The sequence below is a fragment of the Anser cygnoides genome, chromosome 4 (genome assembly GCF_040182565.1).
Source record: "Anser cygnoides isolate HZ-2024a breed goose chromosome 4, Taihu_goose_T2T_genome, whole genome shotgun sequence".
NCBI lineage: Eukaryota > Metazoa > Chordata > Aves > Anseriformes > Anatidae > Anser > Anser cygnoides.
The window spans coordinates 33957353-34029441 of NC_089876.1; the positions used below are offsets into that span (position 1 = coordinate 33957353).

The following is a 72089-nucleotide window of genomic DNA, read 5'->3' on the forward strand; positions in this document are numbered from 1 at the left end:
CAGCTCTCTACAGGAGAGGTAAGATCGCCCCAACCCACACCCACCGCACTCTAACAGCAAGCAGCGAGGTGACGCACTTGGACCAGGATGGCAGTGACCGCTCCATCACGATGACGGGACACGGATGGATGTGGTGAGACACTCAAGACCCTTGGGTAGAGAGGTTGGGGCAGCCTGTGGTCACAGGGGGATGCTGCTAGGTTTGCTCCTTCTCTTATTAAAGCCAGACGCACAATGCAATGGGACCAGACCACGGCACAATCCTGGCCTCTCTCCCATTGAGAAGTCAGCCGGAAAAGCTGTCAGTGTTCTCCAGGACAGGTAAGATCGCCCCAACCCATTCCCCACCGCTGTATCACAACAAGCAGGATGGTGACATGATCGGGCCAGGACGGGAGTGACCGCTCCATCAGGACGACAGGACACCGACAGCCTCGGTGAGACGCTAGAGACTCGGGCAAACAGGCAGGGGCTGCCCGTGGTCACAGGGGGATGCTGCTCCGTTTGGTGCTTCTTCTCTTTCAGCCAGAAACACACAGCGATGGGACCAGACCACGGCACAATCCTGGCCTCGCTGCGCTTGACCACTCAGCTGGAAGGAAGAGCTGCCAACACTCTCCAGGACAGGTAAGATCGCCCCAACCCACACCCACCACGGTCCACAACAAGCAGGAAGGTAACACGCTCGGGCCTGGACGGGAGTGACCGCTCCATCCGGATGACGGGACATGGACGGACGTGGTGAGATGCTGGAGACCCTTGGGCAGAGAGGCAGGGACAGCCCATGGTCACAGGGGGATGCTGCTCGGTTTGTTCCTTCTCTTATTAAAGACAGACACACACAGCGATGGGACCAGACCACGGCACACTCCTGGCTTCTCTCCCCTTGAGAACTCACCTGGAAGGAAGAGCTGCCAACGCTCTACAGGACAGATAAGCGATCCCCAACCCACACCCCACTACGGTCCCACAGCATGCCAGAAGATGACGCGGTTGGGCTATGGTGGGCATCTCCTGGCTGTCACGGAGATGTGGGTTGAGCGGCCTCGGAGTGAGGCTGGGAGAGCCGCACCCAGGGATGCAGGGGCTGACCCTGGCAACCGTCTGGGGCTGCTCTTTTTGGTCATTTTCCTTTCTCACCCCAGCACAAACCCCCGAGCACACCAAGGTCTGCCACTGTCCTTTCCCTCCTCTGCCCAATCCCTCTGCGGCCACTGAAGGCTGGTGCAGCTTTCTACAACCACAGCCACCGGAGGAGCAGGAAGCACACAAGGACCCCGTCTGACCCCGGCCATGGTCCTACAAGCACACCAATGGGCCCCGCGGCTATGGACAAAGAGCTCGGCACGCCTCCGCGCCACCCCACCCCACCCCACGTCTCTCTCAAACATTGCTCAAATAAAGGTTCTGATTCACAACCTCAGCGGCTGCTTTTTCCTGCCCTTCTTGGGGAAACCTCGGGGGGCTTTGCCTTTTGCAGAAGGAGCAAGTGCACCAGCCTCCGCTTCTTCAGATGCTGGCATCAAGAGAATTTCAAAGCAGATTAAGTGTCCTAATCTAAGACCAGATTCTGCAGGCGTTTCAGAAAAGTGTTTGATGATAAACACTTATGCAACTCTGGAGGAGAGTAGTCCACTGTGTTCTTAATTTATTCCTGCAGATGGAATACAGCATCACAGTTCAGCTGCTGACTCTAAAACACATTTTGCCATTAGTTCTTCTGATGCACCAGCTTCATCTACAGTTCCATGAGGTCAAATACCTTTAACACTAATTTACTCCAGCATGATTTTTGTTGTTGTTATTTATTAAATGCAGGCAGAAATAATCACCTTTTTTTTTTTTCCTTAAAGCAGAGATTAAAACCTCTTTAAAATTAAGTCTGAAAGAGGCAGCTCTGATCACTGCAGCTGCTACTGACAAGTCAGAAAGGAAAACTCCCACTTCTGGAAAGACAGAGGAAAAAGACCAGAAATCCTAGAACAGGAAATTACTCATGCAAGCAAGAGTAATCAGAAGCTGGTAAAGATAGTATCACATCTTAACAGCAGGACCAGAGATAGCCATTGAAACCAGAATCTATTTGAGCATCAGAGAAAGTCTGCATAAACGACTAGAGTCACTTGCAAAGAACTAGTAACGACATAGTAAGAGCATATATTCCTTCCTGTCTCAAGTCACCAGGGAGACTTCTAAAACAGCATCACGAATGTCAACTCCACTGAGGCTTCAACGGAGTAAACTAACGATTCCTCAGACTTCCAGCATGACTTACACAATCCCATTTTGAGGCGTTAAAGCAGGACTTTTGGTACAGACAGAAATAAAAGTTTATGTAAATGTTTCTCAGCTCAACACCAGACCCACTCCTCAGATGCCTGAATTAAGATCACCTGATAAGTGACTGGTGTGTTAGCTTCATCTAAGGACAAACTCCCCACCCAGCCACTCCCTCACTCCCCTTGCTCAGCAGGGGGCAATACCAACACACATCCAAACACCACACACATCCAAACACCACCCCAGCAGTGCCACACGACAAACAGGAAGGAGAAGGCTCATGGGTCAAGATAAAAATGGAGGCTGTTTACCAATTACACCAATGTTGTGGGTAAATTCCTTGATTGCCAATTAAAATATATTAGGATAACGAGGTAGGGCATACGGTCGGCACACAGCAGTTCATCTCTCACTTCCCTCTCACGCTCTCCCTGCTTTGGCCATGGCTCTCCAGGGCCTGTGGTGAGCTTCTGCTCCAGCACCTGGAGCACCTCCTCCTGACCTCGGTGCTCCCTCTGCTGCTCCCTGCTTTGTTCCCTCCTCTCCCTGTGGTGTTTCCCACCCTGTCTGACCTTTGAGGCACTTACCTTCGTGCCTGTGAGGCAGCACAGACTCCTGCTGGCGCGTTCGGCTGTGCTGCCGGTGGGGCTGCTGGAGCTGGCTGTGGCCAGCACAGGGCAGCCCCCTCCCTCTCCTCACACAGGAGCCCAGCAGCCCCCTGCCAGCACCTTGACACATGAACCCAATACAGGTGGCAAAAACAACACTTAACTATCTCCTGAACAGCAAACAGTGGAGACCAGCCTCCTGGCACCCTGAATAAAGAGAACTCGAGCTATGTCTTTGCTGTATCGCCAATTAACCACCTCATAAAACAGATCCTGTGTTCTCCTTCGTGTGTTCTGTGCACAGCTCCATGTGTTCATTGTCCCACACAAACAGAGTACACGCATCCAAACACCACGCCAGCAGTGCCACATGCTCAGGTCCTCTTCCATGCAGCCTTCCGTTACGCCTCACATGGACATATCCCGGGCTGCACCTAGAGGGCCCCTGCGCTCAGTACCACAGATGTCCTACAACAACCCTCTGAGTGTTGCAGGGAACTGCAAGCACTCTGTTCATTATATTCAGATTTTTAATGTCTACGTCGCATTGTGCTAGCCCATAACAGAACCAAGCACCCTCAATAGAAGCATAGCTCTCTGTCTACTCAAACTATCCCGGTACGTATTTCTACAGTTTAAAAACATACCCATAAACAAATCCACCTGATGCCCTAAGAAACTAATCCTCCACATGAACATGAAAATACTGCAGGGAAGTAATTTCACATGATTTTTATCCCTTTTTTCTCCCCATCCCAGAGGAAGAACTCTCTAACAGCTGCACAGTCACTGGAGTGGTTCATTCCCTTCTACTCACTGCTCTTCATGTTTATGCCCTCTGAACTCAGCTGAGACAACTGCATCAAGACCACCTCTCTGACGCTTTTTTCTGGTCCATTCATGTTTTCAGACTCACGGCTTCACTTCTATGCCAGTTGCTGGCATCATTTCGTCGTAAACTTAGAGGCATAGATCCTTACAGCTGACAACAGTAAAAAAAAAAAAAAAATTTGAGCAAAGAAATTTTATTTATTTGTTTCAAAACGTACCTGAAATTAAAACAGATTAGACAGGAGCTTTGCAGAAGAAGCACTTTTCCTCAGCAAACAACAGCTGATAAATGCTCTCAGTTCAGGGAAATCAGCTTGGTTATCTTTTCTATTCACCAGAAAGATCTAGAAATTATATACTACTATATAATAATATTGCAAATAACAAGTAGTATATATTATACGTGATTGGGTTGGTTTGGACAAATATATATAATTTGTTTGGCTTTGGTCAAGCTCCTCACAGGCCTGTCTTCTGTTCTGCTGTCAGGAAGTTTATTTAGAACTGCATAAAAAGAGAATAAAGGGAGGACATGGTCTAAAGAAGAAAATGCATGTCATTAAATCTGGAAGATGTAGGGAAAAAATCATCTGCAGTCTGAAAACTTAGAACCTTCAGTTTTCAAAGTATGTGAATACACATTTATATTCACACATTCTGAAATCTGTACAAGGAGACACGTAACCAAAGGCTCTTCGATTCTTGCAAACAGAACAACAAAAAGATATAGCTGTAAGGAAAAAATAATATTTATTCCATGAGGCACTGTTAAAGCCTCAGCTGAAATATTGCCCACAGTTTAGTCACGCATGGTTGGAAAAGATTAGAGATAGCGAAGAACCCTGAGCAAGGGCATAGTAGACTTACCTGACATGAAGAAACCTTGCCTTGATTATTTTACAAGAATGAGTGCAGCCATTAGAAAGAGCAAGCAAAAACTAGAAGGCCACAAACAGAGTTAAAAAATAAATAAATAAAAAATAAGCTAACTGTGAAAGGAGTGCTGATCAGAAAAGTCCTTTAATATAATCAAAATATGATGTCATCTTAAAATAAAATACAGTCTACGCAAGCATTATGAAATAATAGTACATACAGCAATTGAACCCAGCGACCTGCACTGCTCACATATACTCCTAGGCAAACATGTTAGAGGCACCGTATAAGATTGCGTCACCACTTTCTCATACAATATTTTAAATATGATTGCTCTTCTCCTTTCCTCCATGCTAACTTTGTATGATGGTAATAGCGAATATTAAAAGTTAAACACAAAGAGAAATTTCACAACAGTAAAAATTCCAAGAGATGCCATTTCAAAGTCACATCATAACTTCCTGATAACTTGGGGAAAAACATCACACTCGTAAGATATTAACACTTTAGTATCTTTGTTAGAACAGAGATAGTACAGATGGCTAGATTTTTAATGTAAAAGTAAAAAATGAACAGAACTATAAGTATCAAAGTAAAATTACAGAGGGTTTAACTGTATTATACCAAACAAGGATCAATGAAAAACGAATGAAAACTTGAAAAGATCCCCGTGGAATGGGACCAGAAAAATTATAGGCAACTGTGATACATAACTGCAGGGATTTATTTTGGATGAAGACGGCCAAAATATTGTGGCCAGTGTATGTAGAAGAAATGGGCTAAGGCTTTCTGAATTTGAGCAAGCTTTTTGAAATCAAGAAGCTTAGTCTTTAGCAATTGATCTTAATTACGTGTTTCTATCCAGGTGTTTAATAAAAGGACACCTGTTAAAAAATCTGACTACGCTCAGCAAGTCAAGAAGTCCTCAGTTAACAGCAGAAGAAGCAGGCGGACTGCCCCTGTGCTGCACTTGCAGTGAAACTTAAACGTGCAAGTGATAACTCTATAGGTTACCCATTACACAGGATTAAGTACATGAGGACTGAGCAAATGCAGAGGCAGTTGAATGGTTTCCTACTTTTGAAGGTGGAAGAGAACAGAGCGGCACCTGGAGTTTTTACAGCCTTGTCTAAACCTTGCTTTCTGGAAGCCTTTGCAAAATGGGACCACACGACAGAAAAACAAAGAATTAGAGTTCTGCAGAGTATCTCCAAGCCTTCTCCCCCTGCACACACCCCCACATACCCTGCGTGTGTTCTGCAGAGTATCTGCAAGCCTTCTTCCTCTAAACGCACACACACCTACAAGCCTTCTCCCACTACACACCACATACGCCTGCCGTCCAGCTACACAGCGCTGCTTCAGAAACAAATACCTGTAGACATTACTGAAGCTCTGAAGTTGTTTCTTTTGATACAGCCTGAAACACTCTTCAGCTGGTTGCTTTTCTTTGAGTGGGAACATTTCAGGTTGGGGTTTTTCCCTTTTCCACCAGCAAATGACAAATTGACAAACGGATGATGTTTCAGGCAAAGGTTTTAACACCTTATTTCTAGAAAGAATGGGAAAAACAGGGCTGTCTGTGTTGAAGAAAAATTGAAAAAATACAGGGAAATAAGAGCTTTTCATAGAAAACTTTGTATTCCAGGAGAGGCTGGTATATCAGTAAGATTCAAGTAACATTTTTCAGGCAGCAAATGTCTTTCAAGCCTTCATTTGAGCTTCAAGCACCCCACAGTGCACAGACTAGGACTTTACTTGTATCCCTCCGAAATTTCTAGAAGCTTTTTATGTATGCATGCATGTGTTACCTGCAAATATTCTTAGACCTTCTCAAAAACAATTCTGGCTTGTAGAATAGCACTGCAAAATGGAGGATACCTCAGCTTGACTTGAAGGACTGTCTGTCTCTATTTCTAGGAATATAAGAAACCAGGTTTTACTGCTTTGGATTAACCATGTTTTAGTTGTACTCCCTGTTGTAGCTGGAAAGTTGGGGCAAGGGGGAGTGTTTCACAGAATCATCTACGTTGGAAGAGACCTCCAAGATCATCTAGTCCGACCTCTGACCTGACACTAACAAGTCCTCCACTAAACCATATCACTAAGCTCTAAATCTAAATGTCTTTTAAAGACCTCCAGGGATGGAGACTCAGCCACTTCCCTGGGCAGCCCATTCCAATGCCTAACAACCCTTTCGGTAAAGAAGTTCTTCCTAACGTCATTCCTAACATCTAAACCTCCCCTGGCGCAACTTTAGCCCATTCCCCCTCGTCCTGTCACCAGGCACGTGGGAGAACAGACCAACCCCCACCTCGCTACAGCCTCCTTTAAGGTACCTGGAGAGAGCGATAAGGTCACCCCTGAGCCTCCTCTTCTCCAGGCTGAACAACCCCAGCTCCCTCAGCCGCTCCTCGTGAGACTTGTTCTCCAGGCCCCTCACCAGCTTCGTTGCCCTTCTCTGGACTCGCTCGAGCACCTCGACGTCCTTCTTGTAGCGAGGGGCCCAAAACCGAATGAACACAGTACTCGAGGTGCGGCCTCACCAGAGCCGAGTACAGGGGGACAACCACTTCCCTAGCCCTGCTGGCCACACGGTTTCTGATACAGGCCAGGATGCTGTTGGCCTTCTTGGCCACCTGAGCACACTGCTGGCTCATATTCAGCCAACTAGCAACCAAGACTCCCAGGTCCTGCTCTGCCAGGCAGCTTTCCAGCCACTCATCTCCCAGCCTGCAGCGCTGCTTGGGGTTGTTGCGCCCCAGGTGCAGGACCCGGCACTTGGCCTTGTTGAACCTCATACAGTTGGCCTCAGCCCATCGCTCCAGCCTATCCAGATCCTCCTGCAGAGCCTTCCTGCCCTCGAGCAGACCGACACACGCACCTAACTTGGTGTCGCCTGCAAACTTACTGAGGGTGCACTCGATCCCCTCATCCAGATCATCGATAAAGACATTAAAGAGAACTGGCCGCAGTACTGAGCCCTGGGGGACTCCACTAGTGACCGGCCTCCAACTGGATTGAACTCCAGTTAAATTTAACTGGATTGCAACAGCAGGCGTGCTTCTAGCCACGCGTGCCTTTTTCCAGAGAGAAAGCCGAAGAAATCGGCAAACCGCAGCCGGCTGCACCCTGAGGGGCAAGGGCAGAGCAAACCCCGGGCTGGCACAGCCGGGAGCATCCCTGCAGAGAGCTGCAACGTCCCTGACAGCAGTTTTGTTCAGGGGGACCCGGGGCCAGGTGGGACAGCCTCGGCTGTGCCTCCCGCTGCGCGCTGCAGCCTCTCTCGCCTCCAGATCGGTCACTGTTCTCTGCAACGTGCCGTGCCCTGCAGCACGCTTTCCCCCTCTTTTTCTGGGGGAAGAAACGCCTGACTTCCTCTTACACGTTTGGTAGTTGTGGGTAGGGAAAGGAGGAGAAAATACAGGGCGCTCTGTGTACGAGTGCCTTCTCTTCCTTACGGGGAGGCAGCAGGCCATCCAGGCACTGTTCCATCATCCCCAGTACAACTGCCTGCTTTATTCTAACCTGGCTCTCCGCAAGAACACGGGCTGAAGTTCCCAACAGCCTGATGTGCTCATGCAGCAACATGGAAGCTGCTCTGCAAGCTCTGTGCATTTACTTTGGGTCAAACGAAGCCAAATACCACTTTGTCCTTGTAAGCGACCAACAGAGGTCACTGACGTCTGTTGCTGGGGCTGGGGCCCCACCGCACGGGCAAACCCGCTGGCTTCAGCAGAGACCCCTGCATGACGTCAGGCAGAATTCTGACCCAAAATTGGACTGATTTCGGTCACACCGAGACTAAAGGTCAGACTGATCTTAACCATGTCCTTCCGAGTTTGCTTTAGGAGTATCTTTTCTGTTAATCTCTTGCGATTGCTGCTACAGCTACTTCATTCCCCTCCCCAGAATCAGAACCCGGGGCCTTGGGCTTTTCAGTGTTTATTGTTCACTTAGTTCTTCCTTCGTGCTTCCACGGTGGGCACGAACAGACGTGTCCCCCTGCGCAGAGATGGGGGGCAGCCGGGGGGCTCCTCTCTGCTTGCCTCTCCTCTTCCAGCCGCACGCACAGGCAGCGACGGGACCGAACCAGGGCACGCTCCTGGCCTCTCCCCCTCGGCGGGGAGCTCTCAGAGCTCTGCAGGGCAGGCAGCACAGCCCCAGCCGGACCCCAGCACGCTCCCACAGCCTGCTGGCACGGCCCCGCAGCCCCGCGCACACACCTGGGCACCTTTTCCACCGCCTGGCCCAGGCCTGGGCTCCGCATCCCCTGCTGCCCCCCCCCCAGTGATGCACCGCCCATGTCACAGCAGGCAGGGGGTGCCCCATGGCACAAAGGGGCGGGGACGGCCTTGGCCCCGGAACGCTGGCCCCAACGGCAGGTGGGCAGTTGGGCAGCCCTGCGATGGCTGCCCGTGCTGACGGGGAGGCTGCTCGGCTGCCTGCTCCTGCGGCTCCAGCCTCCGCTCCGGACACAAACTCAACCAGAGGAATTCAGCTCCTCTCTCCTCTCTCCTCAGGCCCTCACCTCAAATGGCTCTCAGCGCCCTACAGGACACTGGCCGAACTAAACCACCGCACGCTCCTGGCCGCTCCTTTCCAGCACTGTGCCGGACAATTGTCCACGCCCTACAGGACAGGTAAGATCGCCCCAACCCACACCCACCGCTGTCTCACAACAAGCAGGACGGTGACACGATCGGGCCAGGATGGCAGTATTCACTCCATCAGGATGACGGGACACCGACGGATGTGGTGAGACGCTCGAGACCCTCGGGCAGAAAGGCAGGGGCTGTCCGTGGTCATAGGGGGATGCTGCTCGGTTTGTTCCTTCTCTTATTAAAGCCAGACACACACAGCGATGGGACCAGACCACGGCACACTCCTGGCCTCACTGCCCTCGACCACTCAGCTGGAAGGAAGAGCTGCCACCGCTCTCCAGGACAGGTAAGATCGCCCCAACCCACACCCACCGCTGTCCACAGCAAGCAGGAAGGTGACACGATCGGGCCAGGACAAGAGTGACCGCTCCATCAGGACGACAGGACACCGACAGCCTCGGTGAGACGCTAGAGACTCGGGCAAACAGGCAGGGGCTGCCCGTGGTCACAGGGGGATGCTGCTCCGTTTGGTGCTTCTTCTCTTTCAGCCAGAAACACACAGCGATGGGACCAGACCACGGCACAATCCTGGCCTCGCTGCGCTTGACCACTCAGCTGGAAGGAAGAGCTGCCAACACTCTCCAGGACAGGTAAGATCGCCCCAACCCACACCCACCACGGTCCACAACAAGCAGGAAGGTAACACGCTCGGGCCTGGACGGGAGTGACCGCTCCATCAGGATGACGGGACATGGACGGACGTGGTGAGATGCTGGAGACCCTTGGGCAGAGAGGCAGGGACAGCCCATGGTCACAGGGGGATGCTGCTCGGTTTGTTCCTTCTCTTATTAAAGCCAGACACACACAGCGATGGGACCAGACCACGGCACACTCCTGGCTTCTCTCCCCTTGAGAACTCACCTGGAAGGAAGAGCTGCCAACGCTCTACAGGACAGATAAGCGATCCCCAACCCACACCCCACTACGGTCCCACAGCATGCCAGAAGATGACGCGGTTGGGCTATGGTGGGCATCTCCTGGCTGTCACGGAGATGTGGGTTGAGCGGCCTCGGAGTGAGGCTGGGAGAGCCGCACCCAGGGATGCAGGGGCTGACCCTGGCAACCGTCTGGGGCTGCTCTTTTTGGTCATTTTCCTTTCTCACCCCAGCACAAACCCCCGAGCACACCAAGGTCTGCCACTGTCCTTTCCCTCCTCTGCCCAATCCCTCCGCGGCCACTGAAGGCTGGTGCAGCTTTCTACAACCACAGCCACCGGAGGAGCAGGAAGCACACAAGGACCCCGTCTGACCCCAGCCATGGTCCTACAAGCACACCAATGGGCCCCGCGGCTATGGACAAAGAGCTCGGCACGCCTCCGCGCCACCCCACCCCACCCCACGTCTCTCTCACACATTGCTCAAATAAAGGTTCTGATTCACAACCTCAGCGGCTGCTTTTTCCTGCCCTTCTTGGGGAAACCTCGGGGGGCTTTGCCTTTTGCAGAAGGAGCAAGTGCACCAGCCTCTGCTTCTTCAGATGCTGGCATCAAGAGAATTTCAAAGCAGATTAAGTGTCCTAATCTAAGACCAGATTCTGCAGGCGTTTCAGAAAAGTGTTTGATGATAAACACTTATGCAACTCTGGAGGAGAGTAGTCCACTGTGTTCTTAACTTATTCCTGCAGATGGAATACAGCATTACATAACACATCTTAACAGCAGGACCAGAGATAGCCATTGAAACCAGAATCTATTTGAGCATCAGAGAAAGTCTGCATAAACGACTAGAGTCACTTGCAAAGAACTAGTAACGACATAGTAAGAGCATATATTCCTTCCTGTCTCAAGTCACCAGGGAGACTTCTAAAACAGCATCACGAATGTCAACTCCACTGAGGCTTCAACGGAGTAAACTAACGATTCCTCAGACTTCCAGCATGACTTACACAATCCCATTTTGAGGCGTTAAAGCAGGACTTTTGGTACAGACAGAAATAAAAGTTTATGTAAATGTTTCTCAGCTCAACACCAGACCCACTCCTCAGATGCCTGAATTAAGATCACCTGATAAGTGACTGGTGTGTTAGCTTCATCTAAGGACAAACTCCCCACCCAGCCACTCCCTCACTCCCCTTGCTCAGCAGGGGGCAATACCAACACACATCCAAACACCACACACATCCAAACACCACCCCAGCAGTGCCACACGACAAACAGGAAGGAGAAGGCTCATGGGTCAAGATAAAAATGGAGGCTGTTTACCAATTACACCAATGTTGTGGGTAAATTCCTTGATTGCCAATTAAAATATATTAGGATAACGAGGTAGGGCATACGGTCGGCACACAGCAGTTCATCTCTCACTTCCCTCTCACGCTCTCCCTGCTTTGGCCATGGCTCTCCAGGGCCTGTGGTGAGCTTCTGCTCCAGCACCTGGAGCACCTCCTCCTGACCTCGGTGCTCCCTCTGCTGCTCCCTGCTTTGTTCCCTCCTCTCCCTGTGGTGTTTCCCACCCTGTCTGACCTTTGAGGCACTTACCTTCGTGCCTGTGAGGCAGCACAGACTCCTGCTGGCGCGTTCGGCTGTGCTGCCGGTGGGGCTGCTGGAGCTGGCTGTGGCCAGCACAGGGCAGCCCCCTCCCTCTCCTCACACAGGAGCCCAGCAGCCCCCTGCCAGCACCTTGACACATGAACCCAATACAGGTGGCAAAAACAACACTTAACTATCTCCTGAACAGCAAACAGTGGAGACCAGCCTCCTGGCACCCTGAATAAAGAGAACTCGAGCTATGTCTTTGCTGTATCGCCAATTAACCACCTCATAAAACAGATCCTGTGTTCTCCTTCGTGTGTTCTGTGCACAGCTCCATGTGTTCATTGTCCCACACAAACAGAGTACACGCATCCAAACACCACGCCAGCAGTGCCACATGCTCAGGTCCTCTTCCATGAAGCCTTCCGTTACGCCTCACATGGACATATCCCGGGCTGCACCTAGAGGGCCCCTGCGCTCAGTACCACAGATGTCCTACAACAACCCTCTTAGCGTTGCAGGGAACTGCAAGCACTCTGTTCATTATATTCAGATTTTTAATGTCTACGTCGCATTGTGCTAGCCCATAACAGAACCAAGCACCCTCAATAAAAGCATAGCTCTCTGTCTACTCAAACTATCCCGGTACGTATTTCTACAGTTTAAAAACATACCCATAAACAAATCCACCTGATGCCCTAAGAAACTAATCCTCCACATAAACAGTAAAATTCTGCAGGGAAGTAATTTCACATGATTTTTATCCCTTTCTTCTCCCCATCCCAGAGGAAGAACTCTCTAACAGCTGCACAGTCACTGGAGTGGTTCATTCCCTTCTACTCACTGCTCTTCATGTTTATGCCCTCTGAACTCAGCTGAGACAACTGCACCAAGACCACCTCTCTGACGCTTTTTTCTGGTCCATTCATGTTTTCAGACTCACGGCTTCACTTCTATGCCAGTTGCTGGCATCATTTCGTCGTAAACTTAGAGGCATAGATCCTTACAGCTGACAACAGTAAAAAAAAAAAAAAAAAAAGTAATTTGAGCAAAGAAGTTTTATTTATTTGTTTCAAAATGTACCTGAAGTTAAAACAGATTAGACAGGAGCTTTGCAGAAGAAGCACTTTTCCTCAGCAAACAACAGCTGATAAATCCTCTCAGTTCGGGGAAATCAGCTTGATTATCTTTTCTATTCACCAGAAAGATCTAGAAATTATATACTACTATATAATAATATTGCAAATAACAAGTAGTATATATTATACGTGATTGGGTTGGTTTGGACAAATATATATAATTTGTTTGGCTTTGGTCAAGCTCCTCACAGGCCTGTCTTCTGTTCTGCTGTCAGGAAGTTTATTTAGAACTGCATAAAAAGAGAATAAAGGGAGGAGATGGTCTAAAGAAGAAAATGCATGTCATTAAATCTGGAAGATGTAGGGAAAAAACCATCTGCAGTCTGAAAACTTAGAACCTTCAGTTTTCAAAGTATGAGAATACACATTTATATTCACATATTCTGAAATCTGTACAAGGAGACAGGTAACCAAAGGCTCTTCGATTCTTGCAAACAGAACAACAAAAAGATATAGCTGTAAGGAAAAAATAATATTTATTCCATGAGGCACTGTTAAAGCCTCAGCTGAAATATTGCCCACAGTTTAGTCACGCATGGTTGGAAAAGATTAGAGATAGCGAAGAACCCTGAGCAAGGGCATAGTAGACTTACCTGACATGAAGAAACCTTGCCTTGATTATTTTACAAGAATGAGTGCAGCCATTAGAAAGAGCAAGCAAAAACTAGAAGGCCACAAACAGAGTTAAAAAATAAATAAATAAAAAATAAGCTAACTGTGAAAGGAGTGCTGATCAAAAAAGTCCTTTAATATAATCAAAATATGATGTCATCTTAAAATAAAATACAGTCTACGCAAGCATTATGAGATAATAGTACATACAGCAATTGAACCCAGCGACCTGCACTGCTCACATATACTCCCAGGCAAACATGTTAGAGGCACCGTATAAGATTGCGTCACCACTTTCTCATACAATATTTTAAATATGATCGCTCTTCTCCTTTCCTCCACGCTAACTTTGTATGATGGTAATAGCGAATATTAAAAGTTAAACACAAAGAGAAATTTCACAACAGTAAAAATTCCAAGAGATGCCATTTCAAAGTCACATCATGACTTCCTGATAACTTGGGGAAAAACATCACACTCGTAAGATATTAACACTTTAGTATCTTTGTTAGAACAGAGATAGTACAGATGGCTAGATTTTTAACGTAAAAGAAAAAATGAACAGAACTATAAGTATCAAAGTAAAATTACAGAGGGTTTAACTGTATTGTACCAAACAAGGATCAATGAAAAACGAATGAAAACTTGAAAAGATCCCTGTGGAATGGGACCAGAAAAATTATAGGCAACTGTGATACATAACTGCAGGGATTTATTTTGGATGAAGACGGCCAAAAGACTGTGGCCAGTGTATGTAGAAGAAATGGGCTAAGGCTTTCTGAATTTGAGCAAGCTTTTTGAAATCAAGAAACTTAGTCTTTAGCAATTGATCTTAATTACGTGTTTCTATCCAGGTGTTTAATAAAAGGACACCTGTAAAAAAATCTGACTACGCTCAGCAAGTCAAGAAGTCCTCAGTTAACAGCAGAAGAAGCAGGCGGACTGCCCCTGTGCTGCACTTGCAGTGAAACTTAAGCGTGCAAGTGATAACTCTATAGGTTACCCATTACACAGGATTAAGTACATGAGGACTGAGCAAACGCAGAGGCAGTTGAATGGTTTCCTACTTTTGAAGGTGGAAGAGAACAGAGCGGCACCTGGAGTTTTTACAGCCTTGTCTAAACCTTGCTTTCTGGAAGCCTTTGCAAAATGGGACCACACGAGAGAAAAACAAAGAATTAAAGTTCTGCAGAGTATCTCCAAGCCTTCTCCCCCTGCACACACCCCCACATACCCCGTGTGTGTTCTGCAGAGTATCTGCAAGCCTTCTTCCTCTAAACGCACACACACCTACAAGCCTTCTCCCACTACACACCACATACGCCTGCCGTCCAGCTACACAGGGCTGCTTCAGAAACAAATACCTGTAGACATTACTGAAGCTCTGAAGTTGTTTCTTTTGATACAGCCTGAAACACTCTTCAGCTGGTTGCTTTTCTTTGAGTGGGAACATTTCAGGTTGGGGTCTTTCCCTTTTCCACCAGCAAATGACAAATTGACAAACGGATGATGTTTCAGGCAAAGGTTTTAACACCTTATTTCTAGAAAGAATGAGAAAAACAGGGCTGTCTGTTTTGAAGAAAACTTGAAAAATACAGGGAAATAAGAGCTTTTCATAGAAAACTTTGTATTCCAGGAGAGGCTGGTATATCAGTAAGATTCAAGTAACATTTTTCAGGCAGCAAATGTCTTTCAAGCCTTCATTTGAGCTTCAAGCACCCCACAGTGCACAGACTAGGACTTTACTTGTATGCCTACTAAATTTCTAGAAGCTTTTTATGTATGCATGCATGTGTTACCTGCAAATATTCTTAGACCTTCTCAAAAACAATTCTGGCTTGTAGAATAGCACTGCAAAATGGAGGATACCTCAGCTTGACTTGAAGGACTGCCTGTCTCTGTTTCTAGGAATATAAGAAACCAGGTTTTACTGCTTTCGATTAACCATGTTTTAGTTGTACTCCCTGTTGTAGCTGGAAAGTTGGGGCAAGGGGGAGTGTTTCACAGAATCATCTACGTTGGAAGAGACCTCCAAGATCACCTAGTCCAACCTCTGACCTAACACTACCAAGTCCTCCACTAAACCATATCACTAAGCTCTACATCTAAACGTCTTTTAAAGACCTCCAGGGATGGAGACTCAGCCACTTCCCTGGGCAGCCCATTCCAATGCCTAACAACCCTTTCGGTAAAGAAGTTCTTCCTAACGTCATTCCTAACATCTAAACCTCCCCTGGCGCAACTTTAGCCCATTCCCCCTCGTCCTGTCACCAGGCACGTGGGAGAACAGACCAACCCCCACCTCGCTACAGCCTCCTTTAAGGTACCTGGAGAGAGCGATGAGGTCTCCCCTGAGCCTCCTCTTCTCCAGGCTGAACAACCCCAGCTCCCTCAGCCGCTCCTCGTGAGACTTGTTCTCCAGGCCCCTCACCAGCTTCGTTGCCCTTCTCTGGACTCGCTCGAGCACCTCGACGTCCTTCTTGTAGCGAGGGGCCCAAAACCGAATGAACACAGTACTCGAGGTGCGGCCTCACCAGAGCCGAGTACAGGGGGACAACCACTTCCCTAGCCCTGCTGGCCACACGGTTTCTGATACAAGCCAGGATGCTGTTGGCCTTCTTGGCCACCTGAGCACACTGCTGGCTCATATTCAGCCAACTATTGACCAAGACTCCCAGGTCCTGCTCTGCCAGGCAGCTTTCCAGCCACTCATCTCCCAGCCTGCAGCGCTGCTTGGGGTTGTTGCGCCCCAGGTGCAGGACCCGGCACTTGGCCTTGTTGAACCTCATACAGCTGGCCTCAGCCCATCGCTCCAGCCTATCCAGATCCTCCTGCAGAGCCTTCCTGCCCTCGAGCAGACCGACACACGCACCTAACTTGGTGTCGTCTGCAAGCTTACTGAGGGTGCACTCGATCCCCTCATCCAGATCATCGATAAAGACATTAAAGAGAACTGGCCGCAGTACTGAGCCCTGGGGGACTCCACTAGTGACCGGCCTCCAACTGGAATGAACTCCAGTTACATTTAACTGGATTGCAACAGCAGGCGTGCTTCTAGCCACGCGTGCCTTTTTCCAGAGAGAAAGCCGAAGAAATTGGCAAACCGCAGCCGGCTGCACCCTGAGGGGCAAGGGCAGAGCAAACCCCGGGCTGGCACAGCCGGGAGCATCCCTGCAGAGAGCTGCAACGTCCCTGACAGCAGTTTTGTTCAGGGGGACCCGGGGCCAGGTGGGACAGCCTCGGCTGTGCCTCCCGCTGCGCGCTGCAGCCTCTCTCGCCTCCAGATCGGTCACTGTTCTCTGCAACGTGCCGTGCCCTGCAGCACGCTTTCCCCCTCTTTTTCTGGGGGAAGAAACGCCTGACTTCCTCTTACACGTTTGGTAGTTGTGGGTAGGGAAAGGAGGAGAAAATACAGGGCGCTCTGTGTACGAGTGCCTTCTCTTCCTTACGGGGAGGCAGCAGGCCATCCAGGCACTGTTCCATCATCCCCAGTACAACTGCCTGCTTTATTCTAACCTGGCTCTCCGCAAGAACACGGGCTGAAGTTCCCAACAGCCTGATGTGCTCATGCAGCAACATGGAAGCTGCTCTGCAAGCTCTGTGCATTTACTTTGGGTCAAACGAAGCCAAATACCACTTTGTCCTTGTAAGCGACCAACAGAGGTCACTGACGTCTGTCGCTGGGGCTGGGGCCCCACTGCACGGGCAACCCCGCTGGCTTCAGCAGAGACCCCTGCATGACGTCAGGCAGAATTCTGACCCAAAATTGGACTGATTTCGGTCACACCGAGACTAAAGGTCAGACTGATCTTAACGATGTCCTTCAGAGTTTCCTTTAGGAGTATCTTTTCTGTTAAGGGAAGTGTCCCTGCAAATGACGTATAAAATTGACACCACTTCAGCTGCTTGCATTTTTAGTAGAGTTTTGGGATTTCTTAGCTTTTCCTTAACTTTACTCTTTAGCTGAAATAAAGTTCATTTCAATGAACTCATTGCACCTTTGCTGAGCAGCTGCTCTTGCGATTGCTGCTACAGCTACTTCATTCCCCTCCCCAGAATCAGAACCCGGGGCTTTGGGCTTTTCAGTGTTTATTGCTCACTTAGTTCTTCCTTCGTGCTTCCACGGTGGGCACGAACAGACGTGTCCCCCTGCGCAGAGATGGGGGGCAGCCGGGGGGCTCCCCTCTGCTTGCCTCTCCTCTTCCAGCCGCACGCACAGGCAGCGACAGGACCGAACCGGGGCACGCTCCTGGCCTCTCCCCCTCGGCGGGGAGCTCTCAGAGCTCTGCAGGGCAGGCAGCACAGCCCCAGCCGGACCCCAGCACGCTCCCACAGCCTGCTGGCACGGCCCCGCAGCCCTGCGCACACACCTGGGCACCTTTTCCACCGCCTGGCCCAGGCCTGGGCTCCGCATCCCCTGCTGCCCCCCCCCAGTGATGCACCGCCCATGTCACAGCAGGCAGGGGGTGCCCCATGGCACAAAGGGGCGGGGACGGCCTTGGCCCCGGAACGCTGGCCCCAACGGCAGCTGGGCAGTTGGGCAGCCCTGCGATGGCTGCCCGTGCTGACGGGGAGGCTGCTCGGCTGCCTGCTCCTGCGGCTCCAGCCTCCGCTCCGGACACAAACTCAACCAGAGGAATTCAGCTCCTCTCTCCTCTCTCCTCAGGCCCTCACCTCAAATGGCTCTCAGCGCCCTACAGGACACTGGCCGAACTAAACCACCGCACGCTCCTGGCCGCTCCTTTCCAGCACTGTGCCGGACAATTGTCCACGCCCTACAGGACAGGTAAGATCGCCCCAACCCACACCCACCGCTGTCTCACAGCAAGCAGGACGGTGACACGATCGGGCCAGGATGGCAGTATTCACTCCATCAGGATGACGGGACACCGACGGATGTGGTGAGACGCTCGAGACCCTCGGGCAGAAAGGCAGGGGCTGTCCGTGGTCATAGGGGGATGCAGCTCGGTTTGTTCCTTCTCTTATTAAAGCCAGACACACACAGCGATGGGACCAGACCACAGCACACTCCTGGCCTCTCTTCCCTTGAGAACTCAGCAGGAGAAGATGCCAACACTCTACAGGACAGATAAGACAGCCCAACCCATTCCCCACCACAGTCTCAATGCCTGAGAAGTTGGCCCAACACGGCTCACTCTTGGCTGTCAGGCAGACACAGGAAGGACGGCCTTCGAGTGAGGCTGGGAGAGCCTTAGGCTGGAAGGCAGTGGCTGCTCCTGGCCACAGGGGAAGGCTGCTCCCTTTTGGCTTCCTCTCTTACAGCTGGAAACACACACAGTGATGGGACCAGACCACGGCACACTCCTGGCCTCACTGCCCTCGACCACTCAGCTGGAAGGAAGAGCTGCCACCGCTCTCCAGGACAGGTAAGATCGCCCCAACCCACACCCACCACGGTCCACAGCAAGCAGGAAGGTGACACGATCGGGCCAGGATGGCAGTATTCACTCCATCAGGATGACGGGACACCGACGGATGTGGTGAGATGCTCGAGACCCTCGGGCAGAAAGGCAGGGGCTGTCCGTGGTCATAGGGGGATGCTGCTCGGTTTGTTCCTTCTCTTATTAAAGCCAGACACACACAGCGATGGGACCAGTCCATGGCATAATCCTGGCCTTGCTACACTCGACCACTCAGCTGGAAGGAAGAGCTGCCAGCTCTCTACAGGAGAGGTAAGATCGCCCCAACCCACACCCACCGCACTCTAACAGCAAGCAGCGAGGTGACGCACTTGGACCAGGATGGCAGTGACCGCTCCATCACGATGACGGGACACGGATGGATGTGGTGAGACACTCAAGACCCTTGGGTAGAGAGGTTGGGGCAGCCTGTGGTCACAGGGGGATGCTGCTAGGTTTGCTCCTTCTCTTATTAAAGCCAGACGCACAATGCAATGGGACCAGACCACGGCACAATCCTGGCCTCTCTCCCATTGAGAAGTCAGCCGGAAAAGCTGTCAGTGTTCTCCAGGACAGGTAAGATCGCCCCAACCCATTCCCCACCGCTGTATCACAACAAGCAGGATGGTGACATGATCGGGCCAGGACGGGAGTGACCGCTCCATCAGGACGACAGGACACCGACAGCCTCGGTGAGACGCTAGAGACTCGGGCAAACAGGCAGGGGCTGCCCGTGGTCACAGGGGGATGCTGCTCCGTTTGGTGCTTCTTCTCTTTCAGCCAGAAACACACAGCGATGGGACCAGACCACGGCACAATCCTGGCCTCGCTGCGCTTGACCACTCAGCTGGAAGGAAGAGCTGCCAACACTCTCCAGGACAGGTAAGATCGCCCCAACCCACACCCACCACGGTCCACAACAAGCAGGAAGGTAACACGCTCGGGCCTGGACGGGAGTGACCGCTCCATCCGGATGACGGGACATGGACGGACGTGGTGAGATGCTGGAGACCCTTGGGCAGAGAGGCAGGGACAGCCCATGGTCACAGGGGGATGCTGCTCGGTTTGTTCCTTCTCTTATTAAAGACAGACACACACAGCGATGGGACCAGACCACGGCACACTCCTGGCTTCTCTCCCCTTGAGAACTCACCTGGAAGGAAGAGCTGCCAACGCTCTACAGGACAGATAAGCGATCCCCAACCCACACCCCACTACGGTCCCACAGCATGCCAGAAGATGACGCGGTTGGGCTATGGTGGGCATCTCCTGGCTGTCACGGAGATGTGGGTTGAGCGGCCTCGGAGTGAGGCTGGGAGAGCCGCACCCAGGGATGCAGGGGCTGACCCTGGCAACTGTCTGGGGCTGCTCTTTTTGGTCATTTTCCTTTCTCACCCCAGCACAAACCCCCGAGCACACCAAGGTCTGCCACTGTCCTTTCCCTCCTCTGCCCAATCCCTCTGCGGCCACTGAAGGCTGGTGCAGCTTTCTACAACCACAGCCACCGGAGGAGCAGGAAGCACACAAGGACCCCGTCTGACCCCGGCCATGGTCCTACAAGCACACCAATGGGCCCCGCGGCTATGGACAAAGAGCTCGGCACGCCTCCGCGCCACCCCACCCCACCCCACGTCTCTCTCAAACATTGCTCAAATAAAGGTTCTGATTCACAACCTCAGCGGCTGCTTTTTCCTGCCCTTCTTGGGGAAACCTCGGGGGGCTTTGCCTTTTGCAGAAGGAGCAAGTGCACCAGCCTCCGCTTCTTCAGATGCTGGCATCAAGAGAATTTCAAAGCAGATTAAGTGTCCTAATCTAAGACCAGATTCTGCAGGCGTTTCAGAAAAGTGTTTGATGATAAACACTTATGCAACTCTGGAGGAGAGTAGTCCACTGTGTTCTTAATTTATTCCTGCAGATGGAATACAGCATCACAGTTCAGCTGCTGACTCTAAAACACATTTTGCCATTAGTTCTTCTGATGCACCAGCTTCATCTACAGTTCCATGAGGTCAAATACCTTTAACACTAATTTACTCCAGCATGATTTTTGTTGTTGTTATTTATTAAATGCAGGCAGAAATAATCACCTTTTTTTTTTTTCCTTAAAGCAGAGATTAAAACCTCTTTAAAATTAAGTCTGAAAGAGGCAGCTCTGATCACTGCAGCTGCTACTGACAAGTCAGAAAGGAAAACTCCCACTTCTGGAAAGACAGAGGAAAAAGACCAGAAATCCTAGAACAGGAAATTACTCATGCAAGCAAGAGTAATCAGAAGCTGGTAAAGATAGTATCACATCTTAACAGCAGGACCAGAGATAGCCATTGAAACCAGAATCTATTTGAGCATCAGAGAAAGTCTGCATAAACGACTAGAGTCACTTGCAAAGAACTAGTAACGACATAGTAAGAGCATATATTCCTTCCTGTCTCAAGTCACCAGGGAGACTTCTAAAACAGCATCACGAATGTCAACTCCACTGAGGCTTCAACGGAGTAAACTAACGATTCCTCAGACTTCCAGCATGACTTACACAATCCCATTTTGAGGCGTTAAAGCAGGACTTTTGGTACAGACAGAAATAAAAGTTTATGTAAATGTTTCTCAGCTCAACACCAGACCCACTCCTCAGATGCCTGAATTAAGATCACCTGATAAGTGACTGGTGTGTTAGCTTCATCTAAGGACAAACTCCCCACCCAGCCACTCCCTCACTCCCCTTGCTCAGCAGGGGGCAATACCAACACACATCCAAACACCACACACATCCAAACACCACCCCAGCAGTGCCACACGACAAACAGGAAGGAGAAGGCTCATGGGTCAAGATAAAAATGGAGGCTGTTTACCAATTACACCAATGTTGTGGGTAAATTCCTTGATTGCCAATTAAAATATATTAGGATAACGAGGTAGGGCATACGGTCGGCACACAGCAGTTCATCTCTCACTTCCCTCTCACGCTCTCCCTGCTTTGGCCATGGCTCTCCAGGGCCTGTGGTGAGCTTCTGCTCCAGCACCTGGAGCACCTCCTCCTGACCTCGGTGCTCCCTCTGCTGCTCCCTGCTTTGTTCCCTCCTCTCCCTGTGGTGTTTCCCACCCTGTCTGACCTTTGAGGCACTTACCTTCGTGCCTGTGAGGCAGCACAGACTCCTGCTGGCGCGTTCGGCTGTGCTGCCGGTGGGGCTGCTGGAGCTGGCTGTGGCCAGCACAGGGCAGCCCCCTCCCTCTCCTCACACAGGAGCCCAGCAGCCCCCTGCCAGCACCTTGACACATGAACCCAATACAGGTGGCAAAAACAACACTTAACTATCTCCTGAACAGCAAACAGTGGAGACCAGCCTCCTGGCACCCTGAATAAAGAGAACTCGAGCTATGTCTTTGCTGTATCGCCAATTAACCACCTCATAAAACAGATCCTGTGTTCTCCTTCGTGTGTTCTGTGCACAGCTCCATGTGTTCATTGTCCCACACAAACAGAGTACACGCATCCAAACACCACGCCAGCAGTGCCACATGCTCAGGTCCTCTTCCATGAAGCCTTCCGTTACGCCTCACATGGACATATCCCGGGCTGCACCTAGAGGGCCCCTGCGCTCAGTACCACAGATGTCCTACAACAACCCTCTTAGCGTTGCAGGGAACTGCAAGCACTCTGTTCATTATATTCAGATTTTTAATGTCTACGTCGCATTGTGCTAGCCCATAACAGAACCAAGCACCCTCAATAAAAGCATAGCTCTCTGTCTACTCAAACTATCCCGGTACGTATTTCTACAGTTTAAAAACATACCCATAAACAAATCCACCTGATGCCCTAAGAAACTAATCCTCCACATAAACAGTAAAATTCTGCAGGGAAGTAATTTCACATGATTTTTATCCCTTTCTTCTCCCCATCCCAGAGGAAGAACTCTCTAACAGCTGCACAGTCACTGGAGTGGTTCATTCCCTTCTACTCACTGCTCTTCATGTTTATGCCCTCTGAACTCAGCTGAGACAACTGCACCAAGACCACCTCTCTGACGCTTTTTTCTGGTCCATTCATGTTTTCAGACTCACGGCTTCACTTCTATGCCAGTTGCTGGCATCATTTCGTCGTAAACTTAGAGGCATAGATCCTTACAGCTGACAACAGTAAAAAAAAAAAAAAAAAAAGTAATTTGAGCAAAGAAGTTTTATTTATTTGTTTCAAAATGTACCTGAAGTTAAAACAGATTAGACAGGAGCTTTGCAGAAGAAGCACTTTTCCTCATCAAACAACAGCTGATAAATCCTCTCAGTTCGGGGAAATCAGCTTGGTTATCTTTTCTATTCACCAGAAAGATCTAGAAATTATATACTACTATATAATAATATTGCAAATAACAAGTAGTATATATTATACGTGATTGGGTTGGTTTGGACAAATATATATAATTTGTTTGGCTTTGGTCAAGCTCCTCACAGGCCTGTCTTCTGTTCTGCTGTCAGGAAGTTTATTTAGAACTGCATAAAAAGAGAATAAAGGGAGGAGATGGTCTAAAGAAGAAAATGCATGTCATTAAATCTGGAAGATGTAGGGAAAAAACCATCTGCAGTCTGAAAACTTAGAACCTTCAGTTTTCAAAGTATGAGAATACACATTTATATTCACATATTCTGAAATCTGTACAAGGAGACAGGTAACCAAAGGCTCTTCGATTCTTGCAAACAGAACAACAAAAAGATATAGCTGTAAGGAAAAAATAATATTTATTCCATGAGGCACTGTTAAAGCCTCAGCTGAAATATTGCCCACAGTTTAGTCACGCATGGTTGGAAAAGATTAGAGATAGCGAAGAACCCTGAGCAAGGGCATAGTAGACTTACCTGACATGAAGAAACCTTGCCTTGATTATTTTACAAGAATGAGTGCAGCCATTAGAAAGAGCAAGCAAAAACTAGAAGGCCACAAACAGAGTTAAAAAATAAATAAATAAAAAATAAGCTAACTGTGAAAGGAGTGCTGATCAAAAAAGTCCTTTAATATAATCAAAATATGATGTCATCTTAAAATAAAATACAGTCTACGCAAGCATTATGAGATAATAGTACATACAGCAATTGAACCCAGCGACCTGCACTGCTCACATATACTCCCAGGCAAACATGTTAGAGGCACCGTATAAGATTGCGTCACCACTTTCTCATACAATATTTTAAATATGATCGCTCTTCTCCTTTCCTCCACGCTAACTTTGTATGATGGTAATAGCGAATATTAAAAGTTAAACACAGAGAGAAATTTCACAACAGTAAAAATTCCAAGAGATGCCATTTCAAAGTCACATCATGACTTCCTGATAACTTGGGGAAAAACATCACACTCGTAAGATATTAACACTTTAGTATCTTTGTTAGAACAGAGATAGTACAGATGGCTAGATTTTTAACGTAAAAGAAAAAATGAACAGAACTATAAGTATCAAAGTAAAATTACAGAGGGTTTAACTGTATTGTACCAAACAAGGATCAATGAAAAACGAATGAAAACTTGAAAAGATCCCTGTGGAATGGGACCAGAAAAATTATAGGCAACTGTGATACATAACTGCAGGGATTTATTTTGGATGAAGACGGCCAAAAGACTGTGGCCAGTGTATGTAGAAGAAATGGGCTAAGGCTTTCTGAATTTGAGCAAGCTTTTTGAAATCAAGAAACTTAGTCTTTAGCAATTGATCTTAATTACGTGTTTCTATCCAGGTGTTTAATAAAAGGACACCTGTAAAAAAATCTGACTACGCTCAGCAAGTCAAGAAGTCCTCAGTTAACAGCAGAAGAAGCAGGCGGACTGCCCCTGTGCTGCACTTGCAGTGAAACTTAAGCGTGCAAGTGATAACTCTATAGGTTACCCATTACACAGGATTAAGTACATGAGGACTGAGCAAACGCAGAGGCAGTTGAATGGTTTCCTACTTTTGAAGGTGGAAGAGAACAGAGCGGCACCTGGAGTTTTTACAGCCTTGTCTAAACCTTGCTTTCTGGAAGCCTTTGCAAAATGGGACCACACGAGAGAAAAACAAAGAATTAAAGTTCTGCAGAGTATCTCCAAGCCTTCTCCCCCTGCACACACCCCCACATACCCCGTGTGTGTTCTGCAGAGTATCTGCAAGCCTTCTTCCTCTAAACGCACACACACCTACAAGCCTTCTCCCACTACACACCACATACGCCTGCCGTCCAGCTACACAGGGCTGCTTCAGAAACAAATACCTGTAGACATTACTGAAGCTCTGAAGTTGTTTCTTTTCATACAGCCTGAAACACTCTTCAGCTGGTTGCTTTTCTTTGAGTGGGAACATTTCAGGTTGGGGTCTTTCCCTTTTCCACCAGCAAATGACAAATTGACAAACGGATGATGTTTCAGGCAAAGGTTTTAACACCTTATTTCTAGAAAGAATGAGAAAAACAGGGCTGTCTGTTTTGAAGAAAACTTGAAAAATACAGGGAAATAAGAGCTTTTCATAGAAAACTTTGTATTCCAGGAAAGGCTGGTATATCAGTAAGATTCAAGTAACATTTTTCAGGCAGCAAATGTCTTTCAAGCCTTCATTTGAGCTTCAAGCACCCCACAGTGCACAGACTAGGACTTTACTTGTATGCCTACTAAATTTCTAGAAGCTTTTTATGTATGCATGCATGTGTTACCTGCAAATATTCTTAGACCTTCTCAAAAACAATTCTGGCTTGTAGAATAGCACTGCAAAATGGAGGATACCTCAGCTTGACTTGAAGGACTGCCTGTCTCTGTTTCTAGGAATATAAGAAACCAGGTTTTACTGCTTTCGATTAACCATGTTTTAGTTGTACTCCCTGTTGTAGCTGGAAAGTTGGGGCAAGGGGGAGTGTTTCACAGAATCATCTACGTTGGAAGAGACCTCCAAGATCACCTAGTCCAACCTCTGACCTAACACTACCAAGTCCTCCACTAAACCATATCACTAAGCTCTACATCTAAACGTCTTTTAAAGACCTCCAGGGATGGAGACTCAGCCACTTCCCTGGGCAGCCCATTCCAATGCCTAACAACCCTTTCGGTAAAGAAGTTCTTCCTAACGTCATTCCTAACATCTAAACCTCCCCTGGCGCAACTTTAGCCCATTCCCCCTCGTCCTGTCACCAGGCACGTGGGAGAACAGACCAACCCCCACCTCGCTACAGCCTCCTTTAAGGTACCTGGAGAGAGCGATAAGGTCACCCCTGAGCCTCCTCTTCTCCAGGCTGAACAACCCCAGCTCCCTCAGCCGCTCCTCGTGAGACTTGTTCTCCAGGCCCCTCACCAGCTTCGTTGCCCTTCTCTGGACTCGCTCGAGCACCTCGACGTCCTTCTTGTAGCGAGGGGCCCAAAACTGAACACAGTACTCGAGGTGCGGCCTCACCAGAGCCGAGTACAGGGGGACAACCACTTCCCTAGCCCTGCTGGCCACACGGTTTCTGATACAAGCCAGGATGCTGTTGGCCTTCTTGGCCACCTGAGCACACTGCTGGCTCATATTCAGCCAACTAGCAACCAAGACTCCCAGGTCCTGCTCTGCCAGGCAGCTTTCCAGCCACTCATCTCCCAGCCTGCAGCGCTGCTTGGGGTTGTTGTGGCCCAGGTGCAGGACCCGGCACTTGGCCTTGTTGAACCTCATACAGTTGGCCTCAGCCCATCGCTCCAGCCTATCCAGATCCTCCTGCAGAGCCTTCCTACCCTCGAGCAGAACGACACACGCACCAAACTTGGTGTCGTCTGCAAACTCACTGAGGGTGCACTCGATCCCCTCATCCAGATCATCGATAACGACATTAAAGAGAACTGGCCGCAGTACTGAGCCCTGGGGGACTCCACTAGTGACCGGCCTCCAACTGGAATGAACTCCAGTTACATTTAACTGGATTGCAACAGCAGGCGTGCTTCTAGCCACGCGTGCCTTTTTCCAGAGAGAAAGCCGAAGAAATTGGCAAACCGCAGCCGGCTGCACCCTGAGGGGCAAGGGCAGAGCAAACCCCGGGCTGGCACAGCCGGGAGCATCCCTGCAGAGAGCTGCAACGTCCCTGACAGCAGTTTTGTTCAGGGGGACCCGGGGCCAGGTGGGACAGCCTCGGCTGTGCCTCCCGCTGCGCGCTGCAGCCTCTCTCGCCTCCAGATCGGTCACTGTTCTCTGCAACGTGCCGTGCCCTGCAGCACGCTTTCCCCCTCTTTTTCTGGGGGAAGAAACGCCTGACTTCCTCTTACACGTTTGGTAGTTGTGGGTAGGGAAAGGAGGAGAAAATACAGGGCGCTCTGTGTACGAGTGCCTTCTCTTCCTTACGGGGAGGCAGCAGGCCATCCAGGCACTGTTCCATCATCCCCAGTACAACTGCCTGCTTTATTCTAACCTGGCTCTCCGCAAGAACACGGGCTGAAGTTCCCAACAGCCTGATGTGCTCATGCAGCAACATGGAAGCTGCTCTGCAAGCTCTGTGCATTTACTTTGGGTCAAACGAAGCCAAATACCACTTTGTCCTTGTAAGCGACCAACAGAGGTCACTGACGTCTGTCGCTGGGGCTGGGGCCCCACTGCACGGGCAACCCCGCTGGCTTCAGCAGAGACCCCTGCATGACGTCAGGCAGAATTCTGACCCAAAATTGGACTGATTTCGGTCACACCGAGACTAAAGGTCAGACTGATCTTAACGATGTCCTTCTGAGTTTGCTTTAGGAGTATCTTTTCTGTTAATCTCTTGCGATTGCTGCTACAGCTACTTCATTCCCCTCCCCAGAATCAGAACCCGGGGCTTTGGGCTTTTCAGTGTTTATTGTTCACTTAGTTCTTCCTTCGTGCTTCCACGGTGGGCACGAACAGACGTGTCCCCCTGCGCAGAGATGGGGGGCAGCCGGGGGGCTCCTCTCTGCTTGCCTCTCCTCTTCCAGCCGCACGCACAGGCAGCGACGGGACCGAACCGGGGCACGCTCCTGGCCTCTCCCCCTCGGCGGGGAGCTCTCAGAGCTCTGCAGGGCAGGCAGCACAGCCCCAGCCGGACCCCAGCACGCTCCCACAGCCTGCTGGCACGGCCCCGCAGCCCCGCGCACACACCTGGGCACCTTTTCCACCGCCTGGCCCAGGCCTGGGCTCCGCATCCCCTGCTGCCCCCCCCCCAGTGATGCACCGCCCATGTCACAGCAGGCAGGGGGTGCCCCATGGCACAAAGGGGCGGGGACGGCCTTGGCCCCGGAACGCTGGCCCCAACGGCAGCTGGGCAGTTGGGCAGCCCTGCGATGGCTGCCCGTGCTGACGGGGAGGCTGCTCGGCTGCCTGCTCCTGCGGCTCCAGCCTCCGCTCCGGACACAAACTCAACCAGAGGAATTCAGCTCCTCTCTCCTCTCTCCTCAGGCCCTCACCTCAAATGGCTCTCAGCGCCCTACAGGACACTGGCCGAACTAAACCACCGCACGCTCCTGGCCGCTCCTTTCCAGCACTGTGCCAGACAATTGTCCACGCCATACAGGACAGGTAAGATCGCCCCAACCCACACCCACCGCTGTCTCACAGCAAGCAGGACGGTGACACGATCGGGCCAGGACAAGAGTGACCGCTCCATCAGGACGACAGGACACCGACAGCCTCGGTGAGACGCTAGAGACTCGGGCAAACAGGCAGGGGCTGCCCGTGGTCACAGGGGGATGCTGCTCCGTTTGGTGCTTCTTCTCTTTCAGCCAGAAACACACAGCGATGGGACCAGACCATGGCACAATCCTGGCCTTGCTACACTCGACCACTCAGCTGGAAGGAAGAGCTGCCAGCTCTCTACAGGAGAGGTAAGATCGCCCCAACCCACACCCACCGCACTCTAACAGCAAGCAGCGAGGTGACGCACTTGGACCAGGATGGCAGTGACCGCTCCATCACGATGACGGGACACGGATGGATGTGGTGAGACACTCAAGACCCTTGGGCAGAGAGGCTGGGGCAGCCCGTGGGCACAGGGGGATGCTGCTCGGTTTGCTCCTTCTCTTATTAAAGCCAGACACACACAGCGATGGGACCAGACCACGGCACTCTCCTGGCCTCTCTCCCCTTGAGAACTCAGCAGGAGAAGATGCCAACACTCTACAGGACAGATAAGGCAGCCCCAACCCATTCCCCACCACGGTCTCACCTCGCTCAGTGGGAACGTGACACGGCTGAGCTACAACCAACATCTCCTGGACATCAGGAAGATGCGAGTTGGACGGCCTTGGTGTGAGGCTGGGAGAGCCTCGCGCAGGGAGGCAGGGATGGCTTCCAGTGCTGGCAGGGGTGGCTGCTCGGTTTCTCGCCTCCTCTATTACACCTGGACACACTGACAGTGACGGAATGAAGCCATGGCACACCCCTGGCCTCTCTCCCCTTGAGAAGTCAGCTGGAAAAGCTGTCAGTGTTCTCCAGGACAGGTAAGATCGCCCCAACCCATTCCCCACCGCTGTCTCACAACAAGCAGGATGGTGACATGATCGGGCCAGGACGGGAGTGACCGCTCCATCAGGACGACGGGACACGGACAGCCTCGGTGAGACGCTAGAGACTCGGGCAAACAGGCAGGGGCTGCCCGTGGTCACAGGGGGATGCTGCTCCGTTTGGTGCTTCTTCTCTTTCAGCCAGAAACACACAACGATGGGACCAGACCACGGCACAATCCTGGCCTCGCTGCGCTTGACCACTCAGCTGGAAGGAAGAGCTGCCAACACTCTCCAGGACAGGTAAGATCGCCCCAACCCACACCCACCACGGTCCACAACAAGCAGGAAGGTAACACGCTCGGGCCTGGACGGGAGTGACCGCTCCATCAGGATGACGGGACATGGACGGACGTGGTGAGATGCTGGAGACCCTTGGGCAGAGAGGCAGGGACAGCCCATGGTCACAGGGGGATGCTGCTCGGTTTGTTCCTTCTCTTATTAAAGACAGACACACACAGCGATGGGACCAGACCACGGCACACTCCTGGCTTCTCTCCCCTTGAGAACTCAGCTGGAAGGAAGAGCTGCCAACGCTCTACAGGACAGATAAGCGATCCCCAACCCACACCCCACCACGGTCCCACAGCATGCCAGAAGATGACGTGGTTGGGCTATGGTGGGCATCTCCTGGCTGTCACGGAGATGTGGGATGGACGGCCTCGGAGTGAGGCTGGGAGAGCCGCACCCAGGGATGCAGGGGCTGACCCTGGCAACCGTCTGGGGCTGCTCTTTTTGGTCATTTTCCTTTCTCACCCCAGCACAAACCCCCGAGCACACCAAGGTCTGCCACTGTCCTTTCCCTCCTCTGCCCAATCCCTCCGCGGCCACTGAAGGCTGGTGCAGCTTTCTACAACCACAGCCACCGGAGGAGCAGGAAGCACACAAGGACCCCGTCTGACCCCGGCCATGGTCCTACAAGCACACCAATGGGCCCCGCGGCTATGGACAAAGAGCTCAGCACGCCTCCGCGCCACCCCACCCCACCCCACCCCACGTCTCTCTCAAACATTGCTCAAATAAAGGTTCTGATTCACAACCTCAGCGGCTGCTTTTTCCCGCTCTTCTTGGGGAAACCTCGGGGGGCTTTGCCTTTTGCAGAAGGAGCAAGTGCACCAGCCTCCGCTTCTTCAGATGCTGGCATCAAGAGAATTTCAAAGCAGATTAAGTGTCCTAATCTAAGACCAGATTCTGCAGACGTTTCAGAAAAGTGTTTGATGTTAAACACTTATGCAACTCTGGAGGAGAGTAGTCTACTGTGTTCTTAATTTATTCCTGCAGATGGAATACAGCATCACAGTTCAGCTGCTGACTCTAAAACACATTTTGCCATTAGTTCTTCTGATGCACCAGCTTCATCTACAGTTCCATGAGGTCAAATACCTTTAACACTAATTTACTCCAGCATGACTTTTGTTGTTGTTATTTATTAAATGCAGGCAGAAATAATCACTTTTTTTTTCCTTAAAGCAGAGATTAACACCTCTTTAAAATTAAGTCTGAAAGAGGCAGCTCTGATCACTGCAGCTGCTACTGACAAGTCAGAAAGGAAAAATCCCACTTCTGGCAAGACAGAGGAAAAAGACCAGAAATCCTAGAACAGGAAATTACTCATGCAAGCAAGAGTAATCAGGAGTTGGTAAAGACAGTTTCATAGATAAAATAGTATCATAGATAAAGTAGGAACAGTATCATAGATAAAATAGAAATAAGCAGGCAAGCTGGGAGAAGAGTGGGGCTGTTCTTTTCACAGCAGTGTTAGCTTTCCCTTGGATAAAGTACCCAGTCACAGCCAAACACTCAAACACATGATATGAACCATTGCAAGAGACAGGGAAAGGCTACTAGCCTGGACAGAAAAGTGACTCAATTCAACAGAATGATGTGTTAGTTAAATCAAAGCTAAAGCTCCAGCAAATTAAGAAAACATGGGCAAAATCTTGGTTCTGCTCAATTCAATAAACATCTTCTATTCCTTGCAGCTAGGATTTCTCACAAGATTATCTGGCTCGAGAAAACTATTGTGTCAAAAGGCACTAATGATATAGTTTATTAAGATGTACAAGAACTGTCTGTATTAGTTTGGTTTATATTAATCTAACAGTAACCACATATCTGCACTGAAATACCATTTCTCTCCTACCACAAGATTGGATTTTTTTCCTGTCCTACCTTTTTCAGTAAAAAGCCCTTTAAATCACATCTCTTGGGATGACAGTAGCAGCTGGAACTTGTAATAGAACTGGAAATTAATCCCTAAAAATGTAAATATAAGCTTACATAAACCTCCAAACAAAGACTCAAAGTTCATAGTAGATGCTCCCAGTGCAAACAGCACTAGCAATACCAAAATGGAATTTTAATTAAAAAAATACAATACTATAACAGTCATTTGTTGAGATAACATTTTATGATACAATAGAAGAAACAGTTAAAACAAAAGCACAAAATACTTGGAAGTTTTACAAAGCAGCTATCAACTTCATTGTTAAAATGTCATTGAAATTAGCAGTACAAATAAAGTGAAAAGCTTAAGATAAAGTGCTTTTCAGTAATATATTCTGTCAAACCACGTAGTTCTCATCATCAGCCAGATCAACTTTGCACCGAGGAAAACGGTGTTAAACCTTCGAACCCCTATTTGCAGTGCAGAAAACTTCACTACAAGAGACATTTCTAGAAATTTGAACTAAATGCAAAGAAAATCACAGATGTCATCACAGGCAAAAATCATTGCTGTTGCTTACCAGCATTATTCAAAGGTAATGCACAGGGGAATGGTTGCATGACTGACTGAGGCAAAATCTGATTTCACTCATGCTGTTTCACCCAGACCTAGCACTCTGAAGTCAGTATTTTATTTAATATATATACTAATATAAACAAGAGTGCTCATAATTCCTGGCTGTCAGGGCAAGTTCAGAATCTCTCTCTGTAATTGCATCAAAGTATATCATATACAGTAAAATAAATAATAAAGAATATGTCACAAGCCAGCATCAGAATGCCTTACCCAATGGCTGTCTGTAAATATTACACAGAAGGACCAGTGTACGTCCAAATTATCCATGAATATCAGTGAATCATTTTCATTAACAATTATGTGTAAATGAAATATAAAATCTGCTAGGGGAAGCAAGGTATGACAGAAGAACATCAACATTTCACAGGCAACTGAAGGGTTCAAACCAAACTTAACTGGAGTTGTAAATTACGCATTTCAAAGCCTTGCCTGTGGGATCAGATCACAGGATACCATTCTAGATCATAATTTTTTTCCCAGTCCCACACTCATAAGAAACTTTTGATTTTACAGGTTTTCAGTTGGACACACTGACGGCAATTTTTTTATATTTTTTATTTTTTTTTTTTTAGAATTTTATGGATTTCAACTTTGTAATACTGGCTTTCCACAGTATTTAATCCACTTCAAGGATGAGGGAGAGAGAAAAAAGTTTGTGCAAATCTTCAGAGAAACGTCTGGTCAAAAGACTACCGTATTCAACTAGAAGTCTTCTGTAGAGTCCAACAGGCTCTGAGCCTGGCCCTCGTATACATCCAGAAAACAGCAACACAATTTCCAACCATAAACTGCATATGAAAGCATGACTAAGATAAATCCAGTGTTTACAGACCACACTTCGAGGATATGCAGGCCCTTGATTTGTATAGCACTTTTTCAACTTCTACCTTTTTCAGGAGGAATAATGCAGTTTACAGGGAAGGACGCTGGCCTTTAAATTTGTACCCAAAAATTAACTTGTAAAAATAACACATTAGTTATACATGCATTGTTAATTTCTATTAACTTCCTGTTAACAAAATCCAGACATGCATGAAATCTAAATGACAATTTGTTCAGAACCAAATTCTGGCTGGCTTTCACATACTTTGCAAAAACAGAATTGCATCTCAGTCTGCATTTTTCCTGAACTCAGATATGAAGTTTCTCTGTCCTCAGAGCTGCACAGAGCAGATCTTATAAATAGCATTAGACCCATGTGAGATTCCTAAGCTGTCCAAAGGAAGTGTGCACTCTCTCCATAGTTCTTGTCTTCTGGCATTCAGCTGAGTACAGTCCAGCAGAGTGCCAGGAACCAGACAGAATAAACAGACCATATATACCAACAGTTGTTTGGTATACCTAAATCAGAGGGCAAGCAAGCCCCAAATTAGCTGAGGAAGAAAAATATTTTTCTGGAAATCACACAGTGAGATTGTTTTCCAAAGTTTTATTCCTTTTCTTTATAAAATATATTACATTTTCTTGACCATTATTCCAACATTATAATCAAAATATTTTCCCCCTCTCTCATTTCAACAGTTAAAGTAGAAAACTACTTTAAATGGCTTGTTCAAAGTTATGATATAAAGAGAACATTTTTTTCCCATTCTGAAAACCTTTGCAATGCTACTGTCCACTTCCCAATGCAGAATGCCCAGTAATCTCAGAGCTGAATAAGGAAAGGTGCTTTTTCAAATTCCTTTTTGAAGCCGGTTGATCACAGAACTTTACTTCAATGTTGCCATCGCTGAATGCCTCCCTCCTTGCCTCATCTGAGTCAGTAGGATCTCTTTGAGAAACACTTGCCTTTTGCTGCCTCATAGAAATCCCTGAATTTCCAAGTTGCCTGGCTGGTGACACATTTTCTTTGACAATGCAGAAGCAGATGGCAGACAGAAAATTTTTCTTGAAGTTCTCATTCATGAAAGCATACACAATAGGGTTGCAAATAGAATTGAAGAATCCTACAATTTGAACGATTGCAAAGATCATTTTGACTGTTACATCATCATACTCCTTTTCAAAGTTACCTGGAAAGAAAAAGGAAGCACGCTATAAGCAAAGAATGACAAATATCCACTGCTTAGCCTATATATATATCCAGTATGGCATTAGAAGTTTTTGTTTAACGTCAACAAAAAGCCTTGCTAGAGGCCTTTAATATTATCAACAGGATTTCATCAGCAAGGAAAGAATACAATCTACCACACAGCCCTGCTTTTTGTATACATCAGGAAGAACAGAATAGTCCAAAATAAGCAATTTATTAGCCAGAAAACTTGCTTAGTGGCAGAGTAACAGAAAACTTCTGATTTCCTAAACATAGGCCTTGTTTATTTTTCTTCTGGCTCTGCATTTCACATCCTTCTCCAATGTCTAAGTACTATAACACGACAATGCCAATCCCTGTCTTGCCACCAACCATTCATGGCTTCCTCATCTTTGCTGGCACAGATCATCTCATGGTATAAAAAATGCATCTTCTTGGTCATACCTCACTCTTAATTATTGAGATCACATTGAATTCCTTGAATTTAAATACTTGGCTACCAAACTTGGAATAAGCAGTATAAAGGTTTACACAGCAAAATAAAGGCCATGCAGCAGCTGAAATAATCCACCAAATTGGCAGTGAAAAAAGCGAAGTATTATACAGAGCCCTGTTCATGGATCATTACAGGCAACCCTATCACAGGACAACTCAGACAATTTTAATAGCCACAGCTTTGTATTTTTTATTCTTCCCACATATAAACGTGATTTGGTTCTGCTAACTGGCTGCAGAACTGCTAACTTACCTACAATCTCATCTGAAATAGAAAGCAAATAAATGGCTGCTGCATTTTCAAAGTAGAGTACAACAGCTACTGCTGCAGTAGGCATTGCCAGCTGCAGAGTCCCACATCCTGTCACAGTACCCATGTAGGAGATAGGAAGTGAACTGTGCAAGACCCAAGCAAATTTAGGCAAATAGCGAAGAGGGCAGATAACAAGAGTGTATTTCAAAACTAGTGTCCAACCCAGAGCACTGAAGAAGTTCAGATGGATTAGAAGATAATAATAATAAAGGGATATTATCATAGAATCAGAATGGCTTGGGTTGGAAGGGACCTAAAGATCACGTAGTTTCAGCCGCCCAGCCATGGGCAGGGATGCCACCCAGTAGATCACGTTGCCCAGGGCCTCGTCCAACCTGGCCTTGAACAACTCCAGAGATGGGGAATCCACAGTCTCTCTGGGCAACCTGTGCCAGTGCCTCACCATTAACACTGTGATGTCCAGTACTTATATTTCCAAATATGCCTACCTCATTAAAACCAGGCCAAGTGAAAAGATAAATATTTCATAGCAGTTTAACTCAAAGCAGTATGATAATTTATGTAGATGCAAATAGAAGTCTTCATGTATCAAATTTAAATTTAATTTCAAAAGTTATATGTTCAAGGGGTTTTCTACTTGCAAAGAACTTTTACCTTCCAACCTGGTACTTTTGACCTTCCAGCAAATTAGGGTAGGATGACAGACATGGAAAGAAAATGAATCTACAGAGATAGGCTCACCATCCTAATATTCAAGTCTTGCTATTTCTGGAGTTTCATTATGAATAGTAAACTTCCTTTTCAGAACTGGATTATGTGCTGTACAAATTCAGAAAGCAATGGCAACCTCCTCTTTTAGAATATAAATTCTAAAAGAGCTGGCAGAGAGTTTGTGTTCCCCCCCAACCGTCCCTGCAACAAAGTCCAGTCAGGTTTACAGTAAGACATAAGGATCTTTTTTTTTTTTTTTTTACTCACATAGCAGGGAAGAGGGGATGTGGCTGACACACAAGTATATCTCAGATACAAGGTATTTCCCAAACACTACATCTGATAAGAGGTTTTTTGAAATGTACTTACATTTTGTGTGAGCACGGCAGAACATTCTATCCCTCAGACTTCAGAATAATTCATCTGTTGTTGATTACGCACCTCCATTACAAGACAGTGATTCAGGATTTATAAGCACACCATTAACCTGTGCTAACAGACATATTTTATAGCCGAATGCTGCAGCGGCGCTAGCTTTTCATAATCTGTAGTTCCATTATCAGAAAAGAGAAAAAGCACACTAGGAAAGACTTTATTATATGACACGTTGCAGATACTCACTGTATTCTATCATCATGTGGATCACATGGAAAGGGGCCCAACAGACTGCAAAGAGAAACACCACTGTCACCATCATAACAATTGCTCGCTTCTTCTTCCTGAAATTGCATCAAGACATTCCATACTGAATCACTATGAATTGATTTGTGGTTTACATATGTTTCACTGAGTGAAACATGCAAACATGTCCGATGATTGCAGATGCAAACAAAACCCTGGAAGAATGCTCAGAAGCGCATCATCCCCTTTGAAACAAGAACCGTGGTAGCATATAAAACTAGTAAACAAATAATCCCTGTCAGGAATGCAAGGCATTTCCATAGCAGCAGCAAGCAATGACATAAGCATGTCTTGCATTTTCATTCTATTCAAGCAGATGTAATTCCAACAGTAACAGATGGGTTAAAAACCATGAAATTCCATTAATAGCTCCAAAAACAAGAGTTCAGTCCTAGAACTGGGAGCACTGCCATACCTGCAGCACCTGATTATACAAAGAATTTGAGAGTAGGTGAAGCTATGCCTGCAACATTCAGCCTTTGTTGGTAAGTAAAGTGCTGGAATTGAGAGCAAGAAATATGCTCCCTTGCCTGCACAAGAATGCCTCACAAACTCAAGGTACACATGAATTTATCATTTTTCTCAAAATGATATATTATTCATATAACTACATTTCTAGATCCCAAGATAGATCTCTCACTTGAGCTAAAGAAGTAACACTTGCAGTTACAGAATCTTCTTCCCACTACGTGGGACATTCACTAAGCCAAGGAGTAGCCCAAAGCTCACATCATCTTAACTCCTGTAAAATTGCATCCTCTTTTAGTTCCGATTGATAAAATCATCTACTTCCTTGGGTACTTCATTAGACAAATGTCTAAGCAACCATTACTTACAAGCAGCTTGAAGCTATTTCTTACAGAACATATTTAAGGTGATATGCTCCTCAATGAATTGACCTGTTAGAGGTTTCTAGCACATCATTCAATGGATCAATTTGCCAAACTAAAGGCAAACATGTGAGGTAATATGAAGGGTAGCCCATATATAGTGCTCAATAGCAAAGATGTTATAAATGTACACAAACTTACAAAAATCAGTAATTATCAGTGAACAAAAAAGATAACTTTTCAGATACAGAGCTACCATCCAGGTAGTCTCACACAAACAAATCTGAGAACATTCAAAAACTCGTCAGAAGTTATAACAAGATAAACTGTGTGAAAGTAGTTTTAAAGTGAATTCTGATTCCTCCCCCCTCCCCCCACACCAGTTTAACTTATAAGATCATAAAACAGTATTCACAGTCTTAGAATTCTATAAAGAACTTTCCATAGAATATAAGGAAATAACCTACCAACATTTTTCCAAGTTACTTTCCAACTCATGACCTACATCTTTTAAAAAGAAGGATTTCATGATGAAGGATATCAGATTTATTGAGAGAGCTTGACATTCAAGGTATGGCAATTCTACATTTTGATGAAAACTGTTTAAGTTGCATTAATATGGGTATCTTGTTTAAATAACTAGCTAGCTTTAAAAATCCAGGCTATGCCTGCCGAATTCCCCACAGATAAGATGGATCTCTTTGCACTGGCTCTCAAAACTTGTCAATAAAAATAGCTTTCTAAAAGTCAAAATGCCAATTGTATTTTATTTTACAAACCTTGATATTTTAGACATTTCATTCCCATGAATGGTTTGAAGAACAGAAGCATCTCCCACTCGTTTCTTAATCCAGAGTTCGTAACCAATTTTAGTGTACAAAAAAAGCATCAATATCAGTGGAAAAAGAAAGAGTATAACAAGAATAAAGGTAGTATATATCTTCTGATAAATTGGACTGGCCCATTCTTCCAGGCAACAAACATAGACTTTTTCATACAAGAAGTCATATTTAACCTGTAACAAGCATAAAGGAGTTGAGTCACTACAGTAATTATCCCAAGTGTAAAAAAAAAAAAAAAAAGCATTATTGAAATATTCTTGGTTCTTAATACAAGAACTGAAATTCAACAGAGAGACCTTTTAAAGTGAGAAAGTTCTTCCAACCACTTCTCCACATTAAGTGTTGTATTGACCCAAGTCGACAAAGAAAGGTCAGGAGATGCTCTAAGTTGCACTCCTCAAAACTTTTTTTTACACTAGGATTTTTCAAAGAAAGTCTCGGCTACGTATTTTGTGAATAGAGATAGGTGTATAGACACTTCACATATTCAACTTTTTAGAATAAATTTGTAAGCATTCAGACTCACAAGCAACAGATTCTGGCAAGTCTTTTTTTTTTTTTTCTATAAGTGTACAGTAACTCCTTAAACTATAATGCGCAGTTAATTACACTTTAAACTAGATACAGTTCTTCAAAATCTTGCAGGAGACATCATCATCCTGAAACATCAATCTAAGTCCTACATTGCTGAGTCAGTGCACTTCAAGAAAAAGAAGAAAGAAAGCTACAGTGCAAATCCCAGATACAATCAGTGCTCTTTGACCTAATGAGGGCAGACATGACTAGTCCCTGCTGGCAGTCCATCTTGTAGTGCATGCAAGTCCTAATTATTCATCTTTCTCATGCTGGCACATACAACCAAAACTCCATTTCTGTTATTCCCCTCTTACATTTCTCAAGAGCTTATTCAATCTCATTGCTAAAGGTGCAAAAAGATCCAGGAAGGACTGAGTTGAAAATATAAATTCCCGTTTCACCTAACATACCTCAAGCCGTTGAACATGCCACATAGGTGACCCAACAATAACTGCCAGCAACCAGACTATGCCTGTAAACAAATAATTTTTTTAGAACTCTGTACAACAAGGAGTGTAAGTTTTGGTATGAACAGTTTAACAGCTTCATCTTTAAAAACCATGCAAAATAGACTATTTAATAGTAATTTTCAATGAGGCATACATCAATCAACATTCATAACAGCAAGATCTTCTGTTATCAATTTCCCTTCTCTCATAATACCTTCATTTATCAGTATGTACATACAAAGGCAATTTAATTTGCGTGAGCACAATTACCTATATTCTTTGTGTTACAACGGAAGGATCATTTGCAATTGTGACATTCCTTTAGCAGTGCTTGCAAATTTTGAACCTCTCTTCTTAAGAAAGAAAAAAAAAAAAGCTTACCAAGCATTGTGAAAGCTCTTTTATTGGTGTACTGCCATTTCATTTTTAGTGGATGCACAATTCCCTGATGTCTTTCCACAGCAATGCAGGTCATTGTAAGAATCTCAGTTACAATAGCAGTGGATTGAACAAACGGTACCATCTTGCATGCAAAGGCACCTGCAATTGTCAGAAAGTAAAACATGCAACTGTTGTGGCTCATGAAAAAATACTAATAAGTCTACCGTTATACAAAGTGATATCACGCAAAAAGAACAGACTAGTATTTCTATATATTTTTTTTAACAGTTAAACCGCTAAGTCTCCTATTTAAACAATTCATCAAATGCAGCTTCCAATAGTCATTCTTCCATTGCGCATACTACACCTGTAAGAACAAGAGTTCTAAGGACATATTAATGCCTACTGTTATTCCCACTCTACTCTGTACTGGTACAGCCTCACCTCGAGCACTGTGTGCGGTTTTGGGTGCCACAATATAAGAAGGACATAAAACTATTAGAGAGTGTCCAAAGGAGGGCTACAAAGATGGTGAAGGGTCTGGAGATCTGAAGATGTGTGAGGAGCAGCTGAGGCCCCTTGGTTTGTTCAGCCCAGAGCAGAGCAGGCCGAGGGGAGGCCTCATGGCGGCCTGCAGCTCCCTCACGAGGGGAGCGGAGGGGCAGGCGCTGAGCTCTGCTCTCTGGGGACAGCGACAGGACCCGAGGGAACGGCATGGAGCTGGGACAGGGGAGGGTCAGGCTGGGTGTTAGGAAAAGGTTCTGCACCCAGAGGGTGGTCGGGCACTGGGACAGGCTCCCCAGGGCAGTGGTCACAGCACCCAGCCTGCCGGAGTTCAAAAACCATTGGGACAATGCCCTCAGACATTGGGTCTGATTTTAGGGCTGTCCTGTGTGGAGCCAAGAGTTGGATTTATATGATCCTTGTGGGTCCCTTCCAACTTAGGTTACGCTATGATTCTACATCCACTTGCTCTGTATCATTCCAAGACTTATTCCTATTTTGCTTTTGACCAAGTCTTCCACCATTTACTGTCAAATGTAAAGTTACAGGGATACTATCTTTTACCTCAGCAGATAACCCTTTAGTTTTTACAAGGTCTTAGTGTCACTTGTTTAGAAGTTGCCTTTTTCCTGCTGTTGCAAATACATTTCTTCTGCTCATTTAAATACCACTCTATTTGTACACTTTGGCACTTAAAGCAATGTTCTGCTGAGTGTTATATTAGAGGAGTCCTCTGCTATGCATAACTTCAGAGAAAAATTCAACCTCTTTATCATTTTTCCATTCTCCAAATCACCCTTCTTCCCCCCAGTTAACACACTAAGTTGATGACAATGTTGAAATTAAATGCAATTTCCTAGCTGCATTTTCATGGTTGTATAGGTTTCCAGTGAGATGCTGTATTTATGTGTAACTATCACCAATCTTTAGATTTTGTTGGTGCTATAGCTTCCAAAAAGTACATATTTAATTCTTACCAGGTTATTTATCATTCTCCATTACTCACACTCAAGTCCAGCCATCTTAGAAACTGTGTTTAAATAAGTCTTCAACAAAAATCTTGTGTTAACACCTTTCCCAGCCTGTTCCTCGTTCACTCATTTTCTGTCCATTTCTGACCCTGAGGTCATTTTGTGTATCTGCATTCCTACAGTTCTCTTACATGCCTACAGTTCAGTGTTGGCTATTAGTTCCTGGAACAGCTGTCGATATTTCCTTTATGTCATCATTATTTACACCTTACCCAGATACACTCCATAAACTCATAGCAGAACTGGATCAGATAACCATTTGACTAAGTTAAGCTTTAAGATCCTACAGACACCTTATGAAAGAAAAGCACAGGAAACAGAAAGAACACAGAATGGAAGCTATCAAAACTCAATCCTGCTCTCCATAAAGGGAACAAGGACCAGGTAAACTTCTATCTAGAAAGAACTGGTTTTCCACTGGTTTGATCAATCCTAACTGGGAGAGGAAAAAAATCACTTTCTGTAGCTCAAAAAAGGGAGAGGGAGGACAGGGGATAAGTGGATGGACCTTCAAGTCAAGGACCTTCGAAATACATAGTCAACACCAGCACCAGAGCCAACATGCTCACAGATCTGTCTTAAAATAAAATTAAAAATATATACCACACAGCCCAATTTTAATCTATTCAACTGAAATTTTAGCATGGTCAGCAGGAACTGTATAGAAGGCTGTACGTCTGCTTCTTACCACAGTTTCTGACCTAGAATGTATTTTGCCAGGGAGCTGGCAGGAACAAAATAAGCATAAAGTCAACCTCTCATGAAACATGGTCATCATCTTGACATCTTATCCGTTTCTCATCAGACCCAGTATGATATGGGATACACTACACATACAAGCACCAGACCCAGACCATCAAATTCATAGCCCTTCAACCAGAAGATGGTGAAACTTCTGCACTGAGATAATAAAACGCAAGCTCAAGTTGCACCTTTGCACGTGTTGAATGCTGAATACAACCAAATCAAAGGCTATGGCTCACAGTCTCTGGTCTTTTCTGAAAATCAGATTTTCATTCAGTTCAAAATCCTACTAAATCTAGTTTTCTGCTATCACTTTCAAGTTTTTTCCCCCACTAACAAAGTAGTGGAGGTGACTCCTGACAAAAAATAAAAAAACTACATGAGCAGAAAAGCAAAATTTAAATATTTTTCTTAAGTGTACAATCTCCTCTTTCAATGAGTCCAAGTTTGAGTGATAAAGCTGTGGCAAAAAAACCTTTCATCATACACTGTTTTTCATATCCTGAAAGAAGTCAAATAGTTGAGTCCATTTGAACTATACTCCATTGTAGGGGGCTGACTTGTAATACAAGATTCCTTCACTGAAGTCTCAGAACTCTAAAACACTCATAGGAAGCAAAGAAGTATCAGTCTATCACCCTACTTAAGTAATAAAATTAGGCAGTGAGTTTCACTAAAATTATGAGTCTGGCAGAATTTTCAGCCTATATCTAATTATTCAAAGAGCAAACAGAACAGCTGAGTTCAATGGGTGGTAACTCCCAAACAAAGAGTGAAAAGATCCACTAAACTCAGACTTTCATTGCCTTTACTGATATGTTCCCATTTTCTTCAAATAACAGTCAAAGAGCACAGACTAACATTATGCCATTAGTTTAATCTCCAAGAAAAAAGGCTGTAAAAATTCCTCACTTCTTATCTCCGAAGGCAAATTCCCAAAAAGCTACCAACTAAGCTATAAGTAAGCGTTTAAAAGGTAGTAAAAAGAAGAGTCTGCACAGTATCTATAGATTAACCCTTCTGAGCTAAATGAGGAGAGACATTACCAATTCCAGAATCATGAAACAAAAGGATGCTTTTCATTGCAGGTGAAATTGGCTGAAATAGACACTTGCTCAGTCACACGCACACATCTCGGTTCCTTAGTGAATTGAACTTTCGTAGCCAAGGAAAAACAACAGCCATGTACATTTTGTAAGCAAAAAATAACAAGAAATTTTCAAAAGGACATTATTTCAACCTCCCTGAAGCTCCTCATGCAACTAAGGCCAGCATCTCTGAATATCAACTTGCATTAACGTTACCACAACACTTTAGGGGTATTGTTTGCCTTGAATCGTCACTCACTACACAAGTTCCTATCTTCTGAAACTATGAGGCACTCCAGTGCTTCATGTGTAAAACTTCACCAAACTTAAATGACAGTAGCAAGAAAATCAGCTCTAATTTCTATCAGCGTTTGAAACTGTTTAACAAAGAAGAAAGTGGTTAAAGTGTCACAGACAGATGAAGAGTCAACTTCAATGGAAATCTGACCTCAGACTTCAGATCCAGCTCCATCATCCTTAATTACATTTGAATTGGTTTCAATCCTTTTTCAGCCCTCTGCTGAACTCAGCCATTTATGAATACCTTGTCCTTGGAGTCCAAAACTCGACACAGCATTCTGGACACTAAACACAACCTTGCTTATGTTAACAGGTGAGGTAGGTTTTATGGGATCTTCCCAAAACACAGACGATGCATCTCTTCTTCCTTCCCCTTAATTAAGCGAAAGCTGTAATCACTGAACAAGAGAATTGCGGAAAAGGGGGCCTGGAATTCTTGCTTCCAACCTCAAGAAGAAAGCCCTACCACTAGGGCCCCAGATATCCTGGAAGGGAAATAGCTTCAGGGCCACTATCTGAAATGGACATAAATTACTAAAGCCACCTTCAGTGCTAAGTGAAGGAGTTTAAGAGCAGCTCCATCATTCACTATTTCCAAGCTGAGCAGGTTGCTCTGTAATTTCTAAACCTTTAAGCTCGAACTCCTGCAGCATTTAAATCATTGAAAACAAAGCACAAAAGTCATTGTTTGTCTTGTCTTTCAAAGACAAGAAGTGCGATAAGGGCAGAAAAATAGCTCCATGAATTTATTATATTAATGGGCTAAAATTAGATTTCTTCCATCAGGCCTCAAAATGATAGATCGCCTGGTAAATACAATACATAGGATTACAGAGGGAAAAACTTCAAAATAGAAAATCATCTTCTGTCGACTGCTTCTGTGCAGCTCATCTTTGATGTAAAGAAATTTGTAGCTACTTTCAGGAAATAAAGAAAAAAAAGAAAAAAAGAAAAAAGGCATTTTTCCTCCTCTTCTCCATTCCTTCCACCCCCGCCTACCCCATCTACTCCTTAGGCTCTTCTTCACTTGCAGGGGGAGCTGTGTCTATGTTCAATCTTCCAGAACAGAGCTTTGCTTCAGTTCTTTTGCAAACTATGAAGTAGTTTCAGGAATGTAGTATGTAGTGGAAAGAATCTGACAAATATTCTTCAAGGACTATCTAAAGGCCATTAAATTTATTTATTTTTAAAGAGAAACTTGCTGAGAAAGTATCTCCTTTTATGCCTGCTCATTTTCCACTTAAGTGTCATACTCCCCCCATACAGAAACATGACTTGGAATATTTTAAAATATACATATTTAAGATGTGGTAAAGCATTAAAATGTTTAACTTCCTACAAAGTAAGTCTTTCAGCAAAGACCTCCAATAGATCATTACTCAAGAAGGCACTGAAGCATTTAATACCAGCCATTACCAATGGAGAAAGAAAACTTACAGGGGATTACTGGGAATGAAAATAACTAATTGCTTCTCCTTTGCAAGAGGCTAAGACATTCCCAAAAGTATTCCTCATGCACTGCCAAAAACTGCATGGTTTATTCAATCAATTATTAGTTTTCCCCAATGACAATATATTCAGAAGGCTGCAAATATGAACAGTATGCCCTTCCGCAATTCTTCGCATCTTCATTATCAGATGTTGTCTCTGTATCTCTAAGCTTGCCATTTCATCACCACTGTTTGAAACATCTGTTTATTTTTCTTTTATTAGGGTAACAAAGGCAAAATTCTAAAACCATTCTGGTAAAAGTTAAATTGCAGCTTCCTCTGTTAAAGTGTTATTGACCAAGCACTTGCACTGGAAAATCTCTCTCTCAACTTCCAAAACAGTTTTCTCCAACTTCCTTGATGCAAGCAAGGTCTGTTTTCTTTTATTTTGTAACTTCAGGGCAGAAAACAAGTCAGTTGCAATAATACAGCTTGTATCCTTGAAGGTACTTCATACTAGATTGGGCACTGCATTGTTTTATGCCGACTCTTGGGTATACAGGTATTTTGTATCTTTAGTAGTTTGCTGTGACGCACAAGCCTCTCACCTGTGACCTGTAGAGAATAATGAACATTATGCACTGCTCTGCCCCAAACAACATATGAGCGTAGCACACAATAATAGAAGATCTGTAGTTATTTATACCTCACTGTTTAAGGTCAAGTACAGCAGACAAGATAAAAGGGTTCGGTTTGAGCCCACACAATTAGAGCATGTACCTTGAACAGCCCATAGTTTGTTTACCAATACATGGTACAGTCCACACCATTCCCTCTGTGCTGTGATTTGAAAGTGTGAACACAGCTTGGGCTAGCTGGCCAAGGAATTCTGTCTCCACGCCATCCACACTCCTTCCCCACCAAGGCTCACATTCAGCTTTGTCCATGGTTTGACAAAGCCACCGAAACAGGCACCACAGCCTTCAGGCAAACCTCACATCAGCAGCTTATTGCAAAACAAAGCAATCAATGAGTAAAAACAAATACGCATGTGCAAGGACGCAGGACAGCTCTGCAGCAAAGCACTGCTGTTAGAACACCAAACCACCAAAGGGCACTATACCACTTGCAGCTGGGGTAGCAACAGCAAGCGGAACAGGTGAGATGTTGGCAGGGACGTGAACAGGACATGGTAAACAGTCTCAATCCACGGCAAAGATTGCCAGATACTTCTGCCAAGAATATAACAACCACCTCAGATAAAACACTAACCAATCCATCCACATTCTTCAACTTGCTTGCTTTCTCTGCCTGATTAATGCAACAGCAAACATTTTACATCAGTCATTGTGTTGAATATTGATCCACGATTTGCAGAAATTCCCTGTGCTAAACATACAAGTTTTCTTCTATCAACATTCTTTTGCTGCTTTTGTCAGATGTCATCCTGCCAATTATATATTAAAAAAAAAAAAAACTAAGCCCATTATTTCCTTTACTGAGGTATTCACTGGATAACCTGTTCTCAAACTATCTTCATACAGAATTTTATTCCTACCTCTACTTATAAGCACGTATGTGCAAGTAAACAATAGTAGTGACAGAATGAATGCAAAGGCAGGATTTCAGCAAAACAGAGAACTAAAATCATCTTGCTCTCATGGACGCAGACAATCCAAAGGCATAACCTCTTACACTGCGGGAGACTGATGAAGAGTGTTCTTGTGTCTCTGACTTGATTTACACCAAGTCTAGACACAACTTAAATTGAAAAGTTAAAAAAGCTTAAAAGAAGATATCCAGTTATTGGAAGCTCATCTCCAGCTTTACTGTCTAGCATTAACCCTAACAGCATGTCAGCAGAGTTTGAGAGCATACGGAAACTGTCCAGCATCAAGGAACGTTCCAGAAGTGAGCCAGTGAGAACAAGGTCCTGAAGCAACACTGAAAATAAGAATGAGAGCTTAGAGATATCTATGAATACCAGGCACAAAGAGGCCCAGTGATTTTATTGATGATGATTTTGTCAGAAGGGAATGTTTACGCATTCTCATACAGAAACTGTGCAAAGTAACACACTGCTTGACATAAGATGTTTGCTGCAGAAAGCACCCTAAGTGCAGAACTGGCTACGACACACCACTTGGTTTTCAGCCAAACTTGTAGAGGCGAGGAACTGTTGTACCAAGGAGCATACGAGGTGCCTAAAAAGACCTTTACTGCTTCTTTAGATGCGTTCAGGAAGCAAGGCAGCTATATGTAATAGGCAGATAAGACAGCAATAGACAGAAGATGCACCTCTCCTTCATAGTACCTGGAGGCCAGAAAAGATATACAAGGGCATCTCAAACGCTGCTGTGTTTCAGGTGACCCAGTACTCCCCATGTGATAGGAAAAAACAGCCTTCAACACCAGTTTTAAGAAGACACATCCTGTCTGATAAGATGCAAAATTCACAAGCAAGATGCAGCACACGTATTAGGTGTACAGAAATCTCATGTTTTGACTTTATCTTTTGCTAGGGCTATTATATTTATACAACACGAGAAGTAATTTTCCAGTTGCTGCAAGCAGTTTTGCAAAGATATCACTGTTACTCAGTGAATCTGTTTCAGAAAATAAAGCAACTCTTAGATATTTGGCCCAGACAAAAGCCCAAATTGACCCTTAACAGGGCAGCCATCAGTATGACCACAGGACCTCTACTGTTGTCTCTCACCTATGATCATAAGTGAGCAAAATCCTCAAATCACTCCAGTTTGCACCAAGACCACCTTTGCTGCATGCACCAATTTCACTTCTTATTCAAGTTCCAATCTCATCCCCTTCATGCAAACAAATGATACCAACCATCATTTATACCAAAGCCACAATTTTAATTTTTCTTCCACAGTATCTTCTGCATCGCTGAGAGATTAGTTCACAGAATTTCTATGTAAAGGTCTTCTAGAAATTACAGCCTTTTTAGTTGCAAAGTATAAATAAGAAATTGAATCTTATACTATCACTTTAAGAGTCTCACACTGTTATACAGATTCTTAACAGATCGCAGAATTGAAAACAATACGGATTCACCCATTTTTGGTCAAGATGGAGCTGATCCCAGTTACTGCATATGTGGAGCTAGCAGCTATGTTAGCACTGCATAATCACCAGGCAAAACAAGCTGCACGTTCAGTTTGTTGAAACTCCAGGTGCTAAACTGTAAGTGAAGTTAAAGTGTGTTAATAAATATACTGTGGAAGAAGTCACATCAGTGCCTTTCACATCTCTGCTGGAAAAGAATTGACTTCTGGTAAGTGTAACAGTAGAAATCTTCGGTTTCTGAAGAATTTTGACAAACACAATGTGTTACAGAGGAGTGACTCCACCGTTCACAATTTGAATTACTTCACATTGCCAGCTATTAACGTTTTCCCTGGAGTCCTATTGTAAACTATGCACAGCTGGAGGCCTTTTGGGTGAAAGTGTTTCACCTCTCACTTTAGAAGGAACAAAATGGTAATTATTCCTTTCTGACAGCATCCCATTATGGAGATAACATGGAATGGCTTAAAAGTTAACAGCTACTTTAAAGCTGTGGCTGTTCTTACTTCTGTATCTCATCCTAGAGCAACTGTAGTTCTGCCCTCACTTCTCCTGTTCTGTTGCGTGTTTTTGAAGGGGAAAAGAAGATAAAGAAACACAAACACCTGCACACAGGCATGGAAATAAAGGACCAACTCCAACTCAAAGGTAAGTACATAACATACTTGTGTCTCAGCACACATGAACTAGTACAGATGCTTGTTTTAGCGATACAGGCGCAGCTAGATCAAGAAGTGAAGTGACTCTAAAAGCTCAAAAACCCAGAGCTATTTCATGCATCAAATGACTCAGTACACACCACTTTGTCCAGCAAGAATATACTGCATGCTCAAAGCAGCTTTTTCTTAACAGAGTTGGAGCTTGCACTACTCAGAGCAGCTTGCATTAAGGTGGATGAGATAAAGCCTCCTCAGACTAGAAAATGGAAGGCAAAAGGAAAATTACACCTTTAAAGCAAGCAAGGAAGAGAGTCCTCCCAGTCTGGCAGGCTCTGATTTGCAGTATAACTGTAATCACCATTCATGCTTCAGTGTGAGCCTCAAGAATCAGAAACCCCTGGGACACCTTCAATTTACATCTCATTTCCCTGAGTTTTGCTTCACTCCCTGCCCACCCACTGAAGGGCAACATTCATCAATTATGCTACTTATTATGCCCTGCCAATACCACGTTAGTTAAATCCAATTATCTTACCGGGACTGTAAAGGTTGAAATCAAAGTCAATGGGACCTGTGAATCCATTTGCACTTAAAAAGCTCTAGCACTGCAAAGAAGGTAGACAAGAAGTACAGTAAAACCCATACAATGGCACACTTCAAAATATCCAAGTGCTGAATATCTGAAGATATTTGTCGCAACCATGCCATCATTTCTACACTACTTGTAGATTTTGTCAAGCATCAAGTAACATAAGATGAAGGGAAACATACATGCTTTACTTATACTGTTCCACATGCCTCTGCTATTTCTGCTGTAATTCACCTCAGGTGGAAGCTTCATTGGACTCAGCTTTTACATGGCTCTGGTCAAATGTGTGGTCTGAGGCTGACAGACCAGCATCCCCCCTACAAGGGAGGGAAATCACAACTCTAATCTTGAGAGAAAGACAACTCTAATCTTTAGGAAAAGCTACCCAATTCAGTTTTCTCCCTCTTACACAGGACCTCCTGATGCCTGCAGCAAGTTTCTGCTGTGTTCATCTGCAAGAAGAACTGGAACTTCAATAGTCAAAACGAAGGCACAGCAGTATAGCTATCAATTTATCCCATTATTTTTATTACACATTCTCATTAATTTTGGGGTTCAATATCTGTATCATCTTAAAAACGAGGGTTGCCTGCCCCAAAACATCTTCTAAGAAAATAAAACAGCTGCAAAAAATATTTAATTGTATTTACTATCATTTGCACCTGTAGCTTCATATTCATCACTCCTCCCTGACAGTTCTTGGCTTTGAGACAAAAGTAAAGTCAACTTCTCCTTGTGTTATGTGTCTGGGTGCTTTTAAAATCTCCTCTGACCAATTCCTATCCCGCATTCGAGTCCATCAAATGTGCTGGAATTAAATCTCAGAGCTCCGAAGGTAACCTTCGCTATCTTCCAACAGTAGCACCACAGGAAGCCTTGGAAACCAAAATTTAACAGCACCACTTTACAAACAATCTTTTTGCTACAAACATTTCAATTTGCAGTCCTACAAGACCTTGTCTGCTACTTGCTGCAAAACCACCCCTTTCACTTTTCCACTTACGATTGCCTAACACCGTGTTTTAAGACCAAGAAAAGGTGGAGTAATACCCTTTTGCTAAGGTTACTTCAGCTTTGTCTTTTTGTTACTTTACTTCTTTCGATCTAGGATGCATTTTTTTTAATTTTATTTTTTTTTAGTGTTTTCTACTTATCAGAAAGGTCCTTCATACTAGTGGGAATACAACATAATTCCTAGGATAAGAGGATATGTTGAAAATAACGCACCGCTTCACCATTTCAACACAAATCCTGCGCATTCCCTCGCTCCCCTGTTTCTCCAGGGACACGGCCTTCTCCCCACGAGAGAATGAGGAGCTCGGACTCCGAGTTTAGAGCAAAAAAGCCACCTCAGGAGCGCCTCACGCAGCCCCACGCGACCTGTGCGCAGCCCCTTACCCACACACCCGCGCACAGGCACCCGAGCACCGCCCGAGGGGGCGACCCGCGGGCAGCCCGGGGGCGAGCAGCTCCGGGAAGCCCAGAGGCTACCCCGGGGACGGCAGGCTTGGCGAGGAGAGCCCGTCCCGTCCCGTCCCGGCACGCACCGCCCAGCCAGTTGGAGGAGATGTTCTGCAGCATGGTGAAGGGCACGCAGAAGAAGGCGATGAGGAGGTCGCTGAGCGCCAGGGAGCAGATGAAGATGTTGGTGACGGTCCTCATGGCGCGGCTGCGGGTGACCACGTAGAGCACCAGGCAGTTGCCGAACAGCGCCAGGGCGAAGATGAGCGCGAAGACGAGGACGAAGGCCGCCTTGGCGCGCCGGGGCAGCTCGGGGATGTAGACGAGCGGCCGCAGCCCGTACAGGGCGATGAACTCCTCCCGCGTCACGTTGTTGTCCCGCAGGAGCTGCGCGAACTGCTCCGGGGTGATGTTCAGGGACCGCATGGCGACACCCTCACCTCCCACCCGCCCTCCTCCCAGCCCCTCAGCGCGCCCGCCCGGCCGCACGAAGCCCTCCCCGTCCGCAGCGGCGGAGCCCCCGCCCCGCCGCGGCCACCGCTCCGCCCGGCGGCAAACTTCGAGGCGGCAGCGGCGCCGCGGCCAGAGAGCCCGGGGCGGGGGGAGCGGCGGCGGCCAATCAGCGCGCAGCGCGGGGCCGCCCCGTCCCGCCCCGCCAACGGCCCCGCCGCCGTGTGAGGGGCGGCACCGCGGCCGTGAGGGCACGGCCCCCGGCCCGGCAGCGGGAGGGCGCTCCTCGTCCTCCGCACCTGTTGTGGAGGGGGCGGGTGGTCCGGGCTTTGGTCCCAGAATTCAGACAGACCGTTTCACAGCCCTGCCATATTGGCCAGAAGAGCTCACCTTTCAGTCCGAAAATGACACTGCCAGGCTTGTGTTCCACAGGGCAGGCTGGCTTCTTTAGAGTCTAATTGCACTAAATTGACCACGCGTAGCCTAAAACAGCTCCTTCCAGTCAGCTTTTTCATTGCTCCTCTTCTTTCCAGCCTTAAACTAGATAGAGCGTAGTAAACCACCCTGTACTTTCCTCATACACCCTTTCTTATCCCCTCCTTTTCTTTTCCCTGCTCTTCCCCCCCATTACATTAGTAACAAAAACAGCATTTAGAAGCTCTTCTATTAACACCCAAACTAGATGCGTTTCAGCTGATTTCATTCCCATCAGAAATAAAGGAGGCTCGAACTTAGAGAAGATCAGTCGTTGTGTTTGTGGAGTGAAGTGTTGTATTATTGATTGCAAACGCATCCAAGGGTATCGGGAACTTTACAAAGGAGAATAAGCTCTCACCTAAATACTGCAAATTATCAGGTTTTATGGCTTACAGGGACATTTGTTGCACATCTATCCTTTTTTATTACTGTGATTGCTGATTACAAATAGTAAAACGGTTGCATTAAAAATGAAATACATCTGAATGGTCTGCATAATATAAACAAATCTTGAAGCTGTAGGCTAAAGAAGTGTGCTATTACATCTGCTGCAGATTTAGCTGGCTTTTTAGTGCAAAAAAAAAAAGCACAATGCAGGTAATTTTACAGATATAATTTGTCTCGAGTATTTACTCACATGGAGAAGATGACTGTAGGATTTACAGGAAGTTTTGTTCTCTCTGAGCGTTGATGATCCTCCTGACTGAAGCAACAGCAGCATGGACATCAAAATAGTGATATGGCAAATCACTAGTAACAGTATTGCCCAGCTCCCTGACCCGAATTAAATGATATTTGGAGGAAATAGGGTTGGGTTACGAAAGGGAACCTCATCTAAAAACTGCTGAAATTACTGAAATGACTTCTCAGCTTCCCAGGACTACAGCTGGTTGGTAAGCAGGGAGAAGGACAGCTTACAGCTTGGGGCAGGCGGTGTTCTGCCTCACCCTGCACCCCACGGCTCAGCACCCTGGCGGCTGACTCCTGCTGCTTCCCTTCCTGCAGGTCACGATGGCAAAGCAGCGCGGGACTGCTCTGACTCTCCCCACTGCCATTCGGCTCTTCAGTGAGATGAGCCGTCATGTCATGTCTTTTCTCTAGAACTGAAAAGAGAGGGTGTGCATGTGTAAGAAGGCAGTACTACCTTGGTTCTTAAAAGACAAGGAATAAAAGAGGCTTTTGAAGAAAACTAGTTTCTTTTTCCTCAGCTGGTTTTCCGCTTTCTAGAATTCAGCAACTAAACTGCTACCTCGCTTGTCAAATACTTACATACATAATATATATTTACTTTTTCCTGCATGACTTTTTTTCAGTTTTTAATAAATATTCTCCTTATCTTTTATCTTCTACTTCCAAACCTACTTCTGTTTCCATCGAAGACTATGGAGTTTTGCTATTTACTTCAATGGCACATTGATATTGCTATTACATGATCTTTGTACTACTTAACAAATTTACGTCTTAAGTACTGCAAGAGGTAGTACAATGCTGTAAAATAAAGGCTATTAGTAGCACGTATACACCTTTACAGATCATAATTTACTAGACACTTTTCTGTTCCCCTGATTATTATTCATGAAACTGATGTGTTTACAAATATAAATCAGGTTTTGAAAACATGCACAAAAATATTCTAGCAAATAATTAGCTGTAGAGAAAGTGTGTTTTTATTATGCTTAACTGAAATATTTAAGCCCTTTACTAATTAAATGGCTGAAAATATTTTAATTCTGTATCTAGTATTCTGGTGCAACAACCTTGATACTTGAACTAAGATCAAGTCCTGGGTTTGCCAGTAATTTGAACTCGATTTCAAGTAAATTATATATTCTTTTGCCACAAACTTACAGATTGATAAACAGGAAAAACTGAAATGTGAATTGTACCAGACTGCACTCTGTCATAAACACTTATTTCTTCATGCCACCATATGCTAATTTTTTTTTGATTAGATGATTCATCAGGATGACACCAGTCAGCTCATGCACAGGTGACAACCTTTTCTCTTCTGAAACCAGGAGAAGTTCTAATTTCACTCCAGCTTTTCCCCTTTTAATAGCAAGCATTAAGTTCAGTGTACGGCTGCTGTGAAGGGAAAACAAAAATCAATTTGCACAGGTGAAGTTTGTAAAAACTGTGATCAGCAGTCATTTTGCACATTGAGAAAGCAAATGCTTACTGTGTAACCCTAAAATAGAACATTTTAAAGCACCTTTTTTTCTTCCAAATTTTCATGCACCTTTCTTATTAAGAGCGAGTGAAGTTGATGATGATATTATCACCAGAAAAAATTTCCTTCTCTTCTTTCACTCCCCTGAAATTTCCAAAGACTTTGGAAGAGATACTTCCTTTCAGATCCATATTACCAGCTATTTAGCAGTCACTTCGACCAATGGCTAATCAACATTATTAGCTTTGGTTCCTTTGGTAAATATGTTGGGAATGTATTCACCTCTAATCCATGTTAGCACCACGGTTTTTTGGACCATTCTTCAAAGGAAGGGAACAGGTTACTGTTATCATTACATAATTTGAGATTACACCAAAAATAAAGCACCTATTAAAATAATAGGTAATAATTATTAAGAAAATCATTAGAATCTATAGTAGAGTTGCATATAGTTACAAAGTATGTTGGACTACTTGAATGGAAAAGGAATTACATTAGCCTAGGTTGGGGGCCAACTCCAACATGTTTTGTTGCATGCTGTGTGACCCTGTCGGTAAACACTGCTGGCTGATAAGTCTTTATTCTTGTGAAGTCTTTTGTCTCTGAGGTCAGGTCCATGCACACCCCTAGATTTAGTGATCCTTGCTTGGTTTTATATCCCAGACCCATCTCTCACTGATACTCATGTACAGGCCGTACATGGACGCATGATAGAGACAAACTTTACAGTGCCATATTGCTTGCTTATCATATTTCATACAAAGATGAAACAAGAACAAATATGTGTAGGAGAGCAGTGTCTTTGTTTAAGCAAGGGAAGCCTGACCTCACTAATCTTGTATTTGAGGAGTCATAGATAGCCCGATGTCTGGAAAAAATAGCAGCCATCCCCAATACAGTTTCTTGCTCACCCAAAAAAAGACTTCATTGCTAAAACTGTTCTGACATTACTTGCTTTATAGTTTCTATCCTCTGCACTGCCTCCCAGCCCCTCAAATAGTTCAGGTGGCACAGAAATTGTTTCATTGAGCCTTTTAAAATCACCTTCAGAAGTTGGTGGAAGTCTCTCCCCTCAAAAAAGCACATTTCTAATAGGTCCCAATGTGCATGATACTTACCTTCGTTTACTTTTCACTACATTCTCTGACAAACTTCCCTTGGGTTCCTTCCCAGGTTTTCTCCCTACCACAAATGAAGACTTTTCCGACAGTCTTTCAGGTATTTTATCTTGTCCTGCTATTTGTCATCCAGAAATATTAAATGAGGAACTCGGGGAATCAAAAATAAGCTGCAGCAAGAGGAATGCTCAAAGAAAAAAAATTGAAATTGAATGGTTTTATTCTACTCTCCTTCCTTTCCTCCTCTATCCTCCCTTGTTGTACAAATGAAGCCAAAACAGACAAATGAAATCAACAGCTCCACAACTTAAAAAAAAAGTTAATATTTAAACAGTTTTCTTAGATTATACACACTCTTCAAGTAAAAAAAAAGTAGCAATTATGTACACACCTGCAAGCATCATTCATATATATGTATATGCAAAAATGCCAACCCCTTGATTAGTTTTTTAAGTAGTCATATCACTTTCCATTTTCATTTATATCATTTCTTTTCCTCCTTTCCTATACATACATTTCCCCCGTTTCTTCCACATGCTTGTGCTGAGCAGCAGTTTATCCATCCTCACTTCCCTAAACTGTTCTCTTTCCGATGGTAATCCCAATCAGTATTCTCTTCTATACACATACACAGAAAATCAACTACTTTTCACAGCCAGTTATCAACTGCCACAGTTTCCCCCCATGTTACATTAAATTTCCTTGTCTTCTGATCCAATATCAAGACTAGACCATGTCCCAGTGCCATTCATTAGAAACAGTCACAAATTCCTCAGCAAACCACTTTCACCAAGGCCAGTCACAAATCTAGTTCTGTTATCCTTTGACTGATAGTAATGAACACCAGGAAATGATGGGGACAGCACCATGATGCAGACATCCTCACTCCTTATAACGCTCATATCCTTTTCACTTCTTCCAATGATTTCTAGACAATGTGTATCCCAAAATCAGTTCAAACCTTCATGTAAACATCGTTTACAATTACAGGGAAGGGATTTAGATAATAAAAAACTTTCAGATAGCTGCTTGGTCAATTTAAGCTGCCTGGTCAAATTTAAGCGAGTCATGATTGTGTGCATTGAATATTATTTAAATGTTTTGATATGAGGATCATACTGCTCTCAACCGTTTTAAATGCTTCTATTTATAATAATCAATTTGATGTTGTCAAGTAGGGATTTGAACTGTTTGACCTCTCTGACAAAACTTCAGTCACCCATTTTCAAGTATCAAATACACCTCAGAAAAAGTTCTTTCCTAAAGAATGTAATGCTGCAGTTTTATGTCTTGTCATGTATTCAGTTATATAAGCTATCCTAGATTGTCTGAAAAATAAACCATTAGAAAACATACTTTAAAAAGTGAAATGAGCTCTTTGCACATCTGTAATCAAGATCATTTGAGCCTACATTTTTTCCACGTGAAAACTTACCGATTCATCAATCATCTTTTGTAAAGTTTACTGAAAACTAGATCAAATTTCTCCTGCTTTGCACTTGGATCAGGTGTCACTTGATAATTACTAAAAGCTATAAGAGAAAAAGGTGATAAACACTCTGTGATAATAAACACGAAGGAGACCAAATTGGTGACAACTCTAAACTGTGCCTGCAGACAGAGCCCCAGCAGCCTCACCGCCGTGCCCAGCTGGTCAGGCACGTACACTGCTCTTCTTTTGGAGCAGCTGCCAATGCGATGCAAGGATGCCCAAGGGTGCCTGAGCTCTTTGTGAGGAATTACAAGTAGCATATGTGGCTCATGATCCACTGACTGGCTTAAAAAGCAAACCGAGTCCCAAATTAACAAGCCTAAACAAGCCTCTAAAACCCTGTTGATAGACAAATTAGCGTGGGCTACTGACTCGTTGAGCATACATAGCTAATCGCTGTGCTGAAAAGATTCAGTGTTAACAGAAGCATCAATATCAATCATGGTGTGGCAACCTTACAGCAGGTGACCTTGGTCTTAACACCAAAGCCAATGCTGTCAGCTGAGTGGAGCATCAAAATGCTGGTGTTCATTTCATCATCACCTTTCCTTGTTCTCTAGACAGTTCTCCTCATTATCACCAGCCCTGGCATCAGACAGCATTCAGCTTGTACGAGCTCAGTTGTGTCTCAACTGGTGACGTTTTGGGGGGTGAAAGCTTTAAGTCACCTCACAGTGGAAAACAAGTCAGCGTGTGATTTATCCAACATTAATTAAACCTCACAACTAATGAAAGGCTATTAAGCCCGTAGGAATACTCTGTGGAGGATGCAGGCCATTCCAAATTAACTCCAACTGCAATGAAAAGAGGTGTCAGCTACCCTGCTTCGAGTTCAAATACTTGTGTTCAATCTGCACTTTCTTTGAGAAGGTAATTAAAAAAAACCACACTTCTATGGAAGCCGTGGACTAGATGTTCAAAAACCATCTGATGACTTAACGAGCAATATTCTCAGTAAAATCAGTGTACATCACCACTTCCAAAGATCTCAGGAAATGGCTAACCCTACCCTTTTTGATCTGGGTATTCACTGCTTTGCCATGATTTCAATAGCAGCTGGATCAGTCCCTCTAAACTCCAGAAGGTTTTATTACAGCATAATGTGTTTTGTTAGATGTTGGGTCTGATTAGCAGCAGTTTCCTAACTTAAAAGTGATGACAATATTTCAGAATGGAGAAAAAAAATCTGTTTATGAAATCCCCTGTGTGCCACACAGCACTAGTTTTAACAATTCAGGCATATTCAAATAGGGATAAATCACAGGCCCCTTAATCTGGTCAGGACAGGCAACGTGGGGTTCATGTGAATGATGATAGGGCTCTCTGGCTATAACCTGTGTATCTTTTAAGCATTCTGTAATACCACTGTGACTGCTGACCCTGCTAAGATGCTACTGCACAATAAGTTTGTTAGGTGTGATTAATTTCATATCCCCCATATTACTGTAAATTAGGTCAGCTTGCTATGAATGAGTCATTTCTTTCTTTCAATTAGGATATTAAATCATTCTTCTTTTTTAATATTTTGCGTAACTCCAGATAGAAGAATAGCACAATGTGCTAAGCAGTATGAGGCTCATTCTATCACACATCTGCTGCTTTTATGCATGTTCCCAACTGCTGTTCACCTCCTCCAAAAATATTTCAGAAGGAGATATATTTGCAAAAGCACAGACATGTTCAAGGATATAATCCTTGTAAATAAATTGTTTTAGGCTATTTAGCTGAATGCATATTGAAGATGCCAGGACCGAGAGTATTCAGAAGCAGTTGTTGTATTTTAAGGCTTTGGGGTGTTTTTGGGACTTGGCTATAAGATGATGATCACTTCTGTGACAGGTTGGCTAATTTACTTTCAGTTAATGTATCTCCATGAATTGCACGTCACACCCATGTCAGCACATATTAATAGGAACCAAGATGTGTCTGAGTGCTTTCTGCAAGCATACGCATTAATCTGTAGAATACAGGTTAATCTCCAAACAAGGTTTTGTTAACATCCTTAGGGTTATGAATAAGGGGGGCAGAAAAAGAAAGGATATCCAGACATGACAGTCTTACCATGTCCTTCAAAGAGCAGTTATGGAAGAGGAATAGGTACAATTTCTCACACAGAGTCATGTCAAACTAATGAGGTAGTCACTAAGCTGGCAAGGCAGTGGCGAAAAATGATACTGAGAGGAAAGGATTGGCAGAGGGAGAGGTGGAGTCGCACTCTCACAGTCCAGGTTGATGAGAATATTTCCCGTCTTCAAGCGCCACCTCAGCACTTTGTTATACTTTGCTTTTGCAATAGATTAAAGGTGGATCCAGTTCCAACAGAATTAAAAATAGTATTAAATGGTTAAATAACTACATGCCATAACCAAGTAGGAAAAGCGATGTAGGATTTTCACTGTCAGTTACAGAACTTCAGCCTAAGGCTGAAAAAACAAAAAGCTGTCAGACACATGCAATCACCAAAGACCAGATTTTTAGACTATTTTATGCACTTAGATGGAGTTATGGTACAGGAAGCTTTTATAGGCACATAAATTCCACTCCAAAGGAATAGTGATATTTCCAGAAGTATGTAAGTACTCAGTTGCCATCACTTCCAACTCTTCTGAGAGCCTGAAGAGACCTCAATCTTTGTATGCTGCTACAACATGCATTTTTACAACACTTGGAAAATTTGGCCTCAAGAGCCTTGAGACAAAAAAAAAAGTTCCTCAGTGTAATTCAAGGATTAAATAATAATAATAATAAAAAAAAGGCCAAGAAAATAGGAAAAAGCAAGTTCATAAAAAAAATGCTTTGTGATTTTACAAAGGGTGGTTTGACCGTGGCTCCATGTACTGTTCCAGTGCTTTATTTCATAAATGAAGTATTTAGATGAAATAGACAAAGACATTTTGCCAATAAATTCCCGTAAATCGGAAAGTCTTATGTCTGAACACAAGTCAGAGGTTTCCCAAATCCTCAGAAGTTAAATCACTTAACTATTAAGCACCTCATCCCTTTCTCCCTGCCAACGCAAAGAGTTTTCTAGAAAAGCTGTATTTGTTACACAGCCTCAGAGAAGTTGGTATTTGATCCTGTTTAGAATCACAGAATCACTTAGGTTGGAAAAGACCCTTAAGACCACCGAGTCCGACTATCAACCCAACACGGACAAGTCCACTACTAAACCACTGAGCACCGCACGCACACATCTCTTAAATACCTCCAGGGATGGTAACTCCACCACTTCCCTGGGCAGCCCATCCCGATGCCTAACCAGGGCACATTCCCCAGGACAGAGAGGAGGGGAAGACAAACAGACAGACAGCTCTGCATGCATTGGAAGTGCATGCACTGGACCCCAGGAAAACTCATTATGTTAATTTTTTTTTTGTTCTCTAAATGTTTCTGCATTTTCATGCACACCCTCAAGCAAATTAAATCTCTAATCAGTATTTATGAGCATACCACAGAAGCGAGAGCCTGTTTAACCACTCATCAATCCATTTTAATCAAGATAAATACACTGGATCATAGGTGGGGAACTACATTCTTTCTTGTGGCTGAAAAGAATGTCCAAATACCTTCTGGGGGCTACTTAAGGCCCATGACACAGCTTCATGACTCTCAGATCAGGCTGTTTACCCAGCAGTGACCTGGAGCATGGACAGAAGTGCTGGCAGCGGTTCCTTCCGTCACTGCCAGCCTGGGGCGAGCCGGCCCCTGGGAGCACAGTGGTGGAGGAGCCGTGGCCGCGAGGATGCAGCCGAGTGTTTTGCCAAGCTGAGGTGCAGCCAGGAGCCTCAGGCCAGAGGACGGCAGCACAAGGGCTCGGGGGTAGTAGGGCACTTGCACAACTCACACGGGCGTCCAGCTGGGGGATGGCAAATTCAGATCCCAAGTCACATCCAGCCCAGAGGCTGGAAGCCTAACGCTGTTTTTATAGAGCCTAAAGATCGCCATCCTTTTCAAACCGAATTTGAACAGCCAAGTACTACTCAAAAGACACATGGTTGTATTAATGCAGCACCACGTGTAAGCTAACATGACCTCTTGCTATTTAGCTTGAATGCAGCTCCACAGCTTCCCAGGCAGAGCTGTTTTCCAACCAGATGGCTGGAAACACAGGCCGAATTTGTTTGAAGGTGACTGATCAGATCCTGTAGGTTGATGCCAGGAGATTAATGTCACAGAGCTCCCCTGAAATCTTCCGCCCTGTTCTGAAGGTATTGGGGAGGCAGGGAGGGACACATATAACCTGATTAAATCCCTATAAAGTTTTCCTAAGGTTTGAGTTTTCTCATTTCCCCCATAACCAGAACAAATAACAATCTGCAGACCCAAAGGCCACATCAGTGAACGATGACTGCAGATAGCCTATGTTCGGGATGGTTTTATAAAGGAACCCCTCCACACATCAGGAAGGACAGAATAGTAGCAGCAGGTAGTGATCCCCCATGCATACCGTGATACCTCCAGAACGCAATGCGGCACGGCCCACAGACCCAGTCATCGACTGACATTCAAACACTTGAAACAGCAGATCTGGAAAATGTTACTGAGGGGGAAGATGAGGCACACAGAGGTAGGATTTGCTAAGGGTTATTCTGTAATCAAAGCAAGGCGGGGGACTCAGGCATTAGGCCAGTTGTTTTGTTTCAGGAGAAATCATCAGTTTTACAAAACCTTGCCACTGCATCAGCCTATGCTATGCCAATATAATGACCGCAGCACACAATTCCGATTCCTCTCAGGTAAAAACAACCAAGCCAAACTGGGAAAGGCACAGAGAAGGATGACAAACAGTAGTGAACAGTTCTCTCATGCCTGAATCTCTTTGGCTGGGAAAGGCATGATTAAAAAATAAAGAGAATAAAAGGGAAATGCTTAGTGAGAGAAGGAGGTAAAGTGGGCATGTTTATTCCTTAAATAAAAATGAAGGAAACACTAAACGAGAGGAAAAACAGCACACACAGTAAAATTAGCAGTTAGCAGGTTCAATAAGCAAAGGCAGACCTTTCTTCACGTAACATATTTACAGTGGTTCCAGAGCAATTATGGAGATAAAAGCTTGACAGTGCTTAAAGTTACTACTAAAGTTACTACTGAAATGTTTATTGCTGGAGTGGAAAACTCAGCTGAGGAACTATCAGGGTATACCTGCCCCACTTCAACATGCTGTCCTAGGCTGCTCGCAGGTACAGCTAATAATCTGGATGGGCTTTCAAGCCGATGCGCTATGGCCATCCTCCACTTCTTACAACACTTCTCAAAGTAAGGTTCCCAGAAACTTCCCAGCGGGAGCTGAGCATGCAAAACCTTCAAAAACAGAGACAAAGCAGTTTCTGTGAGGAACTGTGTGAGACAGCAGATACAGCATCTCAGGCACGCTACAATATTATTGTCCCATCTACTTCCAATCCTATACATCTGTATCTTCTGATTACTCTGATTAAGTCCACCATCTGAATCAACAGGTATGCTGCAAGTTTGCTTCTATTTGTGAGTACTGCAACATCCCACTGGCAATTGCATTATTCATAGAGTTTGCCTTTCTGCTGAAGAATTTGCCTAGTTATATTTTCTATTTTCAAGAAGACAACAGCATAAATTTTAAAACCACAATTCCAAGAAGACAAAGTGTTAGGTTTTCTAGGTTATAGTTAAGTCCATTGTATTGAAATATTAAACATGTCAACAACAAAAAATTAATATGACCCACATCAGAGAATAGAGAGGGCTGTTAGTAAACATCATTCACTCCTCTGGAAAGCCGCCAAATCCTGCTCGCTCAGGTGCTCGTTTGTTTCAAGGCCCAGGTTTCAGGCTGTCAACACTCGACAAACTTTGGAAATTGCACTCCCATGACTTTCATCTGCAGAAGAGTAAAACTCAATCCAGGCACTATAAAGAGCTTTGTGCTTCCTATGAGAGTTATTAAATCTAGAAAAAAAACTTTAAGACGCCCCAACGTTCAACTCAGAGATGGCAGCTCCCCACAGCAGAAGCCAGACTCCTCAGGTGCCACAGAGGGGCCCTTCAGACAGGGTCCAGAGCTGCAGCAAACAGCAAAGCTGTTGCTGTTGCCACATGGCTTCTGTCCCACCGTTTGTGGATACCTACATTACCAGAGGCCGTGATGGGGCAATCTGCAAGGAGAAAGCAAAAAGAGGCACAACCCCTCCTAAAGAGGAGGACATGGGTGCAGTGACCTCTGAAGAGTGAGAGGAGAGGAAAGAGTGACAGGTCACATATATGCACAAGCACTTGCCACCTTTCTCCCATCACAGGCTCAGGATAAAGCCAGCTGTACCCGTGGAGCAGAGAATAACATCATCATGACTGCCTCCTCTTTCACGTCGTCACCCAGCCCACCTGACATCAGCTGCCATGTCACTCTGCTCACCAAATGGGGAAAGAGGTATATGGCAGACAGCATCTATGGTGGTGTGAGGGCTGGGAAAACGGGTGCTGACCAGCACCCGCCTACCAGGAACAATGGGGCAGAGAGGGAGCAGGAAGCGGTTACTGGATAAGGAAGCACCATTTTCAATTACTGCTGATTTTGCAATGACACAGCTAACTTCATGTTTTTCTAGCTAAGCAATGCCTGTGTTCAGAAAGAATATGCATCCTTGCGTTATTGGCAGTTACACTATTTCAGTGCAAACCGAAACAGAGAATTATTTGTTAACCTGCATTGGTTTCTACTTATCAGGAAGAATGAAAACACTGCATATGAAAAAAAAAATCTGCAGCTTAAGTAGTTTTTCCTTAATACATATTTTAGTTAAAATTACATTTGAAAGAATTAAAAAGTGTATTCCATTTTATACAAATAACTTATAGATTTTAGAATTGCATATTTAGTGCCGATGTTGTAGAGAAGGAAAACCACTGAATGAGGAAAGTCACAGACTGAGGGATTGCTGATAGTGTTGTTTGTTTTTTTCTTTTTTTGGTATCTGTCAAAATGAGTAGTATTGAATTGGGCTTAGTGACTAAAATTCATTGTAAATCAGCTCACCATAATGGTTACTGTTCAGTATGGGTCAGCTTTTCTTTACAAAACAATTAAATGTGAATGCAAAATGAAAGTAAATTCGGTTATTAAGACATGATTGCTTGCTTCTTGCTTTAAATCACTCTGGTTTATATCAGTCATCATTATTTACTCTTATCTTTGCCTTCGGCAAAATATTATTGAGGGCTTTTTATTATTTCCATGGGAAAAAAAATTCATTTTCCAGAACATTATTGTGTGTTTTATTTTATTTTTAATTCAGAGGCAACATATGTATCATGACAATTAGATATTCATTATTTAATATTTGATAATATTAGAGACCTTCAGAGAACAAACTGTCAGATTTTGAGATTTCATTTTAGAAGGTCATATCTATCTTTTCTTAGCTCTACAGAACTCTGCTAACTCCAGAGATTATCCTTCCTTACCAGGCCTACTGCTACAGGAGATCATGGCAGAAAAGTTTAAACTGTTTGTTTTTTCTTGCCATACCTCAGCATCTCAGAGAGCCGTTTCCCAGAACTCTTTTCCATTTTAATGTGGCTCACTGGAAACACTGTTACATGGAAAAGCTGAAAATCTGAAATGGGGCAACTGGATATGCAAGAAACATTCCATGAGAAACCAGTACTTTTTTGGACTGCTTGTGGTGCACATTAGTTTCCCAGCTTAAAACGGTTGTTCTCCTTCTCAAGTGTTTGCTCTTAATGCGTTACAAAAGAGCAATAATCACTTTCCCTTACAGCTTCTTTTTTTTGGGGGGGGGGGGGGGGGGGGGGGGGGGGGGGGAGGGGGGCGGGGGGGCTGGTTATTTGTAGGAGTTAACTTTCCTAGGAGAACTTCACATATATCATTTGTCAATTCTCTTCTTTTCTTATTTAAAGCCATGAGTCATTTAGCTGAGGCATAAAACAGAAATAAACAACATGTCAAAGAGCAAGTGGTAGGTTGGCTGGACATCCCTTTTCGTCCTTTTCTTCCTGTCACTTAAATCACAGAAGCTTTGCTTTCTTCTGACCAATGTGCAGATTTCAGCCTTCTGAGAAACATTTCCCAGAGGAACTGCAGCCCTCTGGGAATTTGGCAGACATAAGTAGCCAAAGAGCAGCTATTGTTCTGTCATCCCTTTACAGACAGTAAGTAGTCCACAGCCCACAAAGCTAAGTGCTTCTTGTTGCATGGGCTGCCCCTTTTGAGCACTAGCCTAAGACGTGAACAGTTTGTACTGGCAGTGGCACAAGAGGAAAGAATGCCTTGATTCAAGAACTTGAATCAACTCCTAAGAAATACTATGAGGTGATTAAAACTGTAATGTTTGGATGACAGACAAGGCAAATACCTCTGAAAAAAATAGACCACTATGTTCTTACAGGCTAAATGCACTAATCAAAAAAAAAGTCTGTAACAACAAAAAAGTTTGCAAAACTTCACATGTATAACATTTTCAACAAACATTTAATTTGGGTGAGCTTCAATTCAAAGTTGCATCAGGAGCCATTGGGTTCTTCTCCCTGCTGGACTACAAGAAAATTTACCTCCGAAAACAGGTCCATGATGAACAGCTAGGTTAAAGGAAATTCCTTGCCACCATTCATCTGTGGACTTTTATTAATTCACTTACATTTGGACTACAGTAAATATCTTTGGATTTTAAAGCCTATCATAAAGCTACGTCATCAACAGCAATGATTTGCTGATAAAAATGAGTTTCATAGCAACAAAATTTCCATAGCAGGGAGTAAATGCACACAACTTAACTCAGATGACATTTACATGTCATTTTTGTCATATATGTTATGGCTTGGAGCTGCGTCAAGGGAGCTTCAGATCGGACATGAGGAAAAATTTGTTCACTGAGAGGTGGTCGGGCAATCGGAGAGGCTCCCCAGGGCAGTGGGCATGGCACTGAGCCTGACAGAGTTCAAGAAGCATTTGGACAACGCTCTCAGACATAGGGTCTGATTTTTGGGTGGTTCTGTATAGAGCCAACAGCTAGACTCAATGATCCTCCTTGTGGGTTCATTCCACCATGTGATATTCTGTGATTCTGTGTGACTATCATTCAGTACAAAACCAGAAAAACAAACAACAACAATTTTGAAAATAAGAAGTAGGAATGCAAATCAGCTTTATTTTTCCTTGCCTTTGACTTATACACTAGGCCTGTCCCTGGACAATAATTCTCCAATTTGTTTTTAGCAAACACACATAACTATGTGCCAAAGCCATTTTATTCAATCAACCTAGATTATTTTCCTAGAATATTACATTGATTTCTATATCAAAAATTGCAGCCTGAAGAACATGGTTTGATTCAAGTAGCTGTGGTAGCAGCCCTTTCCTAAATTAGCAGAGTTATTTCAGTCTTCTTGTTTATTATTCCAGGAATGATGATTATGGTCTTGTATAATAACCTATGGTACACAATCTGTACTTACAAGTATAGTATTTTTAGGAAACAGTTTAAGAAACTACAGCTAATGGTAAATACTTTCCCCAAGACTGAGATTTGGAAAATTTCAGCATAGGTTCCTTTTTTCTTACAGCTCATTAATTTTTAATACCAGGCTGATTTCATTCTCACTTCAAGCTTTTACTTTGGGCTAAAGGTAACACATAGTGATAGGACTGATCAATTTCAACATTGTTTTCCAACCAGCCTTGGAAATGTCATCCAATTTATTTTTTAGCTTCATGGCGAATTTGTTAAATGAAAAAAATAGCATTTAGAAAGGCATCTGGATTTGAATGGAATGCACAGCAAAACTACATTGCAACTCATATGAGCATGCTCCAGGTACACACGCTATGTCCAAGTGCCACGTAACCATCATAACACCGCCTTGTATTTCCAGCCAACACAAGAATACTCAGACACCTTTGTGGGTAAAAACAGTAGCAAGTTTATGCACAAGTTTCCAACTCCTCTCAAAACTCTGCCTCAGTTGCCATCTGGTAACTGAGTGGTTTTTTGGAGACAGGAAAACACTTGACAGATGCTCAAGAATAAAAACAAACCAAAAACAAAACAAAAACTCCAGCATTTCCATCTTAGGTGTCAGAAAGATTTGCCAGCATTTGTGACAGAGAATTCAAGAGCACTTTGTCTTCAGCTTTCAGGACATTATTCAGGAATCAATTGCTTTGTCGGCCAACCTGGCGTTAAATGTTCTTAATTTTGCCTCCTGTGCCCTGCTCTCACAGTTTACTATCTTCCTGTTTGAACCAGTACAATAGCTTATGAATTCATACTATGATCCCGACAACTGAAATGATGCACTTCAGAAATAACCCATCACAGCCAAAGCACAGGGATTTAAATGGCCAGACAGGAACCTGCCTTTTTGACTTAAGCCGTTATTTTACAAAATTATACTATCAAACCCTTGACTTCTGGGGTTTGTAGTGTGCACCTTTCAATGCGCACAGCCATGGAAGTGGTTCATAGTTTTAGATTTATTTTTATTTAATGTAGCTTGGTCTCAAGCTATTAATTCTGTTAAAGGTTGGGAATAAGGTATTAAACCAGCATTAGAAGCTTAACACAGGACTGTGAATATAGCAGTGATATATTCTTGGAAGACCAAGTGTTGAAAGAGCTTGATTTTGTTTGGTACCAGTGGACAATTTGCATAATTTTCCTATAAAGATCCAATAATGCAACTGGAGGTGACAAATGCATGGATGATCACTGCCAGGTACAACCAATTAGGATTCCTAAAGAGCAGAAGGCATGGGAAGGACCAGGCTGTGATCAGCTGAGGATAGCATTGAATTCAACAGGAATTCAGTGAGTGTTGCGATCATGTTCAGAAACCAGGACTGAAAGATGAGAAAAAAGGGCAAAAGTTTCTGTGCATTACACAACATATGTGCCTCAAACTTACTGAGCTTCTAACCTCAAAACTTGTATATGTGCAGATGCCATTTCTGTCTCAAAACTGAGAAAAGCTGTTTGTTTCTTGTCTTTTTTTTTTTTTTGTTAAAGTGTGAAGCCTTTTCATTTCCATAATACCTTCCCATCCGAGCTTCAAACTATTACTCTTACTAAGAAAAGGCACTTCAGAATAAATTGAAGAGCAGACATCTACACAACATTGTCTCAAGAGAGAATCACTCCTGCTTTATCAGCAGCAGCAGCAATGTCTTAATGAAAGCAGCAAGCATTCGGTGTGGCTTTTGCAGGAGTCTCAGAGACCAAGGGGACTTCACCAATGCTGACAGTCTCAGCAGTAGTGAAATCCTTGAGGTAACATCCTTTCATTCTCTAACTTTTCAAACTTTTGAGAGCAGCTAACAAAAGTAAATCAGTAATAGAGACTTTTTGCAGGCATTCCTGGATTTGCTTTTTGTTGATATCTTCCCAGGAAAGAGGTTTTTTATCCTGTTGATACACAGCAGCTGCTTGTATGACCCCAATAGCAACCGGCTGCTAGAACTACTGATTATTATTATTATTATGTCCTTCATGGGAAGATTTTTCTCATGCTGCTTTCACATTTTTTCAGGTATATATTATCTACACTCGTTCATCTTAAAATAGATTTTATGTACAAATAGATAATGCCCACCCTCAGAAAACTGAAAGCTTTATGCTTTCAGTACGTATTTGAACCTGCTTAACTTGGAAAAATTGAGTTGCAGTCAGCAGTATGCCTTTGTGCTTCACATTAGTATTGAATTCAAAACAGATACATCTGACTATAGGCACAAAGGATAACAACCTTTAATTTCTGCACCTCTACCCTGCTTTTACCCATCTTTTTACATAGAGTTAATTTAAAGGATACCCCTGGAAACATTTTGCCCTCCTTTGCATCTGCATTCACCCTTTCAAGTAAGAAAGAAAACATCCATGTTGAATTGAACAATCAAAAGAACTGCCATAAAAATAAAAAGTGTTGCCTATAATTAAAACTTACCTCATCTCTGATACAATGGGTCAGATGGTCAAAGTATAACAGATCCTTCAAAATAGAAGTTGGGTCTGTGTAGGGTAGTTCCATAATAGCACAACACATTCAATGCGTCTCTTGTTACTAAGACTGCTAATTAGTTTAAAAAAGTCTTACTCTTTGTTGTTGTACAGTGTAGGATTGATATGTCAATTTATCTGAAATGTTTCAGATGGCAACAGGAAGGATATAAGAGGAAACGACTGGTCACATCTAAATCACTAACCTCACAACTCAGCAAGGGTTAGTCCCCTCTTTTGGGCTGCTTAATAACTCTGATGCATGCACCTGCAAGAGCAGACTCCTTCCACACCAGAACCTGAGCATTTCAAAAATCCACATATGAAGACAACTATAAACACACTTTGCCAGAGAGAAATAAAAGAACATGGGAGATAAGGTGTCTTCACCACTTTTGAGAGAAGAATTACCACCACTGAGGAAGCAGAAGACTGAAGACAGAAAAGGAAAAGAGGACAGGTTCATGTATTATTATAACACATTCTGGAAGCATTAACCCTTCACATTTTCACTTGTCAACATAGTCTGTCACAACAGGAACAACTTTTAGAGTTCCAGATATATTGGCATTATTCTAGTACATTTTTTCCTGGTTTACTGAAGCAAATCCGTTTGGGACAGGTAAAACAGTAAAAATATTTAAATCTATTATGAGAGCAATGGAAGTGTAGAAAGGTTGCAGTCTCCTTACTTTTTTTTTTTTTTTTTTAAAAAAGAAACTGGTATTTTTGCATGTCTCTAACAGCCAAAACAGTAGGAACGAGAAAGCTGAACAATAGTATGGAAACATCGTCTATGGAAGAAAAACACTATTAAAAGCAGGTCTCAGGTGAATATATGGCCATACTTTAAAAAACATGCAGAAAATGTTTAAAATGGGAATTTGCTACTTTTATGAAGCATATGTTAGGGAAATAGTACTCTGAGAAGTGGTGTTTCTCAGGGGGATGTCTGGAGAAGCTTTAGAAGAGGAAGCCCACAGAACAGTTCATTTGATGGAGAGGAGCGAGGCTCCAGAGCTGAAACATTTTACCACTGCCCTGTTCCACTCTGCAGCACTGATCAAAGGCAAAATCCCTGTTGTGAAAGAACATCTCCTACAACAAAGCACAGAAGTTTCTCAGGACTTGATGCACCAGACAGAGCTTTGGGATTCTTGGGAAAAAAAAATGGAAACTTACTGATTTTTTGTTCTTATTTCACCGAAGCAAAATAAAAGACAGCATATGAAACTATGCTCTGAAAAAAGAAAACAGTGGTAGTGTGAAGACTTAAAAGTAATATTTCCCTGTCTTTTGAGGATTTAACAATGCATGTTCATTTTATTTTCTTCCCCAGTATGAATATTCGATTATGAACTAAAGAATGAAAAGATGTGATACGGTCATGCAAAACTAGTTTACTATCCATTCAACAAACAAATGACCCCTGTTTGCATGCAAAATCTTTGCTTATTTTTCAACATTTTCCATAGGGACTTAATATTTAAGTTATCTTTAATCTTAATCTTTAAATTATCTATACTTAATCTAACAAATTCACCCTGTCCATCCCAATTTAATCTGATGGCTACAATAACTTACATATCTATTTCTCCAAATTAAGTGTTTATATCACTACAGGTAAATTTATGATATCTTGGAAAGTAGAAGCTGACAAGGTACTTCAGTACTTTCCCCATTAAACTATTGAAGCGTGTGTTATAAGGAAACTTTGAAAGGTTTAATATCCATAAATTGTTACATGCAAGCAACAAAAGCGATGAAATTACACTGATCTCTCTCTTATACTGCATTGTACCACCTACATATTTATAACCAAACAGCTATGAGGAAGTATAAAAATCCCTACATTGCTTAAAAAATGAAATCTGCAACTACAAACTACGTAGTTTCTTCCAGAAAAGGACTTGCAGTTTTCCTTTCCTTTAATTGATTTCATTTCAAGAGCAGTGCCTTTACTTGACCCCAGCAGATGTATGTGGCTGAAAAAGGCATCGCTGTGTAAATCTGCACCTTGTCAGGCCTAAGTCATTCCTGTTTCATATTTATACCTGAGAGGAACACCAACCCTCCCTAACAGCATTGTAATGCTTGCACCGGCAAGCAGAGTGTTTTCCTAGACATGAAATGTCACTGGGCTTTATATAAAGTCAAGTCCACTTCTCAGAATAAGTGCTGCTCTGACATGGCTGCAATTAATTCCCTGATTAATTTCCTTGTTTAGCTCTGCACAGCGACAGGTTATAAAGCCCTACCAAAAGCTGAGATCACAGTGCTCTAACTCACCCAGCAGCCCTGAGATTACAGAAAGGGAGCTGAGCTCAGACGCCTCCCCGGTGGAGTTCACCTGCTGCTGAGAATGGTTCCCAGGCAGAAATTTGGCCATCCACACCTTGGAAGGCACTGATTGCTGATACTGTACATGAAGAGAGCACTGCTTTTGTTGTATTACTCAAAGGCAGTAAACATGCGGTAAGGTATGAAAGAGTAAACACAGTTCCCTGTCGCAGAATGTGACAGGCTGCATCACTCCTGACTCCTGCAGCGATGCTCTCACATCTCGATGAACTCGCCATTTTCAGGAGGGACTCCTTTTCGCTGAAAAATGCTTTCATTTTAACACTGAGCTCTATTCACTTTGAACTAGATGCCATCCCCCTTACTGCTGAATTGAAAGACAGGTGCTTTTATTTCTGTCTGCGATTTTTAGGTGCTGATAGAAAGACTCTCTGAAGAGTAATCTTCATCAGATATTTCTCAAAATTTCAGCCACGAGAAAGCACAATCATTTCTGACCTGATAAAAGAACATCTTCCCATGCCAGCCTAAAATCGCTTTTCCTTAAAGGACAAGCTAATAAGGCTACCCTGCATCAAATTTATAACCACCCTTGCATATTTTAAGACATCAGTAGGAAACATTTTAACTTGCAAAGACTAGGAGCATTTAAGCAATTTTTCTCATTGCTAAGCATTACTACAAAATACTGTTTTTAAACAATTCAAACCAGCATATAAAAAGAAGCGATCCATCTGCAATCCATGCAATGAGAGATGATCATGGCATTCAACAGCTACTGACTCTGAAAGGGCAGGTGCTTTTCTTCTGGGAAGAAGTGAGAAAAACTAAACTGTGATGAGCTGTGAAAATATTTTACTCCTTCAGCTCAGATAGAAATGCAGCAACACTTCTGCTTTGCCCTGTTTTGTGCAGCAGAAGGCTTCCTTGGCTTGGACACGCCATGGCAGGACCAGGGTCCAGGCAGTAGCAGTACGTGGAGAGGACTCCTCCAGCTCAGAGAGCCTCCTTACTTAGACCTCACCTTCTCTTTGACATTCAACTGCCACATTGGCTTTTATAGATGCTACTTATAGGCACCTGATCTTTATCACACATTGCAAGTAAGCTTGTGTGTTAACTTCAGGCTGTGAATCCCAATGCACTGGGGGGCACTGAAGAGTTTAACACTGGCTGAGCTGAGGTCCTCTTTCAAAGGCATCATCCTACATCCTACTGAGAGTAGCAGGTGAGTTACAGGTCATCCGATGAGTACAGAATGAATAAGGATAACTACATGGCCTCCACTGAGATTAAGTCTTTGAGTTAGAGATGATGATGCCTACAGAAATACATCAAGAGAAACACTTCTCAAGAGGCCTGCAGGTCCTCACATGCCTGGTATTCCAGCTGTCTTGTTGGGAACTGAAGCTTTAAACATCTACTGGGAGAGACTGCAATTTAACAAGGGTTTTAAAGCAGCCATATGAAAGGTTTGGGCAATCATTTATATTGGCAGCTAACACCTCCACAGAAATATTTGGCACAAATCTCCCACTTTGGAGTCTAAACCAAGGGAAATTAAATGCAGGGAAAAAGCTGACTTCTGACCTCTCAAAGCCGAACCTTCAGCACAAGGACATCAAACTCCTACTTTTTAACAAATTTAGTGGCTGCTGCAGATTTTCTTCTTCATCCGTTTAAAAAACTTTCTGAAAAACTACTCTGTATGACTTCATTCACCTGGAGAGGCAGTGTTGACCGCTCGCTTCAA

The 72089-nt window shown here is 44.4% G+C and overlaps 1 protein-coding gene and 3 long non-coding RNA genes across 13 annotated transcripts in view; 2 read left to right on the forward strand and 2 right to left on the reverse strand.

The window, feature by feature from the left end:
• The window catches only part of LOC136790677 (uncharacterized), a 2654-nt gene extending 1215 nt beyond the window's left edge, over positions 1–1439 (forward strand). Inside the window, exons 2-3 of the long non-coding RNA XR_010831073.1 lie at positions 224–1003; positions 1146–1439. This is a non-coding gene — a long non-coding RNA (uncharacterized lncRNA). The remainder of the gene's footprint in view (positions 1–223; positions 1004–1145) is intronic.
• A 10180-nt stretch (positions 1440–11619) lies between these two features.
• LOC136790679 (uncharacterized) lies at positions 11620–28131 on the reverse strand. Its single transcript, XR_010831075.1, has 3 exons — positions 27978–28131; positions 17851–23025; positions 11620–12738 (listed from the first exon to the last, which is right to left on the reverse strand). It is a non-coding gene; the product is annotated as an uncharacterized lncRNA (long non-coding RNA).
• LOC136790678 (uncharacterized) lies at positions 18741–20435 on the forward strand. The gene is made up of 3 exons (XR_010831074.1): positions 18741–18867; positions 19379–20158; positions 20301–20435. It is a non-coding gene; the product is annotated as an uncharacterized lncRNA (long non-coding RNA).
• A 3559-nt stretch (positions 28132–31690) lies between the features above and the next one.
• On the reverse strand, positions 31691–50903 carry QRFPR (pyroglutamylated RFamide peptide receptor). Of its 10 annotated transcripts, none has more exons than XR_010831076.1 (7): positions 50431–50901; positions 39452–39610; positions 39032–39093; positions 37983–38218; positions 36314–36358; positions 36062–36179; positions 32615–34192 (listed from the first exon to the last, which is right to left on the reverse strand). XR_010831076.1 is itself a non-coding variant. In XM_048078150.2 (6 exons), exons 1-6 carry the CDS (start codon positions 50768–50770, stop codon positions 34189–34191), a joined length of 846 nt encoding a protein of 281 aa, XP_047934107.2. In that variant the 5' UTR covers positions 50771–50900; the 3' UTR covers positions 32615–34188. The 10 variants fall into 10 exon arrangements, 7 of the variants coding, with proteins under 7 accessions (XP_066852064.1, XP_047934107.2, XP_013046808.3 ...); XR_007168766.2 differs by having other exon boundaries at positions 33967–34192; positions 36062–36184; positions 36314–36411; XM_048078150.2 differs by lacking the exon at positions 36062–36179 and having other exon boundaries at positions 50431–50900.
• Positions 50904–72089: the final 21186 nt, after the last annotated feature.

What these genes read in the sequence shown, in the direction of transcription:
- QRFPR (XM_013191354.3), bottom strand. Translation starts at nt 50,770, where the DNA reads ATGCGGTCCCTGAACATCACCCCGGAGCAGTTCGCGCAGCTCCTGCGG. An exon ending in GAAATGTCTAAAATATCAAG is followed by an intron (nt 36,412 to 37,982) that starts GTTTGTAAAATA and finishes ATGCAATTTCAG; the next exon opens with GAAGAAGAAGCGAGCAATTG. An exon ending in CCACATGATGATAGAATACA is followed by an intron (nt 34,193 to 36,313) that starts GTGAGTATCTGC and finishes TTTTCTTTCCAG; the next exon opens with GTAACTTTGAAAAGGAGTAT.